General features: G+C 39.7%; 1 protein-coding gene across 1 annotated transcript; it reads right to left on the bottom strand.

The window, feature by feature from the left end:
• Positions 1-20,406: 20,406 nt before the first annotated feature.
• Positions 20,407-50,603, bottom strand: htr1d (5-hydroxytryptamine (serotonin) receptor 1D, G protein-coupled). The gene is made up of 2 exons (XM_087780244.1): positions 50,198-50,603; positions 20,407-23,262 (listed from the first exon to the last, which is right to left on the bottom strand). Exon 2 carries the CDS (start codon positions 22,501-22,503, stop codon positions 21,358-21,360), a length of 1,146 nt encoding a protein of 381 aa, XP_087636370.1. The 5' UTR covers positions 22,504-23,262; positions 50,198-50,603; the 3' UTR covers positions 20,407-21,357.
• Positions 50,604-68,554: the final 17,951 nt, after the last annotated feature.

Raw genomic sequence — 68,554 nt, 5'->3', positions numbered from 1 at the left:
CTTTCGCTGCATCAGCTTCGACCTTCTCGCTTTCCCACGGGGTGTTGTTAAGCTCTCAGGAGCCTCGTTTCCTCTGACGCTGACAACAGAACCTCCGGTGGAGAACGAGCTGCAGGTTAAAGGTCAAATGTATTTTGAACGAGGAATTAATCCGACTTTAATACATGCATTATCGGATTATTTCTCTTCCGAAAATCAACTAATTGATCCCATTTTTAACAAGTTTATTCCATCGAGAGATTTCTTTACAGATGATAAGATACAAACTTGACCTGATTTAGCTTTGTCTCACTCCCTCTCAGCGAACTCATCACTGCACGTTCTAGTTTCGCATATTTTCTTCTTCAAAAATGAGTCATTTACCCCTTTTTTTACACCGATTTTCAATAAATGTTCACATGATTTTCTAGAACTTAGTCCAGTTCATCTTCATCCATCCATCCATCCATCCATCCATCCATCCATCCTTCCATTCATCCATCCATCTATCCATCCTTCTGTCCGTCCGATCATCCGTCAGTCCGTCCATCCTTCCGTCCGTCCATCCATCCATCCATCCATCCATCCATCCATCCATCCATCCATCCATCCATCCATCCATCCATCCATCCATCCATCCATCCATCCATCCATCCATCCATCCATCCATCCATCCATCCATCCATCCATCCATCCATCCATCCATCCGTCCGTCCGTCCGTCCGTCCGTCCGTCCATCCATCCATCCATCCATCCATCCATCCATCCATCCATCCATCCATCCATCCATCCGTCCAAGTATAAATAAAAATGTTGTTTGATCACAATTTAATGTTTTTCTATTTTAGTGTAATAACAAACATTTCTTTGAGTTCATAGAAACAACTTCTCTGATCTTCTAACATTCTCTGTTATTCCGGCCTCAGGATGGAGAACCTGCCAGGATTCATGGACTCCAGAGGCCGACAGAGGAGGACAAAGGAAGTCTTTCAGGTGCAGATGAAAGAGTCTCACATCAGATCCAACGTGACCTATGGAGGTGCTGAAGAATGTGCTGAAGAACACTGTGAAATAACAGTGTGTGTGTCGTGTCATGTGTGTGTCGTGTGTGTCATGTGTGTCATGTGTGTGTCATGTGTGTGTGTCATGTGTGTGTGTCATGTGTGTGTCATGTGTGTGTCGTGTGTGTCATGTGTGCGTGTCATGTGTGTGTCGTGTGTGTCGTGTGTGTGTCATGTGTGTGTCGTGTGTGTGTCATGTGTGTGTTGTGTGTGTCGTGTGTGTCATGTGTGTGTCAAGTGTGTGTCGTGTGTGTCATGTGTGTGTCGTGTGTGTCATGTGTGTCGTGTGTGTGTCATGTGTGTGTCATGTGTGTGTCGTGTGTGTCATGTGTGAGTCGTGTGTGTCATGTGTCTGTCGTGTGTGTCATGTGTGTGTTGTGTGTGTCATGTGTGTGTCAAGTGTGTCATGTGTGTCATGTGTGTCGTGTGTGTCATGTGTGTGTCGTGTGTCATGTGTGTGTCGTGTGTGTATCATGTGTGTGTCAAGTGCGTGTCAAGTGTGTCATGTGTGTGTCGTGTGTGTGTCATGTGTGTGTCATGTGTGTGTCGTGTGTGTCATGTGCGTGTCGTGTGTGTCATGTGTGTGTCGTGTGTGTCATGTGTGTGTCGTGTGTGTGTCATGTGTGTGTCGTGTGTGTCATGTGTGTGTCGTGTGTGTCATGTGTGTATCGTGTGTGTGTCATGTGTGTGTCGTGTGTGTCATGTGTGTGTCGTGTGTGTCATGTGTGTGTCAAGTGTGTGTCAAGTGTGTGTCAAGTGTGTGTCAAGTGTGTCATGTTTGTGTCGTGTGTGTCATGTGTGTGTCGTGTGTGTCATGTGTGTGTCAAGTGTGTGTCAAGTGTGTGTCAAGTTTGTCATGTGTGTGTCAAGTGCGTGTCAAGTGTGTGTCAAGTGTGTCATGTTTGTGTCGTGTGTGTCATGTGTGTGTCGTGTGTGTCATGTGTGTGTCATGTGTGTGTCAAGTGTGTGTCAAGTGTGTGTCATGTGTGTGTCGTGTGTGTGTCATGTGTCGTGTGTGTCATGTGTCGTGTGTGTCATGTGTGTGTCGCTCATCTCCGTGTTGACTCCACACACGAGATGGTGTCGAGGCTTCACGGCGTCAATGGTGGTGTTTGTGAATGGACTCGTGGTAATGAGCACTTTATTAATTCCTGCTGCACGACGCTCTCACCCCGACTACACTGAGAGCTGCAGCCGCACAAACACGTGGAGACGACGACGAGCAGATCTCAGCAGATAGAGAATCTCGTAATTACCACGGAGAACGTTTAACGGCAGAATAATGATCTCTGCAGGCGTCGCTGCCATTACGTTGATGAGTTCGAGGAAAATCTGGACCAGTTATAAATCACACTAACATGACAGTGAAGCAGATGATGAACCAACTGATGGTTTTACTCGTTCTTAGTTAACTAATGATCAACTCTGGTGTCATTAAACATCAACTAGTATCAACTCTGGTGTCATTAAACATCAACGAGTATCAACTCTGGTGTCATTAAACATCAACTAGTATCAACTCTGGTGTCATTAAACATCAACTAGTATCAACTCTGGTGTCATTAAACATCAACTAGTATCAACTCTGGTGTCATTAAACATCAACTAGTATCAACTCTGGTGTCATTAAACATCAACTAGTATCAACTCTGGTGTCATTAAACATCAACTACTATCAACTCTGGTGTCATTAAACATCAACTAGTATCAACTCTGGTGTCATTAAACATCAACTAGTATCAACTCTGGTGTCATTAAACATCAACTAGTATCAACTCTGGTGTCATTAAACATCAACTAGTATCAACTCTGGTGTCATTAAACATCAACTAGTATCAACTCTGGTGTCATTAAACATCAACTAGTATCAACTCTGGTGTCATTAAACATCAACTAGTATCAACTCTGGTGTCATTAAACATCAACTAGTATCAACTCTGGTGTCATTAAACATCAACTAGTATCAACTCTGGTGTCATTAAACATCAACTAGTATCAACTCTGGTGTCATTAAACATCAACTAGTATCAACTCTGGTGTCATTAAACATCAACTAGTATCAACTCTGGTGTCATTAAACATCAACTAGTATCAACTCTGGTGTCATTAAACATCAACTAGTATCAACTCTGGTGTCATTAAACATCAACTACTATCAACTCTGGTGTCATTAAACATCAACTAGTATCAACTCTGGTGTCATTAAACATCAACTAGTATCAACTCTGGTGTCATTAAACATCAACTAGTATCAACTCTGGTGTCATTAAACATCAACTAGTATCAACTCTGGTGTCATTAAACATCAACTAGTATCAACTCTGGTGTCATTAAACATCAACTAGTATCAACTCTGGTGTCATTAAACATCAACTAGTATCAACTCTGGTGTCATTAAACATCAACTAGTATCAACTCTGGTGTCATTAAACATCAACTAGTATCAACTCTGGTGTCATTAAACATCAACTAGTATCAACTCTGGTGTCATTAAACATAAACTAGTATCAACTCTGGTGTCATTAAACATCAACTAGTATCAACTCCGGTGTCATTAAACATCAACTAGTATCAACTCTGGTGTCATTAAACATCAACTAGGATCAACTCTGGTGTCATTAAACATCAACTAGTATCAACTCTGGTGTCATTAAACATCAACTAGTATCAACTCTGGTGTCATTAAACATCAACTAGTATCAACTCTGGTGTCATTAAACATCAACTAGTATCAACTCTGGTGTCATTAAAAATCAACAAGTATCAACTCTGGTGTCATTAAACATCAACTAGTATCAACTCTGGTGTCATTAAACATCAACTAGTATCAACTCTGGTGTCATTAAACATCAACTAGTATCAACTCTGGTGTCATTAAACATCAACTAGTATCAACTCTGGTGTCATTAAACATCAACTAGTATCAACTCTGGTGTCATTAAACATCAACTAGTATCAACTCCGGTGTCATTAAACATCAACTAGTATCAACTCCGGTGTCATTAAACATCAACTAGTATCAACTCCGGTGTCATTAAACATCAACTAGTATCAACTCCGGTGTCATTAAACATCAACTAGTATCAACTCTGGTGTCATTAAACATCAACTAGTATCAACTCTGGTGTCATTAAACATCAACTAGTATCAACTCTGGTGTCATTAAACATCAACTAGTATCAACTCCGGTGTCATTAAACATCAACTAGTATCAACTCTGGTGTCATTAAACATCAACTAGTATCAACTCCGGTGTCATTAAACATCAACTAGTATCAACTCTGGTGTCATTAAACATCAACTAGTATCAACTCTGGTGTCATTAAACATCAACTAGTGATCAACTCTGGTGTCTTTAAACATCAACTAGTATCAACTCTGGTGTCATTAAACATCAACTAGTATCAACTCTGGTGTCATTAAACATCAACTAGTATCAACTCTGGTGTCATTAAACATCAACTAGTATCAACTCTGGTGTCATTAAACATCAACTAGTATCAACTCTGGTGTCATTAAACATCAACTAGTATCAACTCTGGTGTCATTAAACATCAACTAGTATCAACTCTGGTGTCATTAAGCATCAATTAGTATCAACTCTGGTGTCATTAAACATCAACTAGTATCAACTCTGGTGTCATTAAACATCAACTAGTATCAACTCTGGTGTCATTAAACATCAACTAGTATCAACTCTGGTGTCATTAAACATCAACTAGTATCAACTCTGGTGTCATTAAACATCAACTAGTATCAACTCTGGTGTCATTAAACATCAACTAGTATCAACTCTGGTGTCATTAAACATCAACTAGTATCAACTCTGGTGACATTAAACATCAACTAGTATCAACTCTGGTGTCATTAAACATCAACTAGTATCAACTCTGGTGTCATTAAACATCAACTAGTATCAACTCTGGTGTCATTAAACATCAACTAGTATCAACTCTGGTGTCATTAAACATCAACTAGTATCAACTCTGGTGTCATTAAACATCAACTAGTATCAACTCTGGTGTCATTAAACATCAACTAGTATCAACTCTGGTGTCATTAAACATCAACTAGTATCAACTCTGGTGTCATTAAACATCAACTAGTATCAACTCTGGTGTCATTAAACATCAACTAGTATCAACTCTGGTGTCATTAAACATCAACTAGTATCAACTCTGGTGTCATTAAACATCAACTAGTATCAACTCTGGTGTCATTAAACATCAACTAGTATCAACTCTGGTGTCATTAAACATCAACTAGTATCAACTCTGGTGTCATTAAACATCAACTAGTATCAACTCTGGTGTCATTAAACATCAACTAGTATCAACTCTGGTGTCATTAAACATCAACTAGTATCAACTCTGGTGTCATTAAACATCAACTAGTATCAACTCTGGTGTCATTAAACATCAACTAGTATCAACTAGTATATTTTTGTTATGGATTGTTTGAGTTATTGAAATGATCAACGCTGTAGGAAAAGATGAAAAAGTTATAGTTAATAATTCGATAAAAAATGAATGAATTATTATTGTCGACTCCTTTCATCATCTTCATTGACGGAGGATGTTGTGGCAGCAGGACGGAGATCATGAAGGACGGAGGACTGGATGGACTCTGACAGACCTGCTCCGAGTCCAGCTCCGAGTCCAGCTCCGAGTCCAGCTCCGAGTCCAACTCCGAGTCCAGCTCCGAGTCCAGCTCCGAGTCCAGCTCCGAGTCCAGCTCCGAGTCCAGCTCCGAGTCCAGCTCAGAGTCCAGCTCCGAGTCCAGCTCCGAGTCCAGCTCAGAGTCCAGCTCCGAGTCCAGCTCAGAGTCCAGCTCAGAGTCCAGCTCCGAGTCCAGCTCCGAGTCCAACTCAGAATCCAGCTCAGAGTCCAGCTCCGAGTCCAGCTCAGAGTCCAGCTCCGAGTCCAGCTCCGAGTCCAACTCCGAGTCCAGCTCAGAGTCCAGCTCAGAGTCCAGCTCCGAGTCCAGCTCCGAGTCCAGCTCCGAGTCCAGCTCCGAGTCCAGCTCCGAGTCCAGCTGCGAGTCCAGCTCCGAGTCCAGCTCAGAGTCCAGCTCCGAGTCCAGCTCCGAGTCCAGCTCCGAGTCCAGCTCGAGTCCAGCTCAGAGTCCAGCTCAGAGTCCTGCTCCGAGTCCAGCTCCGAGTCCAGCTCCGAGTCCAGCTCAGAGTCCAGCTCAGAGTCCAGCTCAGAGTCCTGCTCCGAGTCCAGCTCCGAGTCCAGCTCTGAGTCCAGCTCCGAGTCCAGCTCCGAGTCCAGCTCAGAGTCCAGCTCCGAGTCCAGCTCCGAGTCCAGCTCAGAGTCCAGCTCAGAGTCCAGCTCCGAGTCCAGCTCCGAGTCCAGCTCCGAGTCCAGCTCCGAGTCCAGCTCCGAGTCCAGCTCCGAGTCCAGCTCCGAGTCCAGCTCCGAGTCCAGCTCCGAGTCCAGCTCCGAGTCCAGCTCCGAGTCCAGCTCCGAGTCCAGCTCCGAGTCCAGCTCCGAGTCCAGCTCCGAGTCCAGCTCCGAGTCCAGCTCCGAGTCCAGCTCAGAGTCCAGCTCCGAGTCCAGCTCCGAGTCCAGCACTGAGTCCAGCTCGCAAGCACTGACTGGGAAGAGAAGTGACGTGTGCTGTGCAGGCGAGCTGGACCAGCAGACTGTGTGTCCAGATGCTGACGAGTGAACATGGCAGTGAAGACAGAAATCTTTCGTCTTCGATTCTATTCTCATGATCCTCTGATGATTGAACTGAGCTGAGAAGCGAGGGAAGAATAAACGGATTCAATGAACGAGTGATGATTGAAAGACGCTGCCAATTATTTTTTTGATCCAGTTTTACTGATGAGATAATGTGTCAGTTTTTAAATACATCCTTTAATACTCACGATTACTGTTAATGTGTATATATTATTGTCAATAAAAAACATTTTACTTACATTTATTTATTTTCATATAACATATACAGTATCATTTTTAAATTTTTGCAAAAGTAAAAAAAGACAAATTAATAAAAACACGTTATAAGAATGAATAATACATTTAAAAATACTGTGTAACTAACCCTCTGAGATCTACTCGCTGGTCTGAATCTATGATCACTTACTCTCTGAGATCTACTCGCTGGTCTGAATCTATGATAACTTACTCTCTAAGATCTACTCGCTGGTCTGAATCTATGATAACTAACCCTCTGAGATCCACTCGCTGGTCTGAATCTATGATAACTTACTCTCTGAGATCTACTCGCTGGTCTGAATCCATGATAACTTAGTGTCTGAGATCTACTCGCTGGTCTGAATCTATGATAACTAACCCTCTGAGATCCACTCGCTGGTCTGAATCTATGATAACTTACTCTCTGAGATCTACTCGCTGGTCTGAATCTATGATAACTTACTCTCTAAGATCTACTCGCTGGTCTGAATCTATGATCACTTAATGTCTGAGATCTACTCGCTGGTCTGAATCTATGATAACTAACCCTCTGAGATCCACTCGCTGGTCTGAATCTATGATAACTTACTCTCTGAGATCTACTCGCTGGTCTGAATCCATGATAACTTAGTGTCTGAGATCTACTCGCTGGTCTGAATCTATGATAACTAACCCTCTGAGATCCACTCGCTGGTCTGAATCTATGATAACTTACTCTCTGAGATCTACTCGCTGGTCTGAATCTATGATAACTTACTCTCTAAGATCTACTCGCTGGTCTGAATCTATGATCACTTAATGTCTGAGATCTACTCGCTGGTCTGAATCTATGATAACTAACCCTCTGAGATCCACTCGCTGGTCTGAATCTATGATAACTTACTCTCTGAGATCTACTCGCTGGTCTGAATCCATGATAACTTAGTGTCTGAGATCTACTCGCTGGTCTGAATCTATGATAACTTACTCTCTGAGATCTACTCGCTGGTCTGAATCTATGATAACTTAATGTCTGAGATCTACTCGCTGGTCTGAATCTATGATAACTTAATGTCTGAGATCTACTCGCTGGCCTGAATCTATGATAACTTACTCTCTGAGATCTACTCACTGGTCTGAATCTATGATCACTTAATGTCTGAGATCTACTCGCTGGTCTGAATCTATGATAACTTACTCTCTGAGATCTACTCGCTGGTCTGAATCTATGATAACTTAATGTCTGAGATCTACTCGCTGGCCTGAATCTATGATAACTTAATGTCTGAGATCTACTCGCTGGTCTGAATCTATGATAACTTAATGTCTGAGATCTACTCGCTGGTCTGAATCTATGATCACTTAATGTCTGAGATCTACTCGCTGGTCTGAATCTATGATAACTTACTCTCTGAGATCTACTCACTGGTCTGAATTTATGATCACTTAATGTCTGAGATCTACTCGCTGGTCTGAATCTATGATAACTTACTCTCTGAGATCTACTTGCTGGTCTGAATCCATGATAACTTAATGTCTGAGATCTACTCGCTGGTCTGAATCTATGATAACTTACTCTCTGAGATCTACTCGCTGGTCTGAATCTATGATAACTTAATGTCTCAGATCTACTCGCTGGTCTGAATCTATGATAACTTAATGTCTGAGATCTACTCGCTGGCCTGAATCTATGATAACTTAATGTCTGAGATCTACTCGCTGGTCTGAATCTATGATAACTTACTCTCTGAGATCTACTCGCTGGTCTGAATCAATGATAACTTAATGTCTGAGATCTACTCGCTGGTCTGAATCTATGATAACTTAATGTCTGAGATCTACTCGCTGGCCTGAATCTATGATAACTTAATGTCTGAGATCTACTCGCTGGTCTGAATCTATGATAACTTAATGTCTGAGATCTACTCGCTGGTCTGAATCTATGATAACTTAATGTCTGAGATCTACTCGCTGGTCTGAATCTATGATAACTTACTCTCTGAGATCTACTCGCTGGTCTGAATCTATGATAACTTAATGTCTGAGATCTACTCGCTGGTCTGAATCTATGATAACTTAATGTCTGAGATCTACTCGCTGGTCTGAATCTATGAGAACTAACCCTCTGAGATCTACTCGCTGGTCTGAATCTATGATAACTTAATGTCTGAGATCTACTCGCTGGTCTGAATCTATGATAACTTAATGTCTGAGATCTACTCGCTGGTCTGAATCTATGATAACTTAGTGTCTGAGATCAACTCGCTGGTTTGAATCTATGATAACTTAGTGTCTGAGATCTACTCGCTGGTCTGAATCTATGATAACTTACTCTCTGAGCTCTACTCGCTGGTCTGAATCTATGATAACTTAATGTCTGAGATCTACTCGCTGGTCTGAATCCATGATAACTTACTCTCTGAGATCTACTTGCTGGTCTGAATCTATGATAACTTACTCTCTGAGATCTACTCGCTGGTCTGAATCTATGATCACTTAATGTCTGAGATCTACTCGCTGGTCTGAATCCATGATAACTTACTCTCTAAGATCTACTTGCTGGTCTGAATCTATGATAACTTACTCTCTGAGATCTACTTGCTGGTCTGAATCTATAATAACTTAATGTCTGAGATCTACTCGCTGGTCTGAATCTATGAGAACTTACTCTCTGAGATCTACTCGCTGGTCTGAATCTATGAGAACTAACCCTCTGAGATCTACTCGCTGGTCTGAATCTATGATAACTTAATGTCTGAGATCTACTCGCTGGTCTGAATCTATGATAACTTAATGTCTGAGATCTACTCGCTGGTCTGAATCTATGAGAACTAACCCTCTGAGATCTACTCGCTGGTCTGAATCTATGATAACTTAATGTCTGAGATCTACTCGCTGGTCTGAATCTATGATAACTTAATGTCTGAGATCTACTCGCTGGTCTGAATCTATGATAACTTAGTGTCTGAGATCAACTCGCTGGTTTAAATCTATGATAACTTAGTGTCTGAGATCTACTCGCTGGTCTGAATCTATGATAACTTACTCTCTGAGATCTACTCGCTGGTCTGAATCTATGATAACTTACTCTCTGAGATCTACTCGCTGGTCTGAATCTATGAGAACTTACTCTCTGAGATCTACTCGCTGGTCTGAATCCATGATAACTAACTCTCTGAGATCTACTCGCTGGTCTGAATCTATGATAACTTACTCTCTGAGATCTACTCGCTGGTCTGAATCTATGAGAACTTACTCTCTGAGATCTACTCGCTGGTCTGAATCCATGATAACTAACTCTCTGAGATCTACTCGCTGGCCTGAATCTATGATAACTTACTCTCTGAGATCTACTCGCTGGTCTGAATCTATGAGAACTTACTCTCTGAGATCTACTCGCTGGTCTGAATCCATGATAACTAACTCTCTGAGATCTACTCGCTGGTCTGAATCTATGATAACTTAATTTCTGAGATCTACTCGCTGGTCTGAATCTATGATAACTTAATGTCTGAGATCTACTCGCTGGTCTGAATCTATGAGAACTAACCCTCTGAGATCTACTCGCTGGCCTGAATCTATGAGAACTTACTCTCTGAGATCTACTCGCTGGTCTGAATCTATGATCACTTAATGTCTGAGATCTACTCGCTGGTCTGAATCTATGATAACTTACTCTCTGAGATCTACTCGCTGGTCTGAATCTATGATAACTTAATGTCTGAGATCTACTCGCTGGTCTGAATCTATGATAACTTACTCTCTGAGATCTACTCGCTGGTCTGAATCTATGATCACTTAATGTCTGAGATCTACTCGCTGGCCTGACTCTATGATCACTAACCCTCTGAGATCTACTCGCTGGTCTGAATCCATGATAACTTACTCTCTGAGATCTACTCGCTGGCCTGAATCTATGATAACTTACTCTCTGAGATCTACTCGCTGGTCTGAATCTATGATCACTTAATGTCTGAGATCTACTCGCTGGCCTGACTCTATGATCACTAACCCTCTGAGATCTACTCGCTGGCCTGACTCTATGATCACTAACCCTCTGAGATCTACTCGCTGGTCTGAATCTATGATAACTTACTCTCTGAGATCTACTCGCTGGTCTGAATCCATGATAACTTAGTGTCTGAGATCTACTCGCTGGTCTTGAATCCATGATAACTTACTCTCTGAGATCTACTCGCTGGCCTGAATCTATGATCACTAACCCTGGCTATTACGAAAACACTGTATTTATTTGAAACTTTAAAACCTTATAAACCTTAAACAAGACGTTCTGACTCTTAAAGTGAACATGTATGAACTGTTACGTCACTGAAACAAAATCTTAAATGACAGAATATATTAAAATCCAGACGGGAATTTAAATTCCTGCCATCTGTCTCTATTCATTATCACGTAGATATACAAATAAAAGATGAATCTATGATAACTTAATGTCTGAGATCTACTCGCTGGTCTGAATCTATGATAACTTAATGTCTGAGATCTACTCGCTGGTCTGAATCTATGAGAACTAACCCTCTGAGATCTACTCGCTGGTCTGAATCTATGATAACTTAATGTCTGAGATCTACTCGCTGGTCTGAATCTATGATAACTTAATGTCTGAGATCTACTCGCTGGTCTGAATCTATGATAACTTAGTGTCTGAGATCAACTCGCTGGTTTGAATCTATGATAACTTAGTGTCTGAGATCTACTCGCTGGTCTGAATCTATGATAACTTACTCTCTGAGCTCTACTCGCTGGTCTGAATCTATGATAACTTAATGTCTGAGATCTACTCGCTGGTCTGAATCCATGATAACTTACTCTCTGAGATCTACTTGCTGGTCTGAATCTATGATAACTTACTCTCTGAGATCTACTCGCTGGTCTGAATCTATGATCACTTAATGTCTGAGATCTACTCGCTGGTCTGAATCCATGATAACTTACTCTCTAAGATCTACTTGCTGGTCTGAATCTATGATAACTTACTCTCTGAGATCTACTTGCTGGTCTGAATCTATAATAACTTAATGTCTGAGATCTACTCGCTGGTCTGAATCTATGAGAACTTACTCTCTGAGATCTACTCGCTGGTCTGAATCTATGAGAACTAACCCTCTGAGATCTACTCGCTGGTCTGAATCTATGATAACTTAATGTCTGAGATCTACTCGCTGGTCTGAATCTATGATAACTTAATGTCTGAGATCTACTCGCTGGTCTGAATCTATGAGAACTAACCCTCTGAGATCTACTCGCTGGTCTGAATCTATGATAACTTAATGTCTGAGATCTACTCGCTGGTCTGAATCTATGATAACTTAATGTCTGAGATCTACTCGCTGGTCTGAATCTATGATAACTTAGTGTCTGAGATCAACTCGCTGGTTTAAATCTATGATAACTTAGTGTCTGAGATCTACTCGCTGGTCTGAATCTATGATAACTTACTCTCTGAGATCTACTCGCTGGTCTGAATCTATGATAACTTACTCTCTGAGATCTACTCGCTGGTCTGAATCTATGAGAACTTACTCTCTGAGATCTACTCGCTGGTCTGAATCCATGATAACTAACTCTCTGAGATCTACTCGCTGGTCTGAATCTATGATAACTTACTCTCTGAGATCTACTCGCTGGTCTGAATCTATGAGAACTTACTCTCTGAGATCTACTCGCTGGTCTGAATCCATGATAACTAACTCTCTGAGATCTACTCGCTGGCCTGAATCTATGATAACTTACTCTCTGAGATCTACTCGCTGGTCTGAATCTATGAGAACTTACTCTCTGAGATCTACTCGCTGGTCTGAATCCATGATAACTAACTCTCTGAGATCTACTCGCTGGTCTGAATCTATGATAACTTAATTTCTGAGATCTACTCGCTGGTCTGAATCTATGATAACTTAATGTCTGAGATCTACTCGCTGGTCTGAATCTATGAGAACTAACCCTCTGAGATCTACTCGCTGGCCTGAATCTATGAGAACTTACTCTCTGAGATCTACTCGCTGGTCTGAATCTATGATCACTTAATGTCTGAGATCTACTCGCTGGTCTGAATCTATGATAACTTACTCTCTGAGATCTACTCGCTGGTCTGAATCTATGATAACTTAATGTCTGAGATCTACTCGCTGGTCTGAATCTATGATAACTTACTCTCTGAGATCTACTCGCTGGTCTGAATCTATGATCACTTAATGTCTGAGATCTACTCGCTGGCCTGACTCTATGATCACTAACCCTCTGAGATCTACTCGCTGGTCTGAATCCATGATAACTTACTCTCTGAGATCTACTCGCTGGCCTGAATCTATGATAACTTACTCTCTGAGATCTACTCGCTGGTCTGAATCTATGATCACTTAATGTCTGAGATCTACTCGCTGGCCTGACTCTATGATCACTAACCCTCTGAGATCTACTCGCTGGCCTGACTCTATGATCACTAACCCTCTGAGATCTACTCGCTGGTCTGAATCTATGATAACTTACTCTCTGAGATCTACTCGCTGGTCTGAATCCATGATAACTTAGTGTCTGAGATCTACTCGCTGGTCTTGAATCCATGATAACTTACTCTCTGAGATCTACTCGCTGGCCTGAATCTATGATCACTAACCCTGGCTATTACGAAAACACTGTATTTATTTGAAACTTTAAAACCTTATAAACCTTAAACAAGACGTTCTGACTCTTAAAGTGAACATGTATGAACTGTTACGTCACTGAAACAAAATCTTAAATGACAGAATATATTAAAATCCAGACGGGAATTTAAATTCCTGCCATCTGTCTCTATTCATTATCACGTAGATATACAAATAAAAGATGTTTTCTAAGAGTAGAAACATCTGCGACACGTATTAAGACTTGTTTGGATCATTTTAAACTAAAACATGAAAACAAAATAAACAGGATGCAGAAGCATCTGGATCAGGAACGTCTCCGCCTCTAAACTCCCAGTGTTGGTCGTGTCTTCAAATCCATTGGCTGTCACTCATCGTCATTAACCCTGTGCAGTAACACCACGGTTCAGTTGAAACTAATGTAAGAACAGAGGAACCGTCCAAGCGTGAGGCGGGTTTCCATGACAACAGAGTCGGACGGAGTGATGAACACACAGAGCAACATCTCCGCGGCGACTCTCCATCTCTGGAATGTTAACAGTGTTTGAGAAGAGAAGGAACAGAACCAGTGACCTTCTCTCTCAGTGAACCCATGATGTCAAATGATGAACAAACACCTGTGATGTACGTCGACGACATCTTCTTCTACAGTGGACGACAAACAAAGATCTTATCGACTCCTCGTTACTCTCTTTAATATATTCCTCCCATTCAATTATTATTCAATTTATAATGTATTTTGTGAGTAGATCTCAGAGGGTTAGTTATCAATGATTCAGACCAGCGAGTAGATCTCAGAGGGTTAGTTATCAATGATTCAGACCAGCGAGTAGATCTCAGAGGGTTCGTTTTTGTATAGATTCAGATCAGTGAGTAGATCCCAGAGGTTTAGTTATCATAGATTCAGAACAGCTAGAAGATCTTAGAGGGTTTGTTATCAATGATTCAGACCAGCGAGTAGATCTTAGAGGATTAGTTATCGATGATTCAAACCAGCGAGTAGATCTCAGAGGTTTAGTCATCATAGATTCAGACCAGTGAGTAGATCTCAGAGGGTTAGTTATCAATGATTCAGACCAGTGAGTAGATCTCAGAGGGTTTGTTTTTGTATAGATTCAGATCAGTGAGTAGATCCCAGAGGTTTAGTCATCATAGATTCAGAACAGCTAGAAGATCTTAGAGGGTTAGTTATCAATGATTCAGACCAGCGAGTAGATCTTAGAGGATTAGTTATCGATGATTCAGACCAGCGAGTAGATCTCAGAGGGTTTGTTTTTGTATAGATTCAGACCAGTGAGTAGATCTCAGAGGTTTAGTCATCATAGATTCAGACCAGCGAGTAGATCTTAGAGGATTAGTTATCAATGATTCGGACTAGCGAGTAGATCCCAGAGGGTTTGTTTTTGTATAGATTCAGACCAGCGAGTAGATCTCAGACATTAAGTTATCATAGATTCAGGCCAGCGAGTAGATCTCAGAGAGTAAGTTATCATAGATTCAGGCCAGCGAGTAGATCTCAGACATTAAGTTATCATAGATTCAGGCCAGCGAGTAGATCTCAGAGAGTAAGTTATCATAGATTCAGGCCAGCGAGTAGATCTCAGACATTTAGTGATCATAGATTCAGACCAGCGAGTAGATCTCAGACATTAAGTTATCATAGATTCAGGCCAGCGAGTAGATCTCAGAGAGTAAGTTATCATAGATTCAGACCAGCGAGTAGATCTCAGAGAGTTAGTGATCATAGATTCAGACCAGCGAGTAGATCTCAGAGAGTAAGTTATCATAGATTCAGACCAGCGAGTAGATCTCAGAGAGTAAGTTATCATAGATTCAGACCAGCGAGTAGATCTCAGACATTTAGTGATCATAGATTCAGACCAGCGAGTAGATCTCAGAGAGTAAGTTATCATGGATTCAGACCAGCGAGTAGATCTCAGACACTAAGTTATCATAGATTCAGACCAGCGAGTAGATCTCAGAGAGTAAGTTATCATAGATTCAGACCAGCGAGTAGATCTCAGACATTAGTATCATACAAGTTATCAGGGTCTGAGCAGAGATCGGACCTGCAGCAGCAGCAGAATAATAATATTCATGGCAGCTCTTCAATAATTGATTTCCATTATTCCTGCTTATGTGATCCGCTTCACGTTGAATATACATCTGGGTTGCATGAGAGTCATGTGTAGGCGGACAGAAAGTTGTCGTGTTGTGTATGCGCTTGTTAATGCAACAGTAAAGGTTCAAGCTCTGTTCATTATTTAAATAATAACCTTCCGTGATTCTTCCTTACATAAGCGACTCTCAGCTGATGCTTCTGCTTCACATCCGAGCGTCGCTTCCATCGAACACTTGCATTAACCAGCCGTGACACCGACGCTGAGGAGGCCGAGAGGAAGCGACGGCGAGAGAAGAGCTGCTGAAACATGCATCGTGACAGCTGTCGTTTACTGGAGCCGCCGCTGTGATGTCACTGCCGTCTGAGGCCAGGAATACTGAATGAATCATGTTTTCTCAGAGGACAGACATCTGGGAGAAAAACTACAAACATCTGGGAGAAAAACTGCAAACATCTGGGAGAAAAACTGCAAACATCTGGGAGAAAAACTGCAAACATCTGGGAGAAAAACTGCAAACATCTGGGACAAATACTGCAAACATCTGGGACAAATACTGCAAACATCTGGGACAAATACTGCAAACATCTGGGAGAAAAACTGCAAACATCTGGGAGAAAAACTGCAAACATCTGGGAGAAAAACTACAAACATCTGGGAGAAAAACTGCAAACATCTGGGAGAAAAACTACAAACATCTGGGAGAAAAACTACAAACATCTGGGACAAATACTACAAACATCTGGGAGAAAAACTACAAACATCTGGGACAAATACTACAAACATCTGGGAGAAAAACTACAAACATCTGGGACAAATACTGCAAACATCTGGGAGAAAAACTACAAACAGCTGGGACAAATACTACAAACATCTGGGAGAAAAACTACAAACATCTGGGAGAAAAACTGCAAACATCTGGGACAAATACTGCAAACATCTGGGAGAAAAACTGCAAACATCTAGGAGAAAAACTGCAAACATCTGGGAGAAAAACTACAAACATCTGGGAGAAAAACTGCAAACATCTGGGAGAAAAACTACAAACATCTGGGAGAAAAACTACAAACATCTGGGAGAAAATCTGCAAACATCTGGGAGAAAAACTACAAACATCTGGGAGAAAAACTGCAAACATCTGGGAGAAAAACTGCAAACATCTGGGAGAAAAACTACAAACATCTGGGAGAAAAACTGCAAACATCTGGGAGAAAAACTACAAACATCTGGGAGAAAAACTACAAACATCTGGGAGAAAAACTACAAACATCTGGGAGAAAAACTGCAAACATCTGGGAGAAAAACTGCAAACATCTGGGAGAAAAACTACAAACATCTGGGAGAAAAACTACAAACATCTGGGAGAAAAACTACAAACATCTGGGAGAAAAACTGCAAACATCTGGGAGAAAAACTACAAACATCTGAGAGAAAAACGACAAACATCTGGGAGAAAAACTGCAAAAATCTGGGAGAAAAACTACAAACATCTGGGAGAAAAACTGCAAACATCTGGGAGAAAAACTGCAAACATCTGGGAGAAAAACTGCAAACATCTGGGAGAAAAACTGCAAACATCTGGGAGAAAAACTACAAACATCTGGGAGAAAAACTGCAAAAATCTGGGAGAAAAACTACAAACATCTGGGAGAAAAACTGCAAACATCTGGGAGAAAAACTGCAAACATCTGGGAGAAAAACTGCAAACATCTGGGAGAAAAACTGCAAACATCTGGGAGAAAAACTGCAAACATCTGGGAGAAAAACTACAAACATCTGGGAGAAAAACTACAAATATCTGGGAGAAAAACTGCAAACATCTGGGAGAAAAACTGCAAACATCTGGGAGAAAAACTGCAAACATCTGGGAGAAAAACTGCAAACATCTGGGAGAAAAACTACAAACTTCTGGGAGAAAAACTGCAAACATCTGGGAGAAAAACTGCAAACATCTGGGAGAAAAACTACAAACATCTGGGAGAAAAACTACAAACATCTGGGAGAAAAACTACAAACATCTGGGAGAAAAACTACAAACACCGGGGAGAAAAACTGCCAACATCTGGGAGAAAAACTGCAAACATCTGGGAGAAAAACTGCAAACATCTGGGAGAAAAACTACAAACATCTGGGAGAAAAACTGCAAACATCTGGGAGAAAAACTGCAAACATCTGGGAGAAAAACTACAAACATCTGGGAGAAAAACTGCAAACATCTGGGAGAAAAACTACAAACATCTGGGAGAAAAACTACAAACATCTGGGACAAATACTACAAACATCTGGGACAAATACTACAAACATCTGGGACAAATACTACAAACATCTGGGAGAAAAACTACAAGCAAAAACATCAATATTGTGTCAATAACAACATTTAAATACTTATTTATATATATATATATATATATATATATGTTGAGTTCAAATAATATTTAACAATATACTCCAGGTACTTCGGTTTCCTCCCACAGTCAGAGGTTTATTGAGAACTCTAAATTATCCGTTGGTGTGTCAGTGTGTGTGTGTGTGTGTGTGTGTGTGTGTGTGTGTGTGTGTGTGTGAGTGTATGTGTGTTTGTGTGTACTCTATCCTTGCAACCTTTCCAGGGTGTCCCCTGCCTCATACCCTGAGCAGCTGGGATAGTCTGCCGCCCTAAAAATGTTTTTTAATTTTAATATTCAGTAGCTCTTAAAAGGAGAAAAAAACAAGTGAAAAAAAAGACAAATATTAGAGAAAACAACCTTAAAATGAAGGAAATTAAATCCACATATAAATTAAAGGCAACTTTGAAAATGTAATTAAAATGTTAGACTCATAAAATATATATTTTGAAAACATAAAACACATCCAAACAATAATTAAGAACATTTTCAAACTATAGATATTATAAAAACGATATAATAAATTCTGTTTTATTGAAGATGATTGGATTCCTACATCCGAGCTCATCCACCCATCAGACGTCATCATGAACGGACTGAAGGTTGTTAAGATCACATCAGCGGCGCTGCTGACCTTCTCGAAAGGTTCCACCTTCTCATCTTACCTGACGTCAAACCCTTGTCGGCGCAGGATGAATAGAATCCCACCTTTATCTGGACTGAAGACCTTTAGAAAAAGGTTTACATCTTATTTTAACACAAGAACGTTTTGTTCCTCGAGTGTTTCCTCCAACACTTTTATTTTTAATACCATTTCCGAACATCTTATGGCGGAGCAGCTGCACACCTTCAGCAACAGGCGCTCCATCAGATCCTCTTGGATCCGCTGAAGGGTCAGGATCGTGACTCGTGGAAACTTCTCACGATCGTCTCTGAGCTCGTCTCGCTGACTTCAGCACCAGCAGCAGTTTTCTTACACGGTCGATAGAATCCAGTCGACGTAAACTGAAAGAAGATTTTATCTGCATCCGTGTGCGGACGGACGCGTCGGACGAGGAAACAGGTTTTCTTCCGCAGATCTTGGACACGTGAAGAGTTTGGTTGTTAAAGCTTCACTCGGAATAACGTTCATTCTCTCCAGATGGGTTTTTGAAACACAATATGTTGGTGAGACCCTGAAATAATTTGTTTAAGGAAGTGAAATGAATTACACAATAATGTAGATATTTGAGTCGATGTATTTGTCATTTTAACCAACGTCATGAAAAATATATATTGAAATACCATCTTAACCGAGTGACACCATCAGTTTCTATCAATTACTTCGTATCTATACAGTAAATATAATATTCAGTAAATAAAATGTCAACTGAAGGCTTAGCTAGTTTAGTGTAGCAACTCATTACACTTTATATTGTCTATATATTCGATAAGAATCATTATCTCAGTTTTATAAACGATCATTTAAGAAGCTTTAAAGTAAATGTGTGTTATGGTGTAATAAATATATCAGGTCACATTTCCTCCATAATGTTCATTTGTCTTTTCCTAGATAATAAGTAATAATAGTTATAAAAATACCTATAGTTTTGTTCGCAAAGTCATAAAACTGCTTTTATGCACTGGAAAAGTTTTGGGTCCATTTCAAACCAAAAAAAAGTGCCAGAAAACATGTATTTACACATTTGTGAGCGTCTGGCGAGAGATTAGTTCAAGGATTTCCTTCTGCAAATAAACAGCATCTCACTGCTCAATCTGTTGTCCCATAATGCTTTGCAACAGTTGATTTTTTTTCCCGTGTTAATTATAAAACTCATGGTCTAAAACACGTTTAAGGTAAAGATAAGGAACAGTGATCATGGAAGTTTAAACTGAAACTTCCAATACGATAAAACTGTTCTTGAAGAAAATGAATGTGTTTGATAGGATTAAAGACAAGAATAGAAACTTCCTGTTGGTAAATATATTTCTAGTTTGACCCTCGACTTGGAAGTCAAACTGCTACGAGGGACCAGAATCCTTCAGCCCAACATCTCACATTTGTGTCCTTCAAAGTATGTGTTAAACTCGTACTTGCTTCTCTCAGCGGGTCCTTCACTGTTTATTAGCATTTATTTTCACAGTAGGATGTTCATGGATGGAGTTGATACTGTGTTTCCATTTCACTCTATAATGACAGGGTAAGCCCCTCTGGAGGGGGGGGGGGGGCTGCTATAAATGCTGAACCCTTGACAACCTTCCTGCCGTTAATACACTCACAGGTCCACACAAACACACACACTTGTAATTGCATACACAGAGACAAATTAGCTGCGTTTGCTTTCCAAGGGCTTTACTGAACCACAGGAACATATAGAGCAGCAGGAAACAAACACGGAGACAAAACACATTTCATGGCTTTTCAATTCCACTGGATCACATCCAGTCCCTCTGAGTTTGCTTCTCCGGTGAGTCTTTGTTCTGAATCCAGACACCAGACCTCCGTCGTGGTCTTCTTGTGGCGCGTCTGTGATTCTGGGGAGAAATGATCTTCAGCATGCAAGTCTTTTCCAGGGATATACAGAGGAGGGTCATGAGCGATGGGAAGAAGCGTCGATGGAAGATGTTCTAGTCACGCTCACGATACAATCACTATTGGCCCTGATCCACCGTCACGCCGCAGCTCCTAGTACTGGACTGGACTCTCCCTGGTTTTTTGTCGTAGTTTCCACTAACACGGCTCATCGGAGCGCGAATATTTTTTGGTACCTGCTCAGCTCTGGTTCCAAAGCGAGCCGAGCCGGCACTAAAAAGGTGGCGTGGACCGACTGCAGGCCACTGATTGGTCAGAGAGTGACTCAGGGCCGGGTCTAGGCAGGGGCAAGAGGGGGCCTGGCCCCCTCAAATAAATGTTGTGCCCCCTCAAACTTACATGTAAGTAAGTAAGTAACAGCACAATGCCCCCTCAAGATGTGTGGCTGCCCCCTCATACATGCCTGTCTAGACCCGGCCCTGGAGTGACTTCGTCTTGGCGACTCCCAACAACAGGAACTTCTCGCTGCGAGAAGGATTATTACAGTATGTTGGTCCGACTGTTGTTCCATGAAGAGGCTTCTTTTGTGTCTGGTCAGTACACCCTTGCTTTGTCGAGGTGGCCCCGCCCACCACCAGTCGCTAGAAGGGCCGGTGGAGTCCAGGCGAGTCCAGTCCAGTCGGGGCTGAGAGTGTGAAGTGAAAACACACCGTTTCATCTCCTGGTTGAGGTCGTAAACCCTGGAACGAGTCTCTCAGGTGAACCGTCGACACTTGACCAGTTTTTGGAAAGCCTGCTTGAAGTCGTCGTTGAACGCCGTGTAAATGATGGGATTGATGAGGGAGTTCAGGTATCCTAGCCAGGTGAATATATCGAACAGCACAGGGTCGAACCAGCAGTCTTTACAAATGACCATCACCAGCGTGCCCACGAAGAACGGAAGCCAACACACGATGAACGCGCCGAGGATGATGCCCAGAGTCTTGGTGGCCTTCCTCTCGCGGGCGGCGCACAGGCGTTTCCTCTCCAGCACGCTGTCCGCCAGCTTCACCTTGACGCTGTTCATGAACAGAGGAGACCCTCCTCCGGGACCCTCGGCCGCCGAGTGGAAGTGCCCGTCCTGGTTGGAGGACGAGTTGAGGGAACAGAGGGAGGAGGCGGCCGACGTCTGGATGAGCTGGGCGGTGGTGAAGCGCTTCCCGGAGGACGACGGCAGCTTCATGATGCGGGAGCGGGCGGCGACGTAGATCCGCCCGTAGAGGATGATGAGGAGGATGGTGGGAACGTAGAAGGCGCCGAAGGTGGAGTAGAGCGTGTACGAGAGCTGATCCGTGTTCACCAAGCACTCCGTCAGCTCCTCGTGGGCCTTCGCCTGTCGCCAGAAGAGCGGCGGGATGGAGATGCAGATGGAGATCACCCACACGACAGCCACCATGAGCGCCGCCCGCCGCATGGTGCGGCGCTTCGTGTACTCCAGGGCGTCCGTGATCGCCCAGTAGCGGTCCAGGGCGATCACGCACAGATGCAGGATGGACGCCGTGCAGAAGGTGATGTCGGACGACAACCAGATGTCGCACAGGATCTGCCCCAGCGACCAGGTCTTGCTGACCGTGTACAGGATGCACACGGGCATGACCATGATGGACACCAGCAGGTCGGTGACGGCCAGCGAGCCGATCAGGAAGTTGGCGGGGGTGTGCAGCTTCCTGGTCATGTAGATGGTGGCGATGACGAAGCCGTTGGAGAGCGTGGTGGCCAGCGTGATGAGGATCAGCAGCAGAGAGAGGCTGATCTTGAAGACCAGGACGGTCTCCTCGCTCCAGGGCGGCTCCGCCGTGGAGTTCGGGATCTCCGTGAAGTTGCCGGCGAAGTAGTCCAGGGAGCTGTTGTCAAGTTCCATCTTTGCTTCCGCTCCTCTGACCGGCAAACTTGTCAGTTAAGTGCCAGGGCTGACCTTAAAGCAGGTGTCTTCAGTTCACGCATGGCTGCAAGGAAGCCTGGAGAGCCGCCGGCTTCCAGCCTCTCTCGTCTGCATGACGCCGGAATTATCATTCACACCAGCTGTTCCATCATCCCAGATAAATGCTGCTTCTAATTAGACCGAACTTGTCCTTCCCAATTCTTCAGTATCGATCCTCCTCGCCGGTGTTACAGCGAGACACGAGAACGCTCATTTGTATTCAGCTCCTGCGAGACTCTTGGTTTCTCTCCCACCGATGCTCTTATCTCATCTCCAGCTGGCAACATCACCTCCAGTCCCAACCTCCCTCTCTTTCAAATGCTTTAATGGGCTCCTCCTTTCCAATAACGCCAACCGGGGCCCGGAGCGAGATGACGACCAGAGATTCCACGGCTTCACGTTTCACCGACAACGTTTCCGAAGATGGCATTGAAGTCTTTCAATTCGAGTCGGACGCCGGTCGGCCGCGCTCCTCCGGTGACCGTCAGGCTGGCGTAGGAATAGACATAATGTCATTATTCACCGTGGGCTCGGGAGAAGAACTCCTATCTTCCTTCCAGCATCGCATCACCAACTATTGTCGTCAGGAAATTGCAAGAGCAGCGACTCAGGCTGAATTCCAGCTCAGGATCCAGATGCCGTGCGGCTCTTCTTCGGGTGCGTCCGGGTTTGGTCGGGGCGTCATCTTTCAATCTTCTCCTGCGAAAGAGATAAACAAAAAGGAGAAGTTGTTATAATTGACTGTTACTCTCACCTACATACACACAAACAAACCACCTACACCAGGAACCCACGCAGCTCACGTGCTGCAACAGACTAGTATGACTTCATGTACTGAACCACCCACGTGACCCAGATCCACGTTCGCTGCACCGAGTCCAAGACAACTGGTCAGCAGAGTTAAGAACAACAACATGTGGGAAACTATAGCGACGGAAATATAAACCTAACAAGTCAAAAACATATAGTTGATGCTAAAATTCCAAGGTCGGTCCAGGAAGGTATTAATATACTTAAGAGACAAAATATACTGATATTTTTGTTACAAGTATATACAACAACCCAGTAATGATCACATGACACACATAATGTGTTAATGACCTACAAAATGTTCATGATAAACATGATAATGATGATTAAAACAATACTCATAGGACGCATACATAATTCAATGACAGTATTTATTTAAAATGAGTAATAAATCAATTAAAAAATATATGTAAATTATGTATGAAGTAAAATGTTCAGTAAAGAAACCAAATTAAATACAGATAAAGTGACGATACCTTTGCTAACAATGGTAATGGTAATGGTAACTCTGCAGCCAGAATTCTGAGCCGCTCTAGTAGAAGAACTCACATTTCTCCGATCCTTAAAACTCTTCACTGGCTTCCAGTTTCTTTCAGGATCATTTTAAAATTCTGCTTCTTACTTTCAGATCTATTCATGGTCAGACCTTCCATCACTGATCTGATCCAGCCTTACACCCCAGCTCGGGCTCTGAGGTCTGTGGATCAGAATCTACTTATGGTTCCACGCACATGACTCAGGACCAGAGGAGAGAAATCTTTTCAGGCTGTTGCTCCTAAGCTTTGGAACGATCTTCTCTCTCTTTGTTCTTGATGATCTATTGACTCATTCAAGAAACATCTGTGTTTGATGATCTACTGACTCCTTCAAGAAACATCTGTGTTTGATGATCTACTGACTCCTTCAAGAAACATCTGTGTTTGATGATCTACTGACTCCTTCAAGAAACATCTCTGTGTTTGATGATCTACTGACTCCTTCAAGAAACATCTGTGTTTGATGATCTACTGACTCCTGCAAGAAACATCTGTGTTTGATGATCTACTGACTCCTTCAAGAAACATCTGTGTTTGATGATCTACTGACTCCTTCAAGAAACATCTGTGTTTGATGATCTACTGACTCCTTCAAGAAACATCTGTGTTTGATGATCTACTGACTCCTTCAAGAAACATCTGTGTTTGATGATCTACTGACTCCTTCAAGAAACATCTGTGTTTGATGATCTACTGACTCCTTTAAGAAACATCTTAAGACGTTTCTATTTGTTCAGGCTTTTCCTTGAATTTCTCGAACTCCTATGTTGTTCTCAGTATTATCTTGATCTTTAAAGAATTTTTTTTTTTTTGAGTATTGTTTTGTTTGTCTAAGCGCTTTGTGACCCTGGTCTCGAAAAGCGCAATATAAATAAATATTACTTACTTACTTACTTACTAACAGAATCTTTTCTTATTTAATTTCAATTAGATTTTAAGATGTTTACAGCGATGCTCACATAAAAACAAGCAGGAAGTAAGAAAACATGAACATGTTCAAACAGTAAATGCATGAATCATGAAAGAGAAAACAAAGAACATTGTTTGAACGCTGATCAAACATCTTTTCTCTCTCAATCTGATGCAATGTTGCCGTCAGCCACTGTGTTCGATTATCATTAATTCATGGTACAAGCGTGTTGACCGACGGGTCTGGAGCTGGTGGAGCTTCAGTTTTCACGCACGACTCCTCGGTGAATCTCCAGGCTTCAGATTGCGTTTGTAATCAGTGGTCGGATTATCCCGGAGAAGCTCAAACGATGACAGATTATTTTTCCTTCTCCGCCTGAACAGTCGTCCTTCTCAGTTGAGTTTTTATCATATTAGTATCTATTCATACACAAGCTTATCTTTTAAAGCTCTGTACAAATGCTTACTTTTTATTACTATTAAAGGTTTTTTCCATCTGGATTCTTCTTCTAATTCAATGTTCATTAGCATGTTTAGTTTATGTTAAAACAATATCTTAAAACACTGGATCATGAAAATGCTAATAAATCTAAAATGAGCGAGAAAACGTTTAGTAGATTTCAGTACAAATTTTTTGTGCGAACCTTCTGGTTCAAACTTTTCAATACGAAATCTTTAGTGCAAACCTTATTGTTCTAACTTTTTAGTAATAACTTTTCAGTAAGAACCTTTCATTATGACATTTTTAGTATGAAATTTTCAGTATGAACTTTTCAGTACGAACTTTTCAGTACGAACTTTTCAGTACGACCTTTTCAGTACGAACTTTTCAGTACGACCTTTTCAGTACGAACTTTTCAGTACGACCTTTTCAGTACGAACTTTTCAGTACGACTTTTCAGTACGACTTTTCAGTACGACCTTTTCAGTACGAACTTTTCAGTACGACTTTTCAGTACGACCTTTTCAGTACGAACTTTTCAGTACGACTTTTCAGTACGAACTTTTCAATAAGAACCTTTCATTATGAAATTTTTAGTATGAAATTTTCAGTAAGAACTTTTCAGTACGAACTTTTCAGTACGAACTTTTCAGTACAACCTTTTCAGTACAACCTTTTCAGTACGACCTTTTCAGTACGAACTTTTCAGTACGACTTTTCAGTACGAACTTTTCAGTACAACCTTTTCAGTACAACCTTTTCAGTACAACCTTTTCAGTACAACCTTTTCAGTACGACCTTTTCAGTACGAACTTTTCAGTACGACTTTTCAGTACGACCTTTTCAGTACGAACTTTTCAGTACGACTTTTCAGTACGAACTTTTCAATAAGAACCTTTCATTATGAAATTTTTAGTATGAAATTTTCAGTAAGAACTTTTCAGTACGAACTTTTCAGTACGAACTTTTCAGTACAACCTTTTCAGTACAACCTTTTCAGTACGACCTTTTCAGTACGACTTTTCAGTACAACCTTTTCAGTACGACCTTTTCAGTACGAACTTTTCAGTACGACTTTTCAGTACGAACTTTTCAATAAGAACCTTTCATTATGAAATTTTTAGTATGAAATTTTCAGTAAGAACTTTTCAGTACGAACTTTTCAGTACAAACTTTTCAGTACAAACTTTTCAGTACGACTTTTCAGTACGAACTTTTCAATAAGAACCTTTCATTATGAAATTTTTAGTATAACATTTTCAGTATGAACCTTTCAGTACCAACTTTTCTGTACGAACTTTTAAGTACAAAATTTATAGCACAAACTTTTCATTCCGATCTTTCGATCTTCACGTATATTCAACGCAAACACACAATAATCAGAAAGAAAATATTTATTTGTAAATCAATCTAAAAACTTCCTCAAGCTGACATTACATTCCAGGACATCCTACCTCAGGAGTTTTTTAATCTTGAAAAAAAGAAAAAAAAAGTTTTTATTTGTAAAGCTTTACACACATGAAATGAACTGGGTTCCTTCCAAGCTGGTCACAGCAGGAAGAGTCTGGTTCTGCTTGAGGTTTCTGCCTGTTCAAAGGATTCTTTTTCTCGCCACTTTTGCCAGTTGTAATTTCCAATGTTTTTATCTTCTCTTATTTAGTGTTTTTAAATCAAAATACAATCGGAACAATTGACTATAAAGTGTCACATTTCTTTGTTTGGTGAAGCTCAGGTACTGAACATCAACTCATCGATTCTACGACCAAAATGATTCTTTGTACTTCCAGTAAATCCAGTGTAAATCCATCTTCTACTCAGTCGACCCTGACGCTTCACAATCTATTTGTTGATTTGGGCGACGCTACACTCACACCTTCTGACCCCGGCTGGCTGGGAAGACACACCGGAGACGGATCATCGATTCACATTAAACTCTAGATGTTTGGTTTGAAAATAAAATGACAAAAATAAAATGAATCTTTTTTACCAACAACAACCATTTCAGATTGAACACAAACACACATTTTGTAAATCAATCTACACTTTGTCTGGTCAACAAACTCCAGCGTTGAATTATGGATGAGAAGTTTGTGATGGAGAGACTATAAAATATGGATCTCCAGGATGTGTTTATCATTATAGTCACAGAGTTCTTCCTCCTGTTCGCGGAGACGACGCTTCGCAACATTGCGCAGGAGGTCAAGAGGTCACGTGTGATGAGTCGGCGTGGGCGTGTCGAGCAGAACACACATGTGCAGCATCTGCACGACCGCCGTCCACCCACGGACGCGCAGAAGGTTCGCTTTCCTGAAGGAGGATCGCGTCGATGCATGAGGCGATGGAATGAAGACCATCTCGTGAACAGAAGAGATGAACTTGTTCTACCGCGAGTGTCTCACGGTCGCTCAGTCCTTGTCATGGATGGAAACACAATGACGAACACAAGAAGATCCATTCAGGGTTGGATGGATGGATGGAGGGATGAAAGGATGGATGGGTGGATGGAGGGATGAAAGGATGGATGGATGGATGGAGGAATGGAGGAATGGATGGATGGAAGGATAAAGGGATGGAGGGATGGAGTGATAAAAGGGTGGAGGGAAGGAAGGATGGAGGGATGAAAGGATGGTGGAATGGAAGGATGGATGGATGGATGGATGGATAGATAGATGGAGGGATGGATGGATGGATGGAGGGATAAAAGGGTGGGGGGATGGATGGATGGAGGGATGAAAGGATGGTGGAATGGAAGGATGGATGGATGGATGGATGGATAGATAGATGGAGGGATGGATGGATGGATGGAGGGATACCTCCGAGCCTCACACAGGGCACTAAAAAAAGTAGTTATTAACGTTTTACAGTTGCTGCTTCCTATGAAGATGTTCCTAGTATGACAACGTATTTAACAATATGGAGACAATATGGCTTTGTCTTTGTCTTTAGACTTAGATTGTGTCATCTTGTTCTTCCTCTTTATGTTCTTCTTATTTAATTTTTTATGTATTATTTTTTATTGTTTATGAAAAATTGCTGGCTATTGGTAAAAAACAATTTCCCAAAGGAGACCTCCTGAGGGATCAATAAAGTTTTACCTTACCTTACCTTACCTTATAAAAGGGTGGAGGGAAGGAAGGATGGAGGGATGAAAGGATGGTGGAATGGAAGGATGGATGGATGGATGGATGGATGGATGGATAGATAGATGGAGGGATGGATGGATGGATGGAGGGATAAAAGGGTGGGGGGATGGATGGATGGATGTAGGGATGAAAGGATGGTGGAATGGAAGGATGGATGGATGGATGGATAGATAGATGGAGGGATGGATGGATGGATGGAGGGCTAAAAGGGTGGGGGGGGTGGATGGATGGAGGGCTAAAAGGGTGGGGGATGGATGGATGGAGTGATGAAAGGGTGATGGATGGATGGATGGAGGAATGGATGGATGGAAGGAAGGATGGATGGAGGGATGGATGGATAATGGAATGGATTGATGGAGGAATGGATGGATGGATGGATGGATGGATGGATGGATGGATGGATGGATGGATGGATGGATGGATGGATGGATGGATGGATGGATGGATGGATGGATGGATGGATGGATGGATGGATGGATGGATGGATGGATGGATGATGGATGGATGATGGATGGATTATGGATAGATGATGGATGGATGGATGGATGGAGGGATGAAGGGATGAATGGATGGAGTGATGAAAGGATGATGGGATGGATGAATGGAGGAATGGATGGATGGAAGGATGGATGGAGGGATGAAAGGATGGAGGGATGAAAGGATGGATGGATGGATGGATGGATGGATGGATGGATGGATGGATGGATGGATGGATGGATGGATGGATGGATGGATTCGTTCTCCAACATCTCGTCGAAGCCAAAGTGATCTTCTCTTGTATTTCTTCTTCTGTCGTTCACTCTTCTTCTTCACCGTCCATTGAGCCTAATTTACAATCAGTTCCGGGACTAGCGCCCCCACAAACAGGGCAGGAGAGTCTAGGTACTGACACGTGATGTGTGTTGCAGTAAAATATCGATGATTCACTACGACAGAGAACAACGATACATCGTTACAGTAATGATTCACTTATTCTCAACCTGTATCACATTGATTTTGGCCTCTGGAACCATCGGTATCTGTACAGTTTGAATCGACTGAAGCCTCCAACGACCCTGGACCACTGGGACTACGAGGAATGACGGATGAACAAATTCAAAGTTTTCCATTTCATCAGTTCTTGCTGTTTATCTTATGAAACATATTTAAGCTTTTGGGTGTTTTTGCATCGACACGAAAACATTGTGTTTAATTTTCTGCTGTAAGAGTTTATTCCAAAGAACAACATCATTAATCTGAGATAAACACAACTGGACGGTTCTGACCCTCGTGGACCCGTTCAATCCCAGTTTGTTCTTTAATAATGTGTTTCTTACAGAAATCTGTCGAGTCAGCGAAACAAAAGCTGTTTTTGTTTTCCAAGAGTTCGGACTCGGACTCGCTCGTGCACGAGGAGGCAGAACAAATGTTTGGACCGACGCCGTCTCTCCTCGACCACCATTATTCTCGTTCTCCGCACCAACGTCTAAGTCGACCTTTAACCTCACGTGACTAACGATGCAGATGTGAGTCGCCGTCACCGAACTAATGGGTCTTTGCTGCAAATATTGCTTTTATTTTCCGACGTTTACTTCGGCTGAGAAACTTCCTTCAGCACCAGTGGATTATTCACCATATAAATATATTTCCCGTCGACCTCTGCTTGTTTCTCACGCCCCCCCGCCCAGCGAGATGAAGCGACATATAGAAGGAAGCGTCGTGTGTTCGTGAAGCTTTGAAACACGAGGATACATTTGTAACCAAACCAGGGTCTGATTTAAAACACCAGCCTGAGGCCCTGAAGGCGTCGCGCTCCGAGAAGCTCCGTGATTGTTTTTTTCTTTCATGCTTTTCATATCGTTCTTCTCGTTTGTCTTGTGTTGTTGACACTCTTTTCCTCTTCTTCTTCCATCACTACGTCTTGTGTTGATTCATTGAAAAAGTACATTCATGTGTGGAGTTGATCTATTGTGACGATTCAAGTCCTGAGCTCGTGATACTGAGACGAAGATATAACAGCGAACTAACAGCTCTGGGCTCCAGAAAGACATAAACTGTTCTTTATCCTTTAAAGTTATACATGTGACTTTGAACCAGATCTAATTTCTACTCTTTGTTTTAGTTGAATTAAAGTGTCTATGTGTTAAAGTGTGTATGTGCGATGTGGGACTCTATTGTATCATCAGTGTGTGTGTGTTGTTGTGACTCTATTGTATCATCAGTGTGTGTGTTGTAGTGATGTGTGACTCTATTGTATCATCAGTGTGTGTGTGTTGTGATGTGGGACTCTATTGTATCATCAGTGTGTGTTGTTGTGATGTGGGACTCTATTGTATCATCAGTGTGTGTTGTTGTGATGTGTGACTCTATTGTATCATCAGTGTGTGTTGTTGTGATGTGGGACTCTATTGTATCATCAGTGTGTGTTGTTGTGATGTGTGACTCTATTGTATCATCAGTGTGTGTTGTTGTGATGTGTGACTCTATTGTATCATCAGTGTGTGTTGTTGTGATGTGTGACTCTATTGTATCATCAGTGTGTGTTGTTATTTTTGTTGGACTCTATTGTGTCATCAGTGTGTGTTGTTGTGATGTGGGACTCTATTGTATCATCAGTGTGTGTTGTTATTTTTGTTGGACTCTATTGTATCATCAGTGTGTGTTGTTGTGATGTGTGACTCTATTGTATCATCAGTGTGTGTTGTTATTTTTGTTGGACTCTATTGTGTCATCAGTGTGTGTTGTTGTGATGTGGGACTCTATTGTATCATCAGTGTGTGTTGTTGTGATGTGTGACTCTATTGTATCATCAGTGTGTGTTGTTATTTTTGTTGGACTCTATTGTGTCATCAGTGTGTGTGTTGTTGTGATGTTTGACTCTATTATATTATCTGTGTGTGTGTTGTTGTGATGTGTGACTCTGTTGTATAAGTGTGTGTGTGTTGTTGTGATGTGTGACTCTGTTGTATAAGTGTGTGTGTGTTGTTGTGATGTGTGACTCTATTGTATCATCAGTGTTTGTGTGTGTTGTTGTGATGTGTGACTCTATTGTATCATCAGTGTGTGTGTTGTTGTGATGTGTGACTCTGTTGTATAAGTGTGTGTGTGTTGTTGTGATGTGTGACTCTGTTGTATAAGTGTGTGTGTTGTTGTGATGTGTTACTCTATTGTATCATCATTGTGTGTGTGTTGTTGTGATGTGTGACTCTATTGTATCATCAGTGTGTGTGTGTTGTTGTGATGTGTGACTCTGTTGTATAAGTGTGTGTGTTGTTGTGATGTGTTACTTTATTGTATCATCATTGTGTGTGTTGTTGTGATGTGTGACTCTATTGTATCATCAGTGTGTGTGTGTTGTTGTGATGTGTGACTCTATTGTATCATCAGTGTGTGTGTGTTGTTGTGATGTGTGACTCTATTGTATCATCAGTGTGTGTGTGTTGTTGTGATGTGTGACTCTATTGTATCATCAGTGTGTGTTTGTTGTTGTGATGTGTGACTCTATTGTATCATCAGTGTGTGTGTGTTGTTGTGATGTGTGACTCTATTGTATCCTGAGTGTGTGTTTGTACAAAACTCTCTTTTCATGGAAATATTGACATTATCTTAAGCTCCGCCCACTGAAAACACTGTTTTTCTGGAGATGAAATCTTGTTGATCATAACCACACCCACTCTGCTGTGATTAGTCAAGCATGGAGGTTTGTCACCGCGCATCATCAATGGTCTCCACCTCCAAGGGACTCATTTTATAAACAAAGCGTGATTACAGCTGGAGGAGGAGTGAAGTCATTATTACGTCATCATGGACTCTCGTAACCTCTTGTTCGTCCAGATTTCAGAGCAACTTTATAAAGTAATAAAGTGTAAAACATGATGAGAAGTTACTGCGTCTTTGGTTGAAATACTTCAACATGTGATTCAAGACGTCAGGTGTTCAAACACGTCTTCAGGTTCCACCAGAGGCTCAACAAGACCATCTTCTCTGATTCTACTACGATCCATAAATAGCCAGAACGATGGAGAGCGAGTCCCTGATTGGTCGGTGATTAACAGCAATTCATCTCCAGCTATAGATATTGATTAACTCTCTGTTTCCAATTCCCTTCTTCACACGCTCGGCCGGAGAAAGATTCTCTGGAGAGATTACCCACGATGCCTAAATTGCAAATCGAAAATGTTCAATGCACGGCCGTGTTGGTAATTGTCGTCCGCGGAGACATGATCAGCAACTTTGACGGAGCAACAATGACCAGCAGGAACACCTTCATTCAAGGAGGTGACATCATCATCGATGGACGTGTGACAGAAGGATAGCTGGAGGAAGATGGGGTCAGAGGTCAAGAGACTTCTGTAGCATCTGTCTCATGGATGGAAGAACTGAAGGATGGAGAGATGGAAGTATGGAGTGATGAAAGGATGGAGGGTTGGAAGGAAAGAAGGATGAAGGGATGGAAGATAGAAGGATGGAAGGATGGATGGATGGAAGGAGAAAGGGATGGAAGGATGGAAAGATGTAGTGATGAAAGGATGGAAGGATGTAGGGATGGAGTGATGAAAGGATGGAGGGATGGAAGGATGGAAGGATGAAGGGATGGAAGATAGAAGGATGGAAGGATGGATGGATGGATGGAAGGAGAAAGGGATGGAAGGATGGAAAGATGGAGTGATGAAAGGATGGAAGGATGTAGGGATGGAGTGATGAAAGGATGGAGGGATGGAAGGATGGAAGGATGGAAGGTTGGAAGGATGGAAGGATGGAAGAATGAAGGGATGGAAGATAGAAGGATGGAAGGATGGATGGATGGAAGGAGAAAGGGATGGAGGGATGGAAGGATGGAAGGATGGAAGGTTGGAAGGATGGAAGGATGGAGGGATAGAGTGATGAAAGGATGGAGGGATGGAAGGATGGAAGGATGAAGGGATGGAAGATAGAAGGATGGAAGGATGGATGGATGGAAGGAGAAAGGGATGGAGGGATGGAAGGATGGAAGGATGGAAGGATGAAAGGATGGAAGGATGGAAGGTTGGAAGGTTGGAAGGATGGAAGGATGGAGGGATGAAAGAATGAATGGAAGAATGGAAGGATGGAGAGATGTCGACAGAAGTCTGGAACAGTGAACAGAACCTTGTCATTTTTTTCTCTCTCTTATTTCCTGTTTTTGTATCAATAAAGTTCATTCAATTTTGTTGTTTTATGTCAAATATAAAAATGTTTTTCCATCGAAACGATGAGATTTTCTTCTTCCTCAAAACAAGGAAACGATGATGAAGTTCCAGCGAAGAGTCGTCAGTGAACGGAGGATCAATAAATCCATCTTCATAGATTGGACCAGACGGAGGTGAAGAAGAGAGAGACTTCACAGCTGATGATGGACAGAACGACGCGGAGCAGGAAGAGTAGATTCAAATGTAAAGAGTCGTTTGTTCTCGTTGAAGTGAGAGAGCGTGAATGGAGGTGAAGACAAGAAGCGACAGAAAGGTTGACAGGATGTAAATATAGAAGGACTCGTCCTCCGCTCATCCATCTCTTCTTCTTCCATCACTGAGTTTATTATACGTTATTATTATATTATTATAATGTTATTATTATGTTATTATTATGATATTATTATATTATTATTATGTTATTATTATGTTATTATTATTATGTTATTATTATATCATTATTTGTTATTATTATGTTATTATTATATTATTATTATGTTATTATTATATTATTATTATATTATTATAATGTTATTATTGTGTTATTATGTTATTATTATATTATTATTATTATGTTATTATTATATCATTATTTGTTATTATTATGTTATTATTATATCATTATTATGTTATTATTATGTTATTACATGTTATATTTTATTTTGAATTTCAAACGATCAGTTCTAGAAACATCACTGTCTTTAATATTGTGGGAAATGTACACTAATGTCTTACTACACTCGCACATAAATGTACTACTACACTTACACACAAATGTACTACAACAATCGCCCACAAATGTACTACTACACTTACACACAAATGTACTACAACAATCGCCCACAAATGTACTACTACACTTACACACAAATGTACTACAACACTCGCACACAAATGTACTACAACACTCGCACACAAATGTACTACTACACTTACACACAAATGTACTACAACACTCGCACACAAATGTAATACTACACTTTCACACAAATGTACTACAACACTCGCACACAAATGTACTACTACACTCGCACACAAATGTAATACTACACTTACACACCAATGTTCTACTACACTCACACATAAATGCACTACTACACTCACACAAAAATGTACTACTACACTCGCACGCAAATGTACTACTACACTCACACATAAATGTACTACTACACTCGCACACAAATGTACAACTACACTTACACACAAATGTACTACTACACTTGCACACAAATCTACTACTACACTCGCACACAAATGTACTACAACACTTACACACAAATGTACTACAACACTCGCACACAAATGTAATACTACACTTACACACAAATGTACTACAACAATCGCCCACAAATGTAATACTACACTTACACACAAATGTACTACTACACTTGCACACAAATGTACTACTACACTCGCACACAAATGTAATACTACACTTACACACCAATGTTCTACTACACTCACACATAAATGCACTACTACACTCACACAAAAATGTACTACTACACTCGCACGCAAATGTACTACTACACTCACAAATAAATGTACTACTACACTCGCACACAAATGTACAACTACACTTACACACAAATGTACTACTACACTTGCACACAAATCTACTACTAAACTCGTACACAAATGTACTGCTACACTCGTACACAAATGTAGTACTACACTCACACACAAATGTACTACTACACTCACACATAAATGTACTACAACACTCACACATAAATGCACTACTACATTCGCACATAAACTACTACTACACTTACACACAAATGTACTACTACACTTGCACACAAATCTACTACTAAACTCGTACACAAATGTACTGCTACACTCGTACACAAATGTAGTACTACACTCACACACAAATGTACTACTACAACTGCACACAAATGTACTACTACACTCACACATAAATGTATTACTACACTCACACATAAATGCACTACTACACTCACACATAAACCTACTACTACACTCACACATAAATGCACTACTACACTCACACATAAACCTACTACTACACTCACACATAAACCTACTACTACACTCACACATAAACCTACTACTACACTCACACATAAACCTACTACTACACTCACACATAAATGCACTACTACACTCACACATAAACCTACTACTACACTCACACATAAACCTACTACTACACTCACACATAAACCTACTACTACACTCACACATAAATGCACTACTACACTCACACATAAACCTACTACTACACTCACACATAAACCTACTACTACACTCACACATAAACCTACTACTACACTCACACATAAACCTACTACTACACTCACACATAAATGCACTACTACACTCACACATAAACCTACTACTACACTCACACATAAATGCACTACTACACTCACACATAAACCTACTACTACACTCACACATAAACATACTACTACACTCACACATAAACCTACTACTACACTCACACATAAATGCACTACTACACTCACACATAAACCTACTACTACACTCACACATAAACATACTACTACACTCACACATAAACCTACTACTACACTCACACATAAACCTACTACTACACTCACACATAAATGCACTACTACACTCACACATAAACCTACTACTACACTCACACATAAACATACTACTACACTCACACATAAACCTACTACTACACTCACACATAAATGCACTACTACACTCACACATAAACCTACTACTACACTCACACATAAACATACTACTACACTCACACATAAACCTACTACTACACTCACACATAAACCTACTACTACACTCACACATAAACATACTACTACACTCACACATAAACATACTACTACACTGCACGACTGGACTTCTAACGAGAATCAACACGACCTCGACACTCTTTGTTAGACGTCTATTGAACGAAGCAACACTTGAACTCAAGGATGGAAAACTACTTTGAATCACTGCAGCCATGAATCCACAACTCAACGCTCGGACTCACAATCAAAATAAAACCAGGGTCGATGGATTTGATTGACAGCCAAGAGGTGCTAAACTGACCTGAGTATCATGGTCCAGATCATACTTTCATGGTCCAGGTCATACGCTCATGGTCCAGATCAGACTTTCATGGTCCAGATAATACTTTCATGGTCCAGATCATACTTTCATGGTCCAGAACATACTTTCTTGGTCCAGGTCATACTTTCATGGTCCAGATCATACTTTCATGGTCCAGGTCATACTTTCATACTTTCATGGTCCAGGTCTTACTTTCATGGTCCAGGTCATACTTTCATGGTCCAGATCATACTTTCATGGTCCAGATCATACTTTCATGGTCCAGATCATACTTTCATGGTCCAGATCATACTTTCATGGTCCAGGTCATACTTTCATACTTTCATGGTCCAGGTCTTACTTTCATGGTCCAGGTCATACTTTCATGGTCCAGATCATACTTTCATGGTCCAGGTCATACTTTCATACTTTCATGGTCCAGGTCTTACTTTCATGGTCCAGGTCATACTTTCATGGTCCAGATCATACTTTCATGTTCCAGGTCATACTTTCATACTTTCATGGTCCAGGTCTTACTTTCATGGTCCAGAACATACTTTGATGGTCCAGGTCATACTTTCATGGTCCAGATCATACGTTCATGGTCCAGATCATACTTTCATGGTCCAGGTCATACTTTCATACTTTCATGGTCCAGGTCTTACTTTCATGGTCCAGGTCATACTTTCATGGTCCAGATCATACTTTCATGTTCCAGGTCATACTTTCATACTTTCATGGTCCAGGTCTTACTTTCATGGTCCAGAACATACTTTGATGGTCCAGGTCATACTTTCATGGTCCAGGTCATACTTTTATGGTCCAGATCATACTTTCATGGTCCAGGTCATACTTTCATGGTCCAGGTCTTACTTTCATGGTCCAGGTCATACTTTCATGGTCCAGATCATACTTTCATGGTCCAGATCATACTTTCATACTTTCATGGTCCAGGTCTTACTTTCATGGTCCAGAACATACTTTCATGGTCCAGGTCATACTTTCATGGTCCAGGTCTTACTTTCATGGTGCAGGTCATACTTTCATGGTCCAGATCATACTTTCATACTTTCATGGTCCAGGTCTTACTTTCATGGTCCAGATCATACTTTCATGGTCAAGGTCATACTTTCATACTTTCATGGTCCAGGTCTTACTTTCATGGTCCAGGTCATACTTTCATACTTTCATGGTCCAGGTCTTACTTTCATGGTCCAGATCATACTTTCATGGTCCAGGTCATACTTTCATGGTCCAGGTCATACTTTCATGGTCCAGATCATACTTTCATGGTCCAGGTCATACTTTCATACTTTCATGGTCCAGGTCTTACTTTCATGGTCCAGAACATAGTTTCATGGTCCAGGTCATACTTTCATACTTTCATGGTCCAGGTCTTACTTTCATGGTCCAGATCATACTTTCATGGTCCAGGTCATACTTTCATGGTCCAGGTCATACTTTCATGGTCCAGATCATACTTTCATGGTCCAGGTCATACTTTCATACTTTCATGGTCCAGGTCTTACTTTCATGGTCCAGGTCATACTTTCATGGTCCAGATCATACTTTCATAGTCCAGGTCATACTTTCATACTTTCATGGTCCAGGTCTTACTTTCATGGTCCAGAACATACTTTCATGGTCCAGGTCATACTTTCATGGTCCAGGTCTTACTTTCATGGTCCAGGTCATACTTTCATACTTTCATGGTCCAGGTCTTACTTTCATGGTCCAGATCATACTTTCATGGTCCAGGTTATACTTTCATGGTCCAGATCATACATTCATGGTCCAGATCATACCTTCATGGTCCAGATTATACCTTCATGGTCCAGGTCTTACTTTCATGGTCCAGGTCATACTTTCATGGTCCAGGTCATACTTTCATACTTTCATGGTCCAGGTCATACTTTCATGGTCCAGATCATATGTTCATGGTCCAGATCATACCTTCATGGTCCAGATCATACTTTCATGGTCCAGATCATACTTTCATGGTCCAGATCATACGTTCATGGTCCAGATCATACCTTCATGGTCCAGATCATACTTTCATGGTCCAGATCATACCTTCATGGTCCAGATCATACTTTCATGGTCCAGATCATACCTTCATGGTCCAGATCATACTTTCATGGTCCAGATCATACTTTCATGGTCCAGGTCATACTTTCATGGTCCAGATCATACCTTCATGGTCCAGATCATACTTTCATGGTCCAGATCATACCTTCATGGTCCAGATCATACTTTCATGGTCCAGATCATACTTTCATGGTCCAGGTCATACTTTCATGGTCCAGATCATACCTTCATGGTCCAGATCATACTTTCATGGTCCAGATCATACCTTCATGGTCCAGATCATACTTTCATGGTCCAGATCATACTTTCATGGTCCAGGTCATACTTTCATGGTCCAGGTCATACTTTCATGGTCCAGATCATACTTTCATGGTCCAGATCATACCTTCATGGTCCAGATCATACTTTCATGGTCCAGATCATACCTTCATGGTCCAGATCATACCTTCATGGTCCAGATCATACTTTCATGGTCCAGATCATACCTTCATGGTCCAGATCATACCTTCATGGTCCAGATCATACTTTCATGGTCCAGATCATACTTTCATGGTCCAGATCATACTTTCATGGTCCAGATCATACCTTCTGAGGAACATCTGGTCACGTATCAAACGTCTCCTCTTAATGTCCTGCAGCAAATCCAGGTTAACGACCTCTGAAGCTTCACTTCCTGCCTCTCAGCAGCTCATGTTCTCAGAGCATCAAGAATCGATGTTCGTGTCAAAGTTGAAAAGAACATAAGTTTCTTCAGTTTATTTGTTGAAATGAATAAAGTTTAAGTTGTTTTTGTTCATTAAAAAATGTCTGCAAAGTAAATGATGAAAAAGTAAGAAAGACATTTAATTAATTATTAATTTAATAAAATAAAACTAATAATACAAATTAAATATAAGATATGAATAAAGATTAATAAAAGAAAATACAATCTTTTAAAATAAATTAAGGAACATTTTCGGAAAATCCCATATAAATAATGAATCGAAAAAATACAAAAAAATAAATTAAATTAAATAAAGTTCGAAATGAAATGAAATGAATAATACAAAATTAAATATTAGAGATTAATATAAGTAAATAAATAATATGAATTAAATATTAGAGATGAATGAAGATTAATAAAATAAAATAAAATAAAATAAAATAAAATAAAATAAAATAAAATAAAATAAAATATAGGAATTACATATTATAGATTAATGAAGATTAATAAAATAAAACAAATAATACGAATTAAATATTAGAGATTTATAAAGATTAATACAATAAAACGAATTCATTTAATTGAATAAATAAGGAATACAATCAAATTTGATTAAATTAAATAAAACTAATCAAATAATAATAATAATGAAAATAAAATGAATGAAGTTAAAGTTGTTTTTGTGAATCAAACACTGATGTCAGCAAAACAAGCCACTAAGAAAGGAGCAGCTCTGGACTCGATTGGTTTAGTCTTGAAAGGTGAATTATTTAATTGACAAAAATCGACTTTTCTAAATCAACCAAATAAAAGAGCTGACTTTTATAAAAGTATATATTATTATAATAATATTCCGATCACACAAATACAAACATAAACATCCTGCTGCTTGACGAGAAGGAGGATCTGTCCGTGGTCCTGAAACCTGGGAAGGTTCAGCAACTTTCCAAAATAAATGATTTATAATTCAGATTTAACCAGTCGAGTCTCCAGCATTAAAAACATATTTTGAAACAGATAATGACCAGTTATGTCTCCTCTCACGCTCAGTTCTTGAGGTAAAGTCTTGAATCTATTCCTTCTTAACCAACTTCATCATAACTTCTTCTAACTCTGGAACATTGTTATTGTCCTGAAACATCAACTCACTTCTTTCTTCTCCACTTGTGTTGACTCCATTAGCGAGTCCGTCCGTACAAACCTCTAAGTGGATTTCCTTGTCAAGGTCGGAGACCGGTTAGTCCCGAACAGAGACTTCATCCAAATACCAACTGATGCCCGGCGTGCGTGACCTTGGCTTGACCTCTAATGGAAACCCCTCAACGCCATCACTAATCCACGAAGGCTGCGCGTTTCCATCGGACTCTCCGGGCAGGGTTTCAGTCCAGGTCGGCTAATGTGAAGCCGTCTCGACAGGAACCGAGTAATGGAATCAGACGTCAATCAACGAGCAGTCAATCTCGGACTGCAGGCCCTTAATGGCTCCCGCGCCGCGTGACTTCTGGAGCCGGAGACGACCTTGACGTGACGAAGTGTCGCCGTGATCGTGGGCCTCGTGAGTCCGGATCGATTCTGACGACAGCTGTGATCAAGAGCTGCAACAAAACTGCTCCAGGATCTGGTCGTCGCTCTTTCAACGCTTGTGTTTACGGACGAGACGCGAGTGAGATTCTTCGTTTCGATGTTGATTAATAAGACGAACGTGAGGCTGAGTTCGTTCAATGATGATTTAATGATCAATTTATCTAAATTTCTACTTTCAAATGTCATGTGACGGTTGTCGACATCCTCTCGACGAGATCTGAGGCCGTTATTGATCCTAACGTTGGACGGTTATTGATTCATAGAATCATAATCCTTCCATCTTTGACGACGACACGAGGCTCAGTTGGTTAAAATAAGTTTTAAACTTCATATTTTTTAAAACGTTCTACTTAAAATGTTGTGATATTTTGTGGGACAGTAGTCCAGTTAGGAAGCCTAGTAACTGGCTGGAAAAATACATCTGCATTTGTTTCAAACAATCAATAGATTTTTCACAAAATAATGAATAATAAACAACAAACAAACAAACCATGAACCAGAGAGTTGAGTTGGTGAAGGCGGGACAAATGGGGGTTAAGTTTGAATGACATATCGCTGTCGCTGATGGAGGGATGGACAGATGGAGGGATGGAGAGATGAAGACATGGAGAAATGGAGAGATGGAAGGATGGAGAGATGGAGAGCTGGAGAGATGGAGAGATGGAGGGATGAGAGATGGAGGGCTGGAGGGTTGGAAGGATGGAGAGCTGGAGAGATGGAGGGCTGGAGGGTTGGAAGGATGGAGAGCTGGAGAGATGGAGGGCTTGAGGGATGGAAGGATGGAGGGATGGAGAGATGGAGGGCTGGAGGGTTGGAAGGATGGAGAGCTGGAGAGATGGAGGGCTGGAGGGTTGGAAGGATGGAGAGCTGGAGAGATGGAGGGCTTGAGGGATGGAAGGATGGAGGGATGGAGAGATTGAGGGCTGGAGGGTTGGAAGGATGGAGAGCTGGAGAGATGGAGGGCTGGAGGGTTGGAAGGATGGAGAGCTGGAGGGTTGGAAGGATGGAGAGATGAGAGATGGAGGGCTGGAGGGTTGGAAGGATGGAGAGATGGAGAGATAAAGAGATGGAGGGCTGGAGGGATGGAAGGATGGAGGGATGGAGGGATGAAAGGATGAGAGATGGAGAGATGGAGAGATGGATGGATTGAAGGATGAGAGATGGGGGATGGAGGGATGGAAGGAGGAGCAGCTCCTGAATGATTCTCTCATCCCTTGAAAGAGGAAACGTGGGGAGATTGGACTCGTGGTCGTGATGTTTGAAGCGAGCCTTCAGTAACACACAGTGAAAAGATGTGAAGACTCTTATCATCTTCTCCAATAATCCGCAGTATTTTCAAACCATGTTCTAATCCTCGACGGAGGAAGAGTGGCAGGTAGAGTTATCATGTGAGGAAGACTATTTGAAGTCAAGATGTATTTTTAAACACTATCTTTAGATGAACCTGAGGATTGTTTTTTTTATTATAGTTCAAATGAATATTTATTTTTAAATAGATTGAATCGACTGTTCTTCAGTGTCGTCTTGAGTTACACGCTTTACTTTTTGTGTCAATCGTCAACGATAGATGGATGGATGGATGGATGGATGGATGGACGGACGGATGGATGGATGGATGATGGATGGATGGATGGATGGACGGATGGATGGATGGATGATGGATGGATGGATGGATGGATGGATGGATGGATGGATGGATGGATGGATGGATGGATGGATGGATGGATGGATGGATGGATGGATGGATGGATGGATGGATGGATGGATGGATGGATGGATGGATGGATGGATGGATGGATGGATGGATGATGAATGATATATTGACTGATGGATGGATAAATATATGGACAGATGGATAGATATATTGGTGGGTGATTTGATGGAAGGATAGATGGATAGATGGATGGATGGATGGATATAACAAATATGATGGATGGAAAACATATGATGGATGTAACAAATGTGATGGATGTAACAAATATGGTAGTGTAACAAATAATAATAATAATAATAATAATAATCTCTATTTATATAGCGCCTTAAATATGGTAGTGTAACAAATAAGATGGATGTAACACAAATGATGGATGTAACAAATATGATGGATGTAACAAATAAGATGGATGTAACAAATAAGATGGATGTAACACAAATGATGGATGTAACCAATATGATGGATGTAACAAATAAGATGGATGTAACAAATAAGATGGATGTAACACATATGATGGATGTAACAAATAAGATGGATGTAACAAATAAGATGGATGTAACACATATGATGGATGTAACAAATAAGATGGATGTAACACATATGATGGATGTAACACATATGATGGATGAAACCAATATGATGGATGTAACAAATATGATGGATGTAACAAATATGGTAGTGTAACAAATATGATGGATGTAACAAATATGATGGATGTAACAAATATGATGGATGTAACAAATAAGATGGATGTAACATATGATGGATGTAACAAATATGATGGATGTAACAAATATGATGGATGTAACAAATATGATGGATGTAGCACATATGATGGATGTAACAAATATGATGGATGTAACATATGATGGATGTAACAAATATGATGGATGTAACAAATGTGATGGATGTAACAAATATGATGGATGTAACAAATATGATGGATGTAACAAATATGGTGGATGTAACAAATAAGATGGATGTAACAAATAAGATGGATGTAACACATATGATGGATGTAACAAATATGATGGATGTAACACATATGATGGATGTAACCAATATGATGGATGTAACAAATAAGATGGATGTAACAAATAAGATGGATGTAACACATATGATGGATGTAACAAATATGATGGATGTAACATATGATGGATGTAACATATGATGGATGTAACAATTAAGATGGATATAATAAATATGATGGATGTAACACATATGATGGATGTAACAAATAAGATGGATGTAACAAATATGATGGATGTAACATATGATGGATGTAACACATATGATGGATGTAACAAATATGATGGACATAACAAATAAGATGGATGTAACAAATAGGATGGATGTAACACATATGATGGATGTAACAAATATGATGGATGTAACACATATGATGGATGTAACACATGTGATGGATGTAACAAATAAGATGGTTGTAACACATATGATGGATGTAACAAATATTATGGATGTAACACATATGATGGATGTAACACATGTGATGGATGAAACCCATATGATGGATGTAACAAATATGATAGATGTAACATATGATGGATGTAACAAATATGATGGATGTAACAAATATGATGGATGTAACATATAAGATGGATCCAACAAATATGATGGATGTAACACATATGATGGATGTAACAAATATGATGGATGTAACACATATGATGGATGTAACAAATATGATAGATGTAACATATGATGGATGTAACAAATATGATGGATGTAACAAATATGATGGATGTAACACATATGATGGATGTAACAAATAAGATGGATGTAACAAATATGATGGATGTAACAAATAAGATGGATGTAACACATATGATGGATGTAACAAATAAGATGGATGTAACACATATGATGGATGTAACAAATATGGTGGATGTAACACATATGATGGATGTAACACATGTGATGGATGTAACAAATATGATGGATGTAACACATATGATGGATGTAACACATGTGATGGATGTAACAAATATGATGGATGTAACACATATGATGGATGTAACATATAAGATGGATCCAACAAATATGATGGATGTAACACATATGATGGATGTAACAAATATGATGGATGTAACATATGATGGATGTAACACATATGATGGCTGTAACAAATATGATAGATGTAACACATATGATGGATGTAACATATGATGGATGTAACATATAATGGATGTAACAAATATGATGGATGTAACACATATGATGGATGTAACACATATGATGGATGTAACAAATATGATGGATGTAACACATATGATGGATGTAACACATATGATGGATGTAACATATAATGGATGTAACAAATATGATGGATGTAACACATATAATGGATGTAACACATATGATGGATGTAACAAATATGATGGATGTAACACATATGATGGATGTAACAAATATGATGGATGTAACAAATATGATGGATGTAACACATATGATGGATGTAACACATATGATGGATGTAACATATGATGGATGTAACATATAATGGATGTAACAAATATGATGGATGTAACACATATGATGGATGTAACAAATATGATAGATGTAACGAATATGATGGACGTAACAAATATGATGGATGTAACATATGATGGATGTAACAATTAAGATGGATGTAACACATATGATGGATGTAACACATATGATGGATGTAACACATATGATGGATGTAACAAATATGATGGATGTAACAGATATGATGGATGTAACATATGATGGATGTAACATATGATGGATGTAACAATTAAGATGGATGTAACACATATGATGGATGTAACACATATGATGGATGTAACAAATATGATGGATGTAACATATGATGGATGTAACACATATGATGGATGTAACAAATATGATGGACGTAACAAATATGATGGATGTAACATATGATGGATGTAACAATTAAGATGGATGTAACAAATATGATGGATGTAACATATGATGGATGTAACAAATATGATGGATGTAACACATATGATGGATGTAACACATATGATGGATGTAACAAATATGATGGATGTAACACATATGATGGATGTAACAAATATGATGGATGTAACAAATATGATGGATGTAACAAATATGATGGATGTAACACATATGATGGATGTAACACATATGATGGATGTAACACATATGATGGATGTAACAGATATGATGGATCTAACACATATGATGGATGTAACAAATATGATGGATGTAACACATATGACGGATGTAACACATGTGATTGATGTAACAAATATGATGGATGTAACACATACGATGGATGTAACATATGATGGATGTAACACATATGATGGATGTAACAAATATGATGGATGTAACAAATATGATGGATGTAACACATGTGATGGATGTAAAAAATATGATTTATGTAACAATTAAGATGGATGTAACAAATATGATGGATGTAACACATATGATGGATGTAACATATGATGGATGTAACACATATGATGGATGTAACAAATATGATGGATGTAACAAATATGATGGATGTAACACATATGATGGATGTAAAAAATATGATTTATGTAACAATTAAGATGGATGTAACAAATATGATGGATGTAACACATATGATAGATGTAACATATGATGGATGTAACACATATGATGGATGTAACAAATATGATGGATGTAACACATATGATGGATGTAACACATATGATGGATGTAACATATGATGGATGTAACAAATATGATGGATGGAACACATATGATGGATGTAACATATGATGGATGTAACACATATGATGGATGTAACATATGATGGATGTAACACATATGATGGATGTAACAAATATGATGGATGTAACAAATGATGGATGTAACAAATATGATTTATGTAACAAATATGATGGATGTAACACATATGATGGATGTAACAAATATGATGGATGTAACATATGATGGATGTAACAAATGATGGATGTAACAAATGATGGATGTAACACATATGATGGATGTAACAAATATGATGGACGTAACATATGATGGATGTAACAAATGATGGATGTAACACATATGATGGATGTAACAAATATGATGGATGTAACAAATGATGGATGTAACATATGATGGATGTAACAAATGATGGATGTAACAAATATGATGGATGTAACAAATATGATGGATGTAGCACATATGATGGATGTAACAAATATGATGGATGTAACATATGATGGATGAAACATATGATGGATGTAACAAATATGATGGATGTAACAAATATGATGGATGTAACATATGATGGATGTAACATATGATGAATGTAACAAATATGATGGATGTAACACATATGATTGATGTAACAAATATGATGGATGTAACAAATATGATGGATGTAACAAATATGATGGATGTAACATATGATGGATGTAACATATGATGAATGTAACAAATATGATGGATGTAACACATATGATTGATGTAACAAATATGATGGATGTAACAAATATGATTGATGTAACAAATATGATGGATGTAACACATATGATGGATGTAACAAATATGATGGATGTAACACATATGATGGATGTAACACATATGATTGATGTAACAAATATGATGGATGTAACACATATGATGGATGTAACATATGATGGATGTAACACATATGATGGATGTAACAAATATGATGGATGTAACAAATATGATGGATGTAACACATATGATGGATGTAAAAAATATGATTTATGTAACAATTAAGATGGATGTAACAAATATGATGGATGTAACACATATGATGGATGTAACATATGATGGATGTAACACATATGATGGATGTAACAAATATGATGGATGTAACAAATATGATGGATGTAACACATATGATGGATGTAAAAAATATGATTTATGTAACAATTAAGATGGATGTAACAAATATGATGGATGTAACACATATGATAGATGTAACATATGATGGATGTAACACATATGATGGATGTAACACATATGATGGATGTAACACATATGATGGATGTAACATATGATGGATGTAACACATATGATGGATGGAACACATATGATGGATGTAACATATGATGGATGTAACACATATGATGGATGTAACAAATATGATGGATGTAACATATGATGGATGTAACAAATGATGGATGTAACAAATATGATTTATGTAACAAATATGATGGATGTAACACATATGATGGATGTAACAAATATGATGGATGTAACAAATATGATGGATGTAACACATATGATGGATGTAACACATATGATGGATGTAACATATGATGGATGTAACACATATGATGGATGGAACACATATGATGGATGTAACATATGATGGATGTAACACATATGATGGATGTAACATATGATGGATGTAACACATATGATGGATGTAACAAATATGATGGATGTAACATATGATGGATGTAACAAATGATGGATGTAACAAATATGATTTATGTAACAAATATGATGGATGTAACACATATGATGGATGTAACAAATATGATGGATGTAACATATGATGGATGTAACAAATGATGGATGTAACAAATGATGGATGTAACACATATGATGGACGTAACATATGATGGATGTAACAAATGATGGATGTAACACATATGATGGATGTAACATATGATGGATGTAACAAATGATGGATGTAACACATATGATGGATGTAACACATATGATGGATGTAACAAATATGATGGATGTAACATATGATGGATGTAACGAATATGATGGATGTAACAAATATGATGGATGTAACAAATATGATGGATGTAACATATGATGGATGTAACAAATGATGGATGTAACAAATATGATTTATGTAACAAATATGATGGATGTAACACATATGATGGATGTAACAAATATGATGGATGTAACAAATATGATGGATGTAACAAATGATGGATGTAACAAATGATGGATGTAACATATGATGGATGTAACAAATGATGGATGTAACCAATATAATTATGTAACACATGATGGATGTAACAAAAATGATGGATGTAACAAATGATCGATGTAACATATGATGGATGTAACATATGATGGATGTAACATATGATGGATGTAACAAATGATGGATGTAACAAATGATGGATGTAACATATGATGGATGTAACAAATGATGGATGTAACATATGATGGATGTAACATATGATGGATGTAACATATGATGGATGTAACAAATGATGGATTTAACATATGATGGATGTAACATATGATGGATGTAACATATGATGGATGTAACAAATGATGGATGTAACATATGATGGATGTAACATATGATGGATGTAACATATGATGGATGTAACATATGATGGATGTAACATATGATGGATGTTACATATGATGGATGTAACATATGATGGATGTTACATATGATGGATGTTACATATGATGGATGTAACATATGATGGATGTTACATATGATGGATGTAACAAATGATGGATGTAACACATGATGGATGTAACAAATATGATGGATGTTACATATGATGGATGTTACATATGATGGATGTAACATATGATGGATGTTACATATGATGGATGTTACATATGATGGATGTTACACATGATGGATGTAACATATGATGGATGTTACATATGATGGATGTTACACATGATGGAAGTAACATATGATGGATGTTACATATGATGGATGTTACATATGATGGATGTTACACATGATGGATGTAACATATGATGGATGTAACATATGATGGATGTTACATATGATGGATGTTACATATGATGGATGTAACATATGATGGATGTTACATATGATGGATGTAACAAATGATGGATGTAACACATGATGGATGTAACAAATGATGGATGTAACAAATGATGGATGTAACACATGATGGATGTAACATATGATGGATGTTACATATGATGGATGTAACATATGATGGATGTTACATATGATGGATGTAACATATGATGGATGTTACATATGATGGATGTAACAAATGATGGATGTAACACATGATGGATGTAACAAATGATGGATGTAACAAATGATGGATGTAACACATGATGGATGTAACATATGATGGATGTTACATATGATGGATGTTACATATGATGGATGTAACATATGATGGATGTAACATATGATGGATGTTACACTACGTATAAGAGTCGAAACAAGAACTTTTCTTCTATATTCTCTTGAACCTCCTCGACTCTATCAACCGTTATTTTAACTTCTAACGCAGATCTTCAGCCACAGTCGAACCTTGTGTCTCTAGACTTGTCTTCATGAAGGTCCTGCTGGATTCATGACGCGATGAACAAATGTTGAGCTGGTGACATTTTCATGACCTGAACCTTCTCCTGCTGCTCTCACGCGCACAGTGAAGAGAAGACACAACACTCCTGATCTTCTCTTCAACGTAAATGTTCCTTTAAAACACTTTCAACTCACCTCGGTTTTTATCGTCGCTCCTCCTGATCTCCAGGAACTCACAGGGAATCCCAACAGTCAGGCGCGCGACACACATCCAAGTAGATCTCCTGATCTAAAGTGAGGACTTCATCTGATCTGAAGTCAGGACTTCATCTGATCTGAAGTCAGGACTTCATCCTCACTCCAACATCCTGGACGATTCCGAAGGATTTCTGCGTAAAAGCGCGTGAAAGTACGTCGAGTTCTGCGAGTCCAGCTTCGTTTTTTTTTTCTTCCTCCTCCCGCAACTATCTCTCCTCCAGGGAGAGAGAGAGGGATGGAGAGAGGGAGCGAGAAGGAGAGAGAGAGAGGGAGGGAGAGAGAGGAAGAAACCGGGAGGGAGAAAAGGAGAGTGAGAGAGAGCGAAGGAGGGAGGGAGGGAGAGAAGGAGGGAGGTAGAGAGAGAGAGAGAGAGAAGGAGGGAGGGAGGGAGAGAAGGAGGGAGGTAGAGAGAGAGAGAGAAGGAGGGAGGAATAGAGAGAGAGAGAGAGAGAGAGGGAGAGGGATGGAGAGAGAGAGAGAGGGAGAGGGATGGAGAGAGAGAGAGAGATAGGGAGAGGGATGAGGGAGAGAGAGAGGGAGAGGGATGGAGAGAGAGAGAGAGATAGATAGGGAGAAACATGGAGGGAGAGAAGGAGAGAGAGAGAGAGAAGGAGAGAGAGTGTGAGAGAAGGAGGAGAAAGAGAGAGAGAGAAAGAGAGAATGAGAGAAAGAGGGATGGAGAGAGAGAGAGGGAGAGGGATGGAGAGAGAGAGAGATAGGGAGAGGGATGAGAGAGAGAGAGGGAGAGGGATGGAGAGAGAGAGAGAGATAGGGAGAAACAGGGAGGGAGAGAAGGATAGAGAGAGAGAGAGAAGGAGAGAGAGTGAGAGAGAAGGAGGAGAAAGAGAGAGAGAGAAAGAGAGAATGAGAGAGAGAAGGAGGGAGAGAAAGAGAGAAAGAGAGAAGGAGGGAGTTAGAGAGAGAGAGAGAGAGGGAGAGAGAGAGAGAGAGGGAGAGAGAGAGAGAGGGAGAGACCAGGTGTGTCTCTATGTAACAATATATATATATGTTGGTTCTGTTGGTTCTGTTGGTTGTGTTGGTTCTGTTCAACGGTCACTGGGTTCGTTTCCATCACGACTTAAACCCACAATGTGACGCAGAACCTTCAGCGAACACATGACGTCAGAACCACTATATAAGTTACACGTCAGTAACTGAACCAACAAACACAATATCTCTATTTTTAACTCATTCAAATGAATCTTTTAAAAAGTATTCATATTTAAGGTTGATTGTATTATTATTAGTATTAGTTTTATAAAACCTGCCGTGCTTCCGCCACAGGTCGCCCCGCCTGCACTCGCTTCTTCGCCTCACAACACTCTCTGTCCAAAAACGATTGAACCCAAATACAATATTTTTTTCCTGCCTCCCTCTCATCCACAAACATCAATTCTGGCGTCAGGAATACAAACCTGTGGTCGCCGCAGACGCCCCCTGGTGGATGAAAGTGTCAAGACCAGAGATGAACAGGACGACTCAGGTGGTTCAGACGAGGATGACGTAGAAGAAGACAATGTGGTTATGGATGAGATGATTGAGGGAGAGGAACGTCAGGAGGAACAACCCTGTGGAAAGATTCAAGTGAATGGTGAACACACTGCTCAGATGTTGGACGTGAAACACTGAAGAGTGAGACACTGAAGAGTGAGAAAATAAAGAGTGAGAAAATAAAGAGTGAGAAAATAAAGTGTGAGACACCGAAGTGTGAGACACTGAAGTGTGAGACACGTGAGACGAACCAGAAGAATGGAAGGTCCCGAGACAGAAGCAGGTCGTTAGGAAGAGGTGAAGGACGTCGGAGCAGGAGGACGACAAGAAGGAATGAGTTCAGCAGAAAACACAAATGCAAAGAGATTAATAAAAAAAATATTGGAAAACCAATCAAAAACATTACCTCTTATATGTGAGGGTTGTAAGAAAATATGAATATGGTAAAATATCGCAATATTCTTTTCCGCGGCTAAAGGAACAATGAAATCCTGGCGATGACTGAGGACGAGAGGATACAGTGAGTCCAGCAGCTTTTAAAGCTGATGTTTGGACATATTTTGGTTTGAAAACAAATGAAAGTAGTTACGACATCGTCAAGAGTCATGTGGTCTGTAAATACTACAACACTAGAGTCAAGTACTGGACAATACTACACATATATACTTGTTACTACACTATCACAATACCAGAGTCAAGTACTGGACAATACTACACATATATACTTGTTACTACACTATCACAACACCAGAGTCAAGTACTGGACAATACTACATGTATATACTTGTTACTACACTATCACAACACCGGAGTCAAGTACTGGACAATACTACACATATATATACTTGTTACTACACTATCACAACACCAGAGTCAAGTACTGGACAATACTACACATATATATACTTGTTACTACACTATCACAACACCAGAGTCAAGTACTGGACAATACTACATGTATATACTTGTTACTACACTATCACAACACCGGAGTCAAGTACTGGACAATACTACACATATATATACTTGTTACTACACTATCACAACACCAGAGTCAAGTACTGGACAATACTACACATATATATACTTGTTACTACACTATCACAACACTAGAGTCAAGTACTGTACAATACTACACATATATATACTTGTTACTACACTATCACAACACCAGAGTCAAGTACTGGACAATACTACACATATATACTTGTTACTACACTATCACAACACCAGAGTCAAGTATTGGACAATACTACACATATATACTTGTTACTACACTATCACAACACCAGAGTCAAGTACCAGACAATACTACACTTATATACTTGTTACTACACTATCACAACACCAGCGTCAAGTACTGGACAATACTACACGTATATACTTGTTACTACACTATCACAACACCAGAGTCAAGTACTGGACAATACTACACGTATATACTTGTTACTACACTATCACAACACCAGAGTCAAGTACTGGACAATACTACACATATACAGTATATACTTGTTACTACACTATCACAACACCAGAGTCAAGTACTGGACAATACTACACGTATATACTTGTTACTACACTATCACAACACCAGAGTCAAGTACTGGACAATACTACACATATACAGTATATACTTGTTACTACACTATCACAACACCAGAGTCAAGTACCGGAAAATACTACACTTATATACTTGTTACTACACTATCACAACACCAGAGTCAAGTACTGGACAATACTACACATATATACTTGTTACTACACTATCACAACACCAGAGTCAAGTACTGGACAATACTACACATATATACTTGTTACTACACTATCACAACACCAGAGTCAAGTACCGGACAATACTACACATATATACTTGTTACTACACTATCACAACACCAGAGTCAAGTACTGGACAATACTACACATATATACTGTACTTGTTTCTACACTATCACAACACCAGCGTCAAGTACTCCACATTTCTACACATATATACTTGTTACTACACTATCATAACACCAGCGTCAAGTACTCCACATTTCTACACATATATACTTGTTACTACACTATCACTATATATCACGTTACATCGTCTCGTTGACCCTGTATCGTGATACATATCTTGTATAACTTGACAATACACACTCCTATTACAAATATATGTATATATATATATATATATATATACATATATATATATATATATATTTATATTTGTTTTCTCATGTAAAATTGAGGTCTTTATTAACAGAGTTGATGAAAACGACATCAAGTTCCTTCTGTCATCGATCTCCAGCGAACGTTTCCTCGAAATGATGTTGCACTCTCACGCCGCAGTACAGTAGCATAAATCCTGCGAGTTCATTAAATACCTCGATTGAAATGCAGTTTCGTTCCCGTCGCTGACTCGTTTATCTCAAACGGAATCAATGGCGGCTCCTTAAAAGCTAATTAGCGGCTTCTTCGAGTGTAGAAAACGTATAGAGATGGAAATGAGGCGCATTCGCGTCACAAACAGTTGGACTCCGGCCCGTGAGCTCAGCGCCGAGGCTCAGGTAGAAGAGGCGACTTTAATTATGACTCCAGGCACCAACAGTTTCTTATCTAACGATCCTTCGACACTTCAACGTTCCGTCCGACATTTAGTCCGACGCCCGCACCTGAGCTGAGCGACGACCCCGGAGCTTCTCGACTCTTTCATTTCCTTCCTGTGTGCGTCGGGTCGTCGTGCTGCAGCACCGGTGGGCGTTCGGAATCCAAACGGAAATATCGATCCGAGAGCGAAGCTCCAGTGATGGAGAAGCAGGACTTGTTAGAGGAGAAACAGCATCTCTTCCTGTGATTGATCGTCGTCCTCGTGCCTTCATTTCCATCTCCATCGCCGGCAAACATCCCTGGACGTGTGCGTTTTGTTCTTGTCGACACCGCTGTGTCCACTTATACATCAACCGCTGGGTTTATTCTGGGATGCATGAGTCAGTGTCTAATAAGTGAGTCGTGTTTGCGGCTCAGAAGTTAAGGGTCTCTTGAAGAACTGTAACTTTACAATCAACAAACCGGTATTTTAAAGGGCCACAGAGAAGGTTCTGCTCGTGGGCAGCAGGAAATTAGGCATAAAACTTATTGAAATAATTAAATAAATATCAAAGTCTTCGAGTTTTTGAGTCGATGACGTCAAGTTTTGAGACTGAAAAAAATGTCTCTCGGCTTCTGCTGGTTTATGAAACATGGAGGCATCAATTTTTTACAGATTCTACTTTCCTTGACTTGTTTGTTGTTTGTTTTCTTAAGCCAGACGCAAAACTTCTTGCTGTAAAGGTATTGAGCTAATATTTCTATCATTTAAGTTAAGTCACTTCCGGTGTTTTCAAGTTTGTGTTTAGTTGAAACCTTTGCAGCGAGAGAATAAACGGCTTGTAAAACTGTTACCAAGATATAGCAGCGAACTAACAGCTCTGTGCTTCAAAATGGATTCAAACGGACATGTAAACTCTGTGTTGTTTTTCTCTCTCACTCGTACAAGTAAAAGTTTTGTGTGCTAACTCACGATATGGGGCTGAAGCACAGATTGCGGTTGATTAACTAAGATCAAGCATGCGATATAAAAAACTTCTACAACCCTGTGAAACTTTCTCTCGTCTTGATTCGACGTAAAAAAAAAACTGGTCTCTAATCGATCACGTGCCAGGACTGGTCCTCAGTGTCTTGATTTCTTCAAGTCTTTTCGACAAATGTTGTGTCACAAAAAGTGACGATGATGTTGTATCTCCTGCTGTTGAAATCTTAACCTGTGCTGGACGTAGAAAAATTGTAAGTAATCGATCTCATCATCTTACTTTGTTTTGTCAAAATGGCATCAAACTATCACCAGTGGTGACCTACTCTGTGCAATGTGGGGCTGAAGCACAGATTGCGGTCGATTAACTAAGTTCAAACGTTAAATAAAAATAAGTCCATGTTTGTAACTTTGTCAGTTTGAAAACCGGTGGCAGTAAAGTTATGTTCTGACACAACAGAACTTCGACAACGCTTCCTGTGATACTTTATATTAAGCCTGCAGTTCATACAAAACTCTGCAGCCAGAATCCTGAGCCGCTCTAGTAGAAGAACTCACATTTCTCCTTCAAACTCTTCACTGGCTGCCAGTTTCTTTCAGGATCATTTTAAAATTCTGGTTCTTACTTTCAGATCTATTCATGGTCAGACCTTCCATCAGTGATCTGATCCAGACTTACACCCCAGCTCGGGCTCTGAGGTCTGTGGATCAGAATCTACTGATGGTTCCTGAACTTCAGGACCAGAGGAGAGAAATCCTTCCAGACTGTTGCTCCTAAGCTTCGGAACCATCTCTGTGTTTAATGATCTACTGACTCCTTCAAGAAACATCTGTGTTTGATGATCTACTGACTCCTTCAAGAAACATCTGTGTTTGATGATCTACTGACTCCTTCAAGAAACATCTGTGTTTGATGATCTACTGACTCCTTCAAGAAACATCTGTGTTTGATGATCTACTGACTCCTTCAAGAAACATCTGTGTTTGATGATCTACTGACTCCTTCAAGAAACGTGTGTTTGATGATCTACTGACTCCTTCAAGAACCATCTGTGTTTGATGATCTACTGACTCCTTCAAGAAACATGTGTGTTTGATGATCTACTGACTCCTTCAAGAAACATCTCTGTGTTTGATGATCTACTGACTCCTTCAAGAAACATCTGTGTTTGATGATCTACTGACTCCTTCAAGAAACATCTGTGTTTGATGATCTACTGACTCCTTCAAGAAACATCTGTGTTTGATGATCTACTGACTCCTTCAAGAAACATCTGTGTTCGATGATCTACTGACTCCTTCAAGAAACATCTGTGTTTGATGATCTACTGACTCCTTCAAGAAACATCTGTGTTTGATGATCTACTGACTCCTTCAAGAAACATCTGTGTTTGATGATCTACTGACTCCTTAAAGAAACATCTGTGTTTGATGATCTACTGACTCCTTCAAGAAACATCTGTGTTTGATGATCTACTGACTCCTTCAAGAAACATCTGTGTTTGATGATCTACTGACTCCTTCAAGAAACATCTGTGTTTGATGATCTACTGACTCCTTCAAGAAACATCTGTGTTTGATGATCTACTGACTCCTTCAAGAAACATCTGTGTTTGATGATCTACTGACTCCTTCAAGAAACATGTGTGTTTGATGATCTACTGACTCCTTCAAGAAACATCTGTGTTTGATGATCTACTGACTCCTTCAAGAACCATCTGTGTTTGATGATCTACTGACTCCTTCAAGAAACATCTGTGTTTGATGATCTACTGACTCCTTCAAGAAACATCTGTGTTTGATGATCTACTGACTCCTTCAAGAAACATCTGTGTTTGATGATCTACTGACTCCTTCAAGAAACATCTGTGTTTGATGATCTACTGACTCCTTCAAGAAACATCTGTGTTTGATGATCTACTGACTCCTTCAAGAAACATCTGTGTTTGATGATCTACTGACTCCTTCAAGAAACGTGTGTTTGATGATCTACTGACTCCTTCAAGAAACATCAGTGTTTGATGATCTACTGACTCCTTCAAGAAACATCTGTGTTTGATGATCTACTGACTCCTTCAAGAAACGTGTGTTTGATGATCTACTGACTCCTTCAAGAAACATCTGTGTTTGATGATCTACTGACTCCTTCAAGAAACATCTGTGTTTGATGATCTACTGACTCCTTCAAGAACCATCTGTGTTTGATGATCTACTGACTCCTTCAAGAAACATCTGTGTTTGATGATCTACTGACTCCTTCAAGAAACATCTCTGTGTTTGATGATCTACTGACTCCTTCAAGAAACATCTGTGTTTGATGATCTACTGACTCCTTCAAGAAACATCTGTGTTTGATGATCTACTGACTCCTTCAAGAAACATCTGTGTTTGATGATCTACTGACTCCTTCAAGAAACATCTGTGTTTGATGATCTACTGACTCCTTCAAGAAACATCTGTGTTTGATGATCTACTGACTCCTTCAAGAAACATCTGTGTTTGATGATCTACTGACTCCTTAAAGAAACATCTGTGTTTGATGATCTACTGACTCCTTCAAGAAACATCTGTGTTTGATGATCTACTGACTCCTTCAAGAAACATCTGTGTTTGATGATCTACTGACTCCTTCAAGAAACATCTGTGTTTGATGATCTACTGACTCCTTCAAGAAACATCTGTGTTTGATGATCTACTGACTCCTTCAAGAAACATCTGTGTTTGATGATCTACTGACTCCTTCAAGAAACATGTGTGTTTGATGATCTACTGACTCCTTCAAGAAACATCTGTGTTTGATGATCTACTGACTCCTTCAAGAAACTTGTGTTTGATGATCTACTGACTCCTTCAAGAAACATCTGTGTTTGATGATCTACTGACTCCTTCAAGAAACATCTGTGTTTGATGATCTACTGACTCCTTCAAGAAACATCTGTGTTTGATGATCTACTGACTCCTTCAAGAAACATCTGTGTTTGATGATCTACTGACTCCTTCAAGAAACATCTGTGTTTGATGATCTACTGACTCCTTCAAGAAAAATCTGTGTTTGATGATCTACTGACTCCTTCAAGAAACGTGTGTTTGATGATCTACTGACTCCTTCAAGAAACATCAGTGTTTGATGATCTACTGACTCCTTCAAGAAACATCTGTGTTTGATGATCTACTGACTCCTTCAAGAAACGTGTGTTTGATGATCTACTGACTCCTTCAAGAAACATCTGTGTTTGATGATCTACTGACTCCTTCAAGAAACATCTGTGTTTGATGATCTACTGACTCCTTCAAGAACCATCTGTGTTTGATGATCTACTGACTCCTTCAAGAAACATCTGTGTTTGATGATCTACTGACTCCTTCAAGAAACATCTGTGTTTGATGATCTACTGACTCCTTCAAGAAACATCTGTGTTTGATGATCTACTGACTCCTTCAAGAAACATCTGTGTTTGATGATCTACTGACTCCTTCAAGAAACATCTGTGTTTGATGATCTACTGACTCCTTCAAGAAACATCTGTGTTTGATGATCTACTGACTCCTTCAAGAAACATCTGTGTTTGATGATCTACTGACTCCTTCAAGAAACATCTGTGTTTGATGATCTACTGACTCCTTCAAGAAACATCTGTGTTTGATGATCTACTGACTCCTTCAAGAAACGTGTGTTTGATGATCTACTGACTCCTTCAAGAAACATCTGTGTTTGATGATCTACTGACTCCTTCAAGAAACATCTGTGTTTGATGATCTACTGACTCCTTCAAGAAACATCTGTGTTTGATGATCTACTGACTCCTTCAAGAAACATCTGTGTTTGATGATCTACTGACTCCTTCAAGAAACATCTGTGTTTGATGATCTACTGACTCCTTCAAGAAACATCTGTGTTTGATGATCTACTGACTCCTTCAAGAAACATCTATGTTTGATGATCTACTGACTCCTTCAAGAAACGTGTGTTTGATGATCTACTGACTCCTTCAAGAAACATCAGTGTTTGATGATCTACTGACTCCTTCAAGAAACATCTGTGTTTGATGATCTACTGACTCCTTCAAGAAACGTGTGTTTGATGATCTACTGACTCCTTCAAGAAACATCTGTGTTTGATGATCTACTGACTCCTTCAAGAAACATCTGTGTTTGATGATCTACTGACTCCTTCAAGAACCATCTGTGTTTGATGATCTACTGACTCCTTCAAGAAACATCTGTGTTTGATGATCTACTGACTCCTTCAAGAAACATCTCTGTGTTTGATGATCTACTGACTCCTTCAAGAAACATCTGTGTTTGATGATCTACTGACTCCTTCAAGAAACATCTGTGTTTGATGATCTACTGACTCCTTCAAGAAACATCTGTGTTTGATGATCTACTGACTCCTTCAAGAAACATCTGTGTTTGATGATCTACTGACTCCTTCAAGAAACATCTGTGTTTGATGATCTACTGACTCCTTCAAGAAACATCTGTGTTTGATGATCTACTGACTCCTTCAAGAAACGTGTGTTTGATGATCTACTGACTCCTTCAAGAAACATCAGTGTTTGATGATCTACTGACTCCTTCAAGAAACATCTGTGTTTGATGATCTACTGACTCCTTCAAGAAACGTGTGTTTGATGATCTACTGACTCCTTCAAGAAACATCTGTGTTTGATGATCTACTGACTCCTTCAAGAAACATCTGTGTTTGATGATCTACTGACTCCTTCAAGAACCATCTGTGTTTGATGATCTACTGACTCCTTCAAGAAACATCTGTGTTTGATGATCTACTGACTCCTTCAAGAAACATCTCTGTGTTTGATGATCTACTGACTCCTTCAAGAAACATCTGTGTTTGATGATCTACTGACTCCTTCAAGAAACATCTGTGTTTGATGATCTACTGACTCCTTCAAGAAACATCTGTGTTTGATGATCTACTGACTCCTTCAAGAAACATCTGTGTTTGATGATCGACCGACTCCTTCAAGAAACATCTGTGTTTGATGATCTACTGACTCCTTCAAGAAACATCTGTGTTTGATGATCTACTGACTCCTTCAAGAAACATCTGTGTTTGATGATCTACTGACTCCTTCAAGAAACATCTGTGTTTGATGATCTACTGACTCCTTCAAGAAACATCTGTGTTTGATGATCTACTGACTCCTTCAAGAAACATCTGTGTTTGATGATCTACTGACTCCTTCAAGAAACATCTGTGTTTGATGATCTACTGACTCCTTCAAGAAACGTGTGTTTGATGATCTACTGACTCCTTCAAGAAACATCAGTGTTTGATGATCTACTGACTCCTTCAAGAAACATCTGTGTTTGATGATCTACTGACTCCTTCAAGAAACATGTGTTTGATGATCTACTGACTCCTTCAAGAAACATCTGTGTTTGATGATCTACTGACTCCTTCAAGAAACATCTGTGTTTGATGATCTACTGACTCCTTCAAGAACCATCTGTGTTTGATGATCTACTGACTCCTTCAAGAAACATCTGTGTTTGATGATCTACTGACTCCTTCAAGAAACATCTCTGTGTTTGATGATCTACTGACTCCTTCAAGAAACATCTGTGTTTGATGATCTACTGACTCCTTCAAGAAACATCTGTGTTTGATGATCTACTGACTCCTTCAAGAAACATCTGTGTTTGATGATCTACTGACTCCTTCAAGAAACATCTGTGTTTGATGATCGACCGACTCCTTCAAGAAACATCTGTGTTTGATGATCTACTGACTCCTTCAAGAAACATCTGTGTTTGATGATCTACTGACTCCTTCAAGAAACATCTGTGTTTGATGATCTACTGACTCCTTCAAGAAACATCTGTGTTTGATGATCTACTGACTCCTTAAAGAAACATCTGTGTTTGATGATCTACTGACTCCTTCAAGAAACATCTGTGTTTGATGATCTACTGACTCCTTCAAGAAACATCTGTGTTTGATGATCTACTGACTCCTTCAAGAAACATCTGTGTTTGATGATCTACTGACTCCTTCAAGAAACATCTGTGTTTGATGATCTACTGACTCCTTCAAGAAACATCTGTGTTTGATGATCTACTGACTCCTTCAAGAAACATGTGTGTTTGATGATCTACTGACTCCTTCAAGAAACATCTGTGTTTGATGATCTACTGACTCCTTCAAGAAACGTGTGTTTGATGATCTACTGACTCCTTCAAGAAACATCTGTGTTTGATGATCTACTGACTCCTTCAAGAAACATCTGTGTTTGATGATCTACTGACTCCTTCAAGAAACATCTGTGTTTGATGATCTACTGACTCCTTCAAGAAACATCTGTGTTTGATGATCTACTGACTCCTTCAAGAAACATCTGTGTTTGATGATCTACTGACTCCTTCAAGAAAAATCTGTGTTTGATGATCTACTGACTCCTTCAAGAAACGTGTGTTTGATGATCTACTGACTCCTTCAAGAAACATCAGTGTTTGATGATCTACTGACTCCTTCAAGAAACATCTGTGTTTGATGATCTACTGACTCCTTCAAGAAACGTGTGTTTGATGATCTACTGACTCCTTCAAGAAACATCTGTGTTTGATGATCTACTGACTCCTTCAAGAAACATCTGTGTTTGATGATCTACTGACTCCTTCAAGAACCATCTGTGTTTGATGATCTACTGACTCCTTCAAGAAACATCTGTGTTTGATGATCTACTGACTCCTTCAAGAAACATCTGTGTTTGATGATCTACTGACTCCTTCAAGAAACATCTGTGTTTGATGATCTACTGACTCCTTCAAGAAACATCTGTGTTTGATGATCTACTGACTCCTTCAAGAAACATCTGTGTTTGATGATCTACTGACTCCTTCAAGAAACATCTGTGTTTGATGATCTACTGACTCCTTCAAGAAACATCTGTGTTTGATGATCTACTGACTCCTTCAAGAAACATCTGTGTTTGATGATCTACTGACTCCTTCAAGAAACATCTGTGTTTGATGATCTACTGACTCCTTCAAGAAACATCTGTGTTTGATGATCTACTGACTCCTTCAAGAAACATCTGTGTTTGATGATCTACTGACTCCTTCAAGAAACATCTGTGTTTGATGATCTACTGACTCCTTCAAGAAACGTGTGTTTGATGATCTACTGACTCCTTCAAGAAACATCTGTGTTTGATGATCTACTGACTCCTTCAAGAAACATCCGTGTTTGATGATCTACTGACTCCTTCAAGAAACATCTGTGTTTGATGATCTACTGACTCCTTCAAGAAACATCTGTGTTTGATGATCTACTGACTCCTTCAAGAAACATCTGTGTTTGATGATCTACTGACTCCTTCAAGAAACATCTGTGTTTGATGATCTACTGACTCCTTCAAGAAACATCTGTGTTTGATGATCTACTGACTCCTTCAAGAAACGTGTGTTTGATGATCTACTGACTCCTTCAAGAAACATCAGTGTTTGATGATCTACTGACTCCTTCAAGAAACATCTGTGTTTGATGATCTACTGACTCCTTCAAGAAACGTGTGTTTGATGATCTACTGACTCCTTCAAGAAACATCTGTGTTTGATGATCTACTGACTCCTTCAAGAAACATCTGTGTTTGATGATCTACTGACTCCTTCAAGAACCATCTGTGTTTGATGATCTACTGACTCCTTCAAGAAACATCTGTGTTTGATGATCTACTGACTCCTTCAAGAAACATCTCTGTGTTTGATGATCTACTGACTCCTTCAAGAAACATCTGTGTTTGATGATCTACTGACTCCTTCAAGAAACATCTGTGTTTGATGATCTACTGACTCCTTCAAGAAACATCTGTGTTTGATGATCTACTGACTCCTTCAAGAAACATCTGTGTTTGATGATCTACTGACTCCTTCAAGAAACATCTGTGTTTGATGATCTACTGACTCCTTCAAGAAACATCTGTGTTTGATGATCTACTGACTCCTTCAAGAAACGTGTGTTTGATGATCTACTGACTCCTTCAAGAAACATCAGTGTTTGATGATCTACTGACTCCTTCAAGAAACATCTGTGTTTGATGATCTACTGACTCCTTCAAGAAACGTGTGTTTGATGATCTACTGACTCCTTCAAGAAACATCTGTGTTTGATGATCTACTGACTCCTTCAAGAAACATCTGTGTTTGATGATCTACTGACTCCTTCAAGAACCATCTGTGTTTGATGATCTACTGACTCCTTCAAGAAACATCTGTGTTTGATGATCTACTGACTCCTTCAAGAAACATCTCTGTGTTTGATGATCTACTGACTCCTTCAAGAAACATCTGTGTTTGATGATCTACTGACTCCTTCAAGAAACATCTGTGTTTGATGATCTACTGACTCCTTCAAGAAACATCTGTGTTTGATGATCTACTGACTCCTTCAAGAAACATCTGTGTTTGATGATCGACCGACTCCTTCAAGAAACATCTGTGTTTGATGATCTACTGACTCCTTCAAGAAACATCTGTGTTTGATGATCTACTGACTCCTTCAAGAAACATCTGTGTTTGATGATCTACTGACTCCTTCAAGAAACATCTGTGTTTGATGATCTACTGACTCCTTCAAGAAACATCTGTGTTTGATGATCTACTGACTCCTTCAAGAAACATCTGTGTTTGATGATCTACTGACTCCTTCAAGAAACATCTGTGTTTGATGATCTACTGACTCCTTCAAGAAACGTGTGTTTGATGATCTACTGACTCCTTCAAGAAACATCAGTGTTTGATGATCTACTGACTCCTTCAAGAAACATCTGTGTTTGATGATCTACTGACTCCTTCAAAAAACGTGTGTTTGATGATCTACTGACTCCTTCAAGAAACATCTGTGTTTGATGATCTACTGACTCCTTCAAGAAACATCTGTGTTTGATGATCTACTGACTCCTTCAAGAACCATCTGTGTTTGATGATCTACTGACTCCTTCAAGAAACATCTGTGTTTGATGATCTACTGACTCCTTCAAGAAACATCTCTGTGTTTGATGATCTACTGACTCCTTCAAGAAACATCTGTGTTTGATGATCTACTGACTCCTTCAAGAAACATCTGTGTTTGATGATCTACTGACTCCTTCAAGAAACATCTGTGTTTGATGATCTACTGACTCCTTCAAGAAACATCTGTGTTTGATGATCGACCGACTCCTTCAAGAAACATCTGTGTTTGATGATCTACTGACTCCTTCAAGAAACATCTGTGTTTGATGATCTACTGACTCCTTCAAGAAACATCTGTGTTTGATGATCTACTGACTCCTTCAAGAAACATCTGTGTTTGATGATCTACTGACTCCTTAAAGAAACATCTGTGTTTGATGATCTACTGACTCCTTCAAGAAACATATGTGTTTGATGATCTACTGACTCCTTCAAGAAACATCTGTGTTTGATGATCTACTGACTCCTTCAAGAAACATCTGTGTTTGATGATCTACTGACTCCTTCAAGAAACATCTGTGTTTGATGATCTACTGACTCCTTCAAGAAACATGTGTGTTTGATGATCTACTGACTCCTTCAAGAAACATCTGTGTTTGATGATCTACTGACTCCTTCAAGAAACGTGTGTTTGATGATCTACTGACTCCTTCAAGAAACATCTGTGTTTGATGATCTACTGACTCCTTCAAGAAACATGTGTGTTTGATGATCTACTGACTCCTTCAAGAAACATCTGTGTTTGATGATCTACTGACTCCTTCAAGAAACATCTGTGTTTGATGATCTACTGACTCCTTCAAGAAACATCTGTGTTTGATGATCTACTGACTCCTTCAAGAAACATCTGTGTTTGATGATCTACTGACTCCTTCAAGAAACGTGTGTTTGATGATCTACTGACTCCTTCAAGAAACATCAGTGTTTGATGATCTACTGACTCCTTCAAGAAACATCTGTGTTTGATGATCTACTGACTCCTTCAAGAAACGTGTGTTTGATGATCTACTGACTCCTTCAAGAAACATCTGTGTTTGATGATCTACTGACTCCTTCAAGAAACATCTGTGTTTGATGATCTACTGACTCCTTCAAGAACCATCTGTGTTTGATGATCTACTGACTCCTTCAAGAAACATCTGTGTTTGATGATCTACTGACTCCTTCAAGAAACATCTGTGTTTGATGATCTACTGACTCCTTCAAGAAACATCTGTGTTTGATGATCTACTGACTCCTTCAAGAAACATCTGTGTTTGATGATCTACTGACTCCTTCAAGAAACATCTGTGTTTGATGATCTACTGACTCCTTCAAGAAACATCTGTGTTTGATGATCTACTGACTCCTTCAAGAAACATCTGTGTTTGATGATCTACTGACTCCTTCAAGAAACATCTGTGTTTGATGATCTACTGACTCCTTCAAGAAACATCTGTGTTTGATGATCTACTGACTCCTTCAAGAAACATCTGTGTTTGATGATCTACTGACTCCTTCAAGAAACATGTGTGTTTGATGATCTACTGACTCCTTCAAGAAACATCTGTGTTTGATGATCTACTGACTCCTTCAAGAAACGTGTGTTTGATGATCTACTGACTCCTTCAAGAAACATCTGTGTTTGATGATCTACTGACTCCTTCAAGAAACATGTGTGTTTGATGATCTACTGACTCCTTCAAGAAACATCTGTGTTTGATGATCTACTGACTCCTGCAAGAAACATGTGTGTTTGATGATCTACTGACTCCTTCAAGAAACATCTGTGTTTGATGATCTACTGACTCCTTCAAGAAACATCTGTGTTTGATGATCTACTGACTCCTTCAAGAAACATCTGTGTTTGATGATCTACTGACTCCTTCAAGAAACGTGTGTTTGATGATCTACTGACTCCTTCAAGAAACATCAGTGTTTGATGATCTACTGACTCCTTCAAGAAACATCTGTGTTTGATGATCTACTGACTCCTTCAAGAAACGTGTGTTTGATGATCTACTGACTCCTTCAAGAAACATCTGTGTTTGATGATCTACTGACTCCTTCAAGAAACATCTGTGTTTGATGATCTACTGACTCCTTCAAGAACCATCTGTGTTTGATGATCTACTGACTCCTTCAAGAAACATCTGTGTTTGATGATCTACTGACTCCTTCAAGAAACATCTCTGTGTTTGATGATCTACTGACTCCTTCAAGAAACATCTGTGTTTGATGATCTACTGACTCCTTCAAGAAACATCTGTGTTTGATGATCTACTGACTCCTTCAAGAAACATCTGTGTTTGATGATCTACTGACTCCTTCAAGAAACATCTGTGTTTGATGATCTACTGACTCCTTCAAGAAACATCTGTGTTTGATGATCTACTGACTCCTTCAAGAAACATCTGTGTTTGATGATCTACTGACTCCTTCAAGAAACGTGTGTTTGATGATCTACTGACTCCTTCAAGAAACATCAGTGTTTGATGATCTACTGACTCCTTCAAGAAACATCTGTGTTTGATGATCTACTGATTCCTTCAAGAAACGTGTGTTTGATGATCTACTGACTCCTTCAAGAAACATCTGTGTTTGATGATCTACTGACTCCTTCAAGAAACATCTGTGTTTGATGATCTACTGACTCCTTCAAGAACCATCTGTGTTTGATGATCTACTGACTCCTTCAAGAAACATCTGTGTTTGATGATCTACTGACTCCTTCAAGAAACATCTGTGTTTGATGATCTACTGACTCCTTCAAGAAACATCTGTGTTTGATGATCTACTGACTCCTTCAAGAAACATCTGTGTTTGATGATCTACTGACTCCTTCAAGAAACATCTGTGTTTGATGATCTACTGACTCCTTCAAGAAACATCTGTGTTTGATGATCGACCGACTCCTTCAAGAAACATCTGTGTTTGATGATCTACTGACTCCTTCAAGAAACATCTGTGTTTGATGATCTACTGACTCCTTCAAGAAACATCTGTGTTTGATGATCTACTGACTCCTTCAAGAAACATCTGTGTTTGATGATCTACTGACTCCTTCAAGAAACATCTGTGTTTGATGATCTACTGACTCCTTCAAGAAACATCTGTGTTTGATGATCTACTGACTCCTTCAAGAAACATCTGTGTTTGATGATCTACTGACTCCTTCAAGAAACGTGTGTTTGATGATCTACTGACTCCTTCAAGAAACATCTGTGTTTGATGATCTACTGACTCCTTCAAGAAACATCTGTGTTTGATGATCTACTGACTCCTTCAAAAAACGTGTGTTTGATGATCTACTGACTCCTTCAAGAAACATCTGTGTTTGATGATCTACTGACTCCTTCAAGAAACATCTGTGTTTGATGATCTACTGACTCCTTCAAGAACCATCTGTGTTTGATGATCTACTGACCTCTTCAAGAAACATCTGTGTTTGATGATCTACTGACTCCTTCAAGAAACATCTCTGTGTTTGATGATCTACTGACTCCTTCAAGAAACATCTGTGTTTGATGATCTACTGACTCCTTCAAGAAACATCTGTGTTTGATGATCTACTGACTCCTTCAAGAAACATCTGTGTTTGATGATCTACTGACTCCTTCAAGAAACATCTGTGTTTGATGATCGACCGACTCCTTCAAGAAACATCTGTGTTTGATGATCTACTGACTCCTTCAAGAAACATCTGTGTTTGATGATCTACTGACTCCTTCAAGAAACATCTGTGTTTGATGATCTACTGACTCCTTCAAGAAACATCTGTGTTTGATGATCTACTGACTCCTTCAAGAAACATCTGTGTTTGATGATCTACTGACTCCTTCAAGAAACATCTGTGTTTGATGATCTACTGACTCCTTCAAGAAACATCTGTGTTTGATGATCTACTGACTCCTTCAAGAAACGTGTGTTTGATGATCTACTGACTCCTTCAAGAAACATCTGTGTTTGATGATCTACTGACTCCTTCAAGAAACATCTGTGTTTGATGATCTACTGACTCCTTCAAAAAACGTGTGTTTGATGATCTACTGACTCCTTCAAGAAACATCTGTGTTTGATGATCTACTGACTCCTTCAAGAAACATCTGTGTTTGATGATCTACTGACTCCTTAAAGAAACATCTGTGTTTGATGATCTACTGACTCCTTCAAGAAACATCTGTGTTTGATGATCTACTGACTCCTTCAAGAAACATCTGTGTTTGATGATCTACTGACTCCTTCGAGAAACATCTGTGTTTGATGATCTACTGACTCCTTCAAGAAACATC

This window comes from Callionymus lyra, chromosome 18 (assembly GCF_982586985.1).
Source record: "Callionymus lyra chromosome 18, fCalLyr1.hap1.1, whole genome shotgun sequence".
In the NCBI taxonomy this organism is placed as follows: Eukaryota; Metazoa; Chordata; class Actinopteri; order Syngnathiformes; family Callionymidae; genus Callionymus; species Callionymus lyra.
This window is presented reverse-complemented; position numbering and strand designations above follow the sequence as displayed.

Bases quoted from the DNA above. Each gene is read 5' to 3' on its own strand.
- htr1d (XM_087780244.1), bottom strand. From the start codon at position 22,503: ATGGAACTTGACAACAGCTCCCTGGACTACTTCGCCGGCAACTTCACG.